The 60,354-nt window shown below is 43.2% G+C and overlaps 1 protein-coding gene across 2 annotated transcripts; it reads left to right on the top strand.

Moving 5' to 3' along the window:
- Nucleotides 1-14,218: 14,218 nt before the first annotated feature.
- On the top strand, nt 14,219-51,564 carry SMAD9 (SMAD family member 9). 2 transcript variants are annotated; one of them, XM_027713497.2, is made up of 7 exons: nt 14,219-14,315; nt 27,936-28,562; nt 34,206-34,463; nt 37,527-37,637; nt 39,474-39,695; nt 44,028-44,284; nt 48,746-51,564. In XM_027713497.2, the coding sequence occupies exons 2-7, from the start codon at nt 28,151-28,153 to the stop codon at nt 48,887-48,889; spliced, it is 1,404 nt and encodes a 467-aa protein (XP_027569298.1). In that variant the 5' UTR covers nt 14,219-14,315; nt 27,936-28,150; the 3' UTR covers nt 48,890-51,564. The 2 variants fall into 2 exon arrangements, with proteins under 2 accessions (XP_027569298.1, XP_027569296.1); XM_027713495.2 differs by having other exon boundaries at nt 37,527-37,664.
- The last annotated feature ends 8,790 nt before the right edge of the window (nt 51,565-60,354 follow it).

Genomic DNA, 60,354 nt, shown 5'->3' with positions numbered 1-60,354 from the left:
TGACAAAATATATCCAATGACAAGTTTAAATCTTTTCCAGTGAAAAGTTTAAATATCCTCTTGGGAAAGGAGTCCTCTGTCTTGTTTCCAGTGCTGCAGAGGCGTTTTATTCAATGGCTTCTCAGGCGAGTGTTGTGAAGCAGTTTCCAGCACACGGACAAGAACCAAGACTTCCCATTCTCAGACACATTCCTCTGCTAGAAAGGAGGGTGTGTACCTCTTCATTTAGTCTGTATCCTCAAGAGTCTTGCACTCCTTGCTGAACAGTGGCCCAATTTCAAACAGTTTGGTGGCCTCATGCTAGACCTTTCCATAGCTCAGAGGCTGTTTCAGAAAGGAGGTACCACAGATTAAATTCCTTTAAGCTAAGCGGGACTCAGAGTCCCTCTTCTCCATTTTGCTGTAACCATTACATTGCTGTGGTAACGTAGTTCCTACTTCCTACCTTCCTCAGAAGATGGTCTGGTGTTCGCTCTCCTACAAAGAGATGCAAGTCTCTTGTGAAGCCCTGAGTCAACTGCCTCTTGAAGCACACATTTCAAGGGTATTGTGTGTTTTCTATGAGCTGACTCCAAATGGCTTTGCTCCTACACACATTAAAACAAACCCAGAAATTGCCATGCAGAGGCATATGGAGCCCCCATACCATGAAGAGGTAGCCTACATAAGGTTCCTGTACTGCTGTAAGGTGGAGTCTTGATCTTCTTGTTTGTCATCCTCATCTCTTCCTTCATGTCACTACCGCAAAACCACACCTACAGCAGCATGTTGCCCAACTGTCCATTCGAAGCATGCTTCATTTTCAGCAGGACCTTTTACCCATCAAACTCCCCACATGGAGACTCAATTACAAATGCCTGTGCAAGGGAAGGGACAAGAAGCCACAGCCAAGGGAAGGTGGATTGGTCCCTACTGAGAGCAGTCCTACATTCATCAGCTGGAGACCACCATGGAGTCACACACACACTTCACTCACCCTCCTGTGGGAGCACCCAGCCTTGTCCATCATGAAGAGCCCAACCACCTGCCTTCCACTGTGAGAACCACCCCACTGTGACCGAGTACCATCTCTTATGCTCAACAACTTTCAACTGAGGGACTAAGGCAAGGAGGGAGAATGCTATTAGTATCATCAAAACTTTACCAAAAAGGGATTATACAGCCATGTTGTGGAAATGAGATATATTCCCCAACTCTTCATTAAGACATAATTAATTGGGATGTTTTGTAGCATAAGACTAAAAGCAACAGAATGATTGGTTACTTCTGCTAGAGAAAATTAGATTGGGAGTATCATGGGAAAATACTGAACAAGGAAATTTTTCTAAAATACACTCAGTCCATGGTCTCATTTCTTCATCCCCTGAACTATGTGGTAGTTGTTTATAGTATTCAGTCTTAAGTCTTGTCTTCACAAGATACACAGTACAATACCCCAGTAAGTGCCACCAGCCCACTGGAAGTACCAAATTACCTTAAAGAAACCTGAAGGGAGAATTTGCTTCCGCCAAGAAGAATATGGGCCAGGTGATGGACTCCAGCTTTTGGAGTTGCTGCCCCCATCAGCAGAGTCCTGTCACTATCCATCACATGGTCAGCCAGAAAACAGCCCTCTAATCCAAGGCAAAGACTCAACCTGACATCTAGAGATGGAGGGGGGCATTACACCACCACACCCTGGCCCCTACCCTCACTATTTTCATGTTCTTAGCATCCTTGACTTGGTACCATCCCAGCTGTAGGCCCAGCTGGGCTATAAAGGGAAAATAGGATCCACCTTTTCTTCTAAAGCTTTTGGTCATTCTTGCTCTTATCATTAGGCCTCCTGGATGTGATATAAGAAGGTATAACAAGCACTAAGTGCCTGTCCCTCATCTTTCCTGTCCATCTCTCTTCCCAGCAAAGCCCCACAAAACTACTCCAGCCCCAGTACTGGTTATTCACAATGCAAGCAGCCTGGACAAGAATTACTGCTGGCTCCTCATTGCTTTCAGTAGACCTCTGCAATGACTGTCACTCTTATTACTGGCCCAAAACACACAGCTACTGCTCCTGCTGCTCTTCCAACATCAGTGTCTCTGAGTCCTTATTTCCCTAAACTGCAGCCTCTCAACCTGCATTCTCCATCACCTTGAGGCTGCCAGGCAAGACAGCAAATATTTCACACAGGCTGGTAAAGAAAGTCTTCATCAATTTTATCTAAAGCCACAGAGGAAAAGGGCAGCCCCATCCAAATGCCAGTTGAAATACACAGCACAGCACATTCACTTGCCCCATTCACATTAGAAGTGCCGCCCTTCTAGGCAGCCCTCTACTTTCCAAAACTTCCCCATATAACCTTCAAAAAGCAACTAAACCAAAAATCATTCATCCCCAGAAAACCTTTGAAAATATACCAGCTAAGACACAAATTCCTGCCGATTCTTTAACACCTGCAACCCGGTTTTCCAACACAGCTGGACTGTTGGTGGATTATTAGAGGCACTAGACACCCTAATGCAGGTACATGTCAGTACAGACTGACACACAAACTGAACTAGATATACAGCCCTTAATACAGCAAAGAGTAACAGAGCAGTAGTGGTGGTGCTGCAGTATATGTTAAATATAAGGCATCTTTGCCTGCCACCTGGTATTTTACACAGTGTCGTGATTTGTTATCCACACAAAGGCAGAGATGCCCAGACCACATGATATTTTCTCTCTCACAAGAGCTTAAGAACTCTGGCTTCCCTAAATGTAAATGGAGAGTTTGAGGAAACACAAGCCTTTGATGTGTGTGGGGAGATGTAACGTATTTAGGCAGAATATTTTAATTACGTGAATTACAACAGGACAGCCTCCTCTTTTTCTTTTTAGCATACTGAGTCATTTCCACTTGGACTCTGCAAACATGGACCCTTGCACTGAGTGTTTAAGTCTTTGGAATAAACAATTAATGTTGTGCTCCAGCTTTCGCAAGCCTTAAGCAGAAAAAAGAAATCACTCCTTTTCTTCTTTATTTCCCTGTGCTTGTTAGTGCCTCCTTTGGCAGAAACTAGACCTAGCTGAATGTCCCAGTTTGAGACACACAGTGCCAAGGACCAATCTGCTGAAACTATCTCCTCCTGTTCCCAGAGACTGACTTCTGAGCCTTCTTTGAGGCTTTCGGTTGCCATCCAGTCTCATTTGTGTACAAAATATGGAGCGATGAGTCAGAGTAATTTCTTGCCCTTTATGAAGAAAACCTGATACCTTGTGCATAGTTGTGGTATTTCTATACACAGTTTATATACTTGCCACCAACTTAGTTTTATTTTTGAGTCTTTTGATTTTTTTCATACAGTAATTGCTCTGCTGAAGTCTGTAGCTAAATGAGGTGTTTATTCAGCATCTGTGCTTTCTAAATATTTACTAATTAAGATCTTTTTTAAAACTTTTTCCCTCAGCCTGCTCACTAGGCAGCGTAACTTTTTCCATTTCTTTGATCCTGAAGCCCCCTTTATTTTTAATTATTCTCCTCTTGGCAGATGAAAGAAAATGTGGCAATATATACCAAGCTCTTCTCCATCCCTCCAGTTAACAAAGATACCAGTTGTACATCAAAGAATCCATCAGAACAAACTACTTCCTATGCAATAAGCCCTCTGTCTCTGCAATAAGCAAGTTTATCTTCATTGTGCATTCCGATAAGATATTATTATAGTAGTGACTTTAATTACATTTCTCATTATTACATTAGTGTGCAGTAACATAGGGTTTCATTGAATCTAAATGTGTTAGATTGTAGAATATGGTGCCTTTAAGTCTTGTGATGGGGGGAAGTAAAATTCTGGAAGCCACAAAACAACAACAACAAAAAAAAAAGGTCCATTTTACAGTTGGGCAGATGTCTCTGTGGAAGGAGTGAGGAAATTTTTCTGGAATATGGTCTGGAGGGTGGAAAAAGATGAAGAGGCATCATGAAAAGGCAACAGTATATGCATCGCTGTCTATCTCTGTTATGCAAATGTGGTAAGACTCTAGAAAATAAGTAGCTGCTTTATGACTTAGGAATAAATACTTTTCTGTCCGAAGTTCATATAGTGATATATAAGTTTTAGCATCTCTGATCTCGTCTATAAGAAATAGCTTCTTCTCCTCCCATTTCTGTTTTGGTTTGGGTTGAGTTTTTTTATTATAAGACTAAAGACACTAAGACTAATGCACTATCTCAAAGTATTTCATCCTAGGCACTGAGTTGGTTAAAAATATTTGTAGGCATAAAAATAATCTTTTAAATTTCTATATTTTGGATGCTGATAATCACTGAGCAGATATTCAGTAAAACAGATCTTCATGTGTCTCAGTTTCTCTGATAACTTGATTAAATGTGAGGCTTGGAATTTGGTACCAGGTGATTCCCTTTAAATGCTTAGTTTTGCAATCCTTACTTAATTGCTAGATCTATAACTTAATGAAAATGGTGGTAGTTCCTATGAACTACAGTCATCTTTAAATTAGGGTATAAATTACCAAATGCATCTCCCTTTGAAGGGTACAGACCTCCAGATTATTGCTACTGGTCGTATGGAGCAGTAATAACTTCATGATCTCCAAGACAACTGCTGTTAACATATTTGCAAGAAGTGGATTGGAGTGCAGTGGTCTCCTTTTTGGAACTTCTAAGCAAAATATTCAGTCAGTACCTAAGTTAAACTATTGCTTGAAGCAACTATAAGTTTATGGGGTTCTTTTTACTTCTGCCAGATAATGAAAATACAGATAAATCCAATCCATATAAATCAAGTTTTAATTAAAATATATCAAGTTTTTTAACACAAATGGCACTTTCCCTTCTCACTGCATCTGGCTTTAATGCCAACACTGAACAAATAAGCTGTGCTTATCAGTACAATGTTTTTGTCTGCCAGATATCACTGTGGGTTTTTTCCTCTTTTTATATTTTGAGTTTTAAATAGTCTAGTTTATAAAGATGTCTTTTTTTCTCCCCTGGCAGGCACACATACAGTCTTTGTTTAAACCGTGGGAGTGTTTTAAAATAAAATATTATTAAGGAGATGTTTGCCATTGACATTAATTGTGAACATCTTTTCATGTTTTCATCTGGAGAGGGAAGGTCAAGATGGGCTTTCTCAGAAAGTGATACACATCTTTACAGTCTCTGTTTTGAGACATTTGTTAATGAGCTTGTAAATCCATGAAAAAAAGGAGGGGGGGAATTACTGGCCTGTTGTTGTTGTTGTAACCATTCTTTTCCCTTTCTACAGCAATAATATTAAGAAACCATATAAGCATGTGAAAATCCAAATAACCATACTTTCTAAATTAACAGAACACACAAGAGCATTTTAGGGATTACTGCTGCACTACGACAGAAAAAGACAAAACATGGTGAGAGATATGGTTGCACAGGTGGCTAAGGTAATGCTTCTATAACTCCATACCTTGACATTATAAAGACAAAAGTACTTTGTTTCTATTTTGCCCCAAACTTCTGTACATCATAGAATACCAGAATGGTTTGTGTTGAAAGGGATATTAAAGATCATCTAGTTTCAAAGCCCCTGACGTAGGTAGGGACACCTTCCACTAGACCAGGTTGCTCAGAGCCCCATCCAACCAGGCCTTGAACGCTTCCAGGGATGGGGCATCCACAGCTTCTCTGAGCAACCTGTTCCAGTGTCTCACCACCCTCACAGTAAAGAAATTCTTCCTAATACCTAATCTAAACCTACGCTCTGTCAGTTTACAGCTATTCCTTGTCCTATCACTTCATGTCCTTCAAAAAGTCTTCCTCCAGCTTTCTTGAAGGGCCCCTTTAGGTACTGGAAGGTTGCTCTAAGGTCTACCCAGAGACTTCTCTTCTACAGGCTGAACAACTCCAGCTCTCTCCGCCTATCTTCATAGGCAAGGTACTCCAGCATTCTGATCTTCTTCAGAGTCCTCCTCTGGACTTACTCCAACAGCTTCATGTCCTTAATAGACCATGATTCTGAGATCATAGAATCAATAAGGTTGGAAAAGACCTTCAAGATCACCAAATCTAACCTTCAACTGAATACCGCCATGCCCACTAGACCATATCAAAAAGTGCCATGTCTTCTTGGTTTTTGAACACTTCCAGGGATGGTGACTCCACCACTTCCTGGGGAACGTGTTCCAATGGCTAGCCATTCTATCAGTGAAAAAATTTTTTTCTAATATCCAACCTGAACCTCTCCTCGTGCAAGGTGAGGCCATTCCCCCGTCCTGTCACTAGTTTCCTGAGAGAAGAGGCCAACCCTGCTACAGCCTCCTTTCAGGTGCTTGTAGAGAGCAATGGAACTTAAGCTGAGTTTTAAATGGAAGAAGGCACACCAGAACCGAAATTAGCACATCAAGATGACCCCACTCAATATTTCCAAAACCCACTTATCTTCTTCATACCTCTTCTTCATTGTCAACATGGCCAAGAGAATAATCTCTTCACAGACTCACTTTAAATCTACTTCCAGGAATGGTCAGGAATGATATCCTATCAGGTTAATAGTTTCTTGTGAAAAGTTCTCCTCACTAAAGAAGGCTTCCCTGGCCTCAAAAATTCAGCATCTAACATAAAAGGAACATGTGTTAGAGTTAGTCTTGATTGGTACAGAAATCTGTCACTAAATTATAAAGATTGCTTAAGTCCAAGGCATTGTGACTTGATCATATTTGTGATGTGTGACCAGAAGACAGTTCAGACAGCTATACATGTTCTTGGAAATAATAAAAAAAACCCTCCACAAAAAAAACCAGCCATCCAGTCTCACAAAGCTGAAAACAGTTAAAAGCTAAATCAGCTGAAAAGAAAGCAAATAAATAGAAAAGGGAATAATAATTAGGAACTGCTAAAACATTCTAGGGGATGCTTTCAAAACCACAATCCAACTGAGAATGGAGGCTATTCTGGTTAACAGAGAACAGAAGGACTCAGAACAAGTACAAATACAAATATGTTCTATAAAACATGGCAGATAACAAAGTAATAGAGATTTTACGAAAAAAAATCATAATGGAAAAAAGAGGAGGACAAATCCCTGGCTAGAAGAAGTAACAGTAAGAAAGGAGTTAAGCACTCCAGAAGTTAAAGTAATTCAAACAGTTATTTGTATCAGTACTAGGTGGAAATGATAGAACTGAGTATAATAAAGGAAAGATTTCAAAAAGTATCTGGAAAAGAAAAAAGGTTAAATTATAAATTACTTATACTGCAATATAGTAACATATTTTGTATTTTAACAATAACCAAAGATGATGTTAAAAAGCAAATCCTAACTTAAGACATTTTGAAATCATCGAGTCCTGACACCCTGCTCTCAAGAATTTTAAATATGAGCAATAAGGAGCTCTCTGACCAACACAGGCTACTTCAACAGATTTTGAAAGGCTAGGTACGTCAAAGTGGAAGATGGTTAATATTATATCAGCATTTTCAGATATATGGAATAGGCGGTATGATTAGAGGTTTTTCAGAGCTAAAAGCAATTCCAGGGAAAACACTGGAACAGTTAACACAGGTCATAGTAACTACAGAATTAAGGGAGGATAACATAAGTACCACCACTCAACAAATACATCTGGTGAAATTAAAACTGAATTAAAAGATTAGCTGGTAAAGGAAATGAGTTTGATACTACATACCTTTCAGAGGTATTCAGCTTCGCGCTACCTGACATTTTAATTAGGAAATTAATGTAAGCTGTATTGAATTTGCATTATTCTACATTGATTAAAACCTGACTAGTTCCTAGGTCTGAAAATGTCACAATAAATGAGGAAAATTTTATCAGCTTGATGGGTTTTTAATGAGGTTTCAAAGAGATAATTTCTTGACCCAACAGTATTAACTATATTTTTAACAATGACGCAAAACAATCCATGAAGTTGTTACTGAGAACTTTGCCAATGACATAAAGTATGGCATTGTTGAAAAGGGAAGAGAAAAAAATTAAAGGGATTATGTAGTTAGATTATCAATAGGGCAGGTGAGGACTTCAAGGTCACTCCATCCCTCCCCATTTCCAAGGAAGGACCAGCTGTTCTGATAGATTTTTGTTTAATCTGCTCTTCAGAGGGAGAGTTTCTTCCCATAGGGAAGTTATTCTAGTACTTCCTTGTAAGCCTGGCACAAGAAAACAGCAGATGTCTCTGCACACTCAAAGTAAGGTGACATGATGGAGTGAAGAATGTTTGCAGGTCAACGTATGAGAAGATGGGGAGTCTAACCTGGAATCTAAATAAATCTTGGGCTTCTCAGCATGAGCCACAATTATTAAATGCTGATGTGATCTCTATATGTTGAAACAAAGACATACAAGTTTAACAAAGTTTATTGTGCTCTGTGTATGTCCCCTGATGTCTGGTAGAGCTGGAGAAGCCTGAGCTCTTGATGTCCACAATTCAAAAAGATGTTAAGAATTTGGAAAGGGCTCAAAGGAGAGCCCAGTAACTCTTAGGATGGTTTAATCACCTGATACTTAATAGCCATTGCCGAGTTTATGAAGGAAAAGGTAGCACAAGCATGGGCTGTAAAGGAACAGACATGTAATAATGAACTCTCAATCTCATGTGTAAAGACACAAGATCAAACTGCTAGTAGCTGAAGCTAGAAAAATTCAGAGCAGACAAAGCCATTTTTCTTCACAACCAAGGATAAGCCCAACCATAGAACAACTTAGCAGGGCTTGTAATGGATTTTCCATCACTAAAGATTTCAAAATCTCTTTATCCAGAAGATTTGCTCTAGCTCAACCATAGCTGCTGGCTTTGATGCCACAGTTCAGTGAAATCGTGGGACCTCTGTATGTATGGGAAGTCAGAGGACAGTGGTTCATTCTTACCATTTATGAATCTTTACATACTGTTTTTTTCCATAGTGTTTCTTTTCATCCAAGCAAATCATCAACAACAAGAAAACTGCTCACATTAGTAAGATAAAGAGTGGAGTTACATAAAATGGCTGATAATTCATCTGATTCTTCCCAGCATTAGGTGTGAAATTCAGAAGGTGAAGTGAAGGCAGGGGATTACAGTCGTTCTTGAGCCAATACCAGCTGAGCCAGAGGCACATAAATATTTCATCCAGGTGAAGAAAACATCAGGGAAGTGATTTATTACACATTTCAGCCAGTGCTGGCTAAAAAGGGTGGAAATAGAATCCTTCTGGAATTTACCTTCTAAGGTTTATTAAGTCATCAACATTGCTGTGCAAAAGGAACAAGAAGTACAAAAGTAGGTTGTGTCTGTCCTCTTCCTCACACGGTCTCATAGTTTCGAGGAGGAAGTAACAGACTCTATCAACTGGAAGATCTTTTTCTTCAGACTAAACTCAGCTAGTCTGGGGTTAATCTACATCTCTTGGAGTAAAAAGGCATCTCAACCATCATACCGTTCTGAGCATCTTGAGTCTTATTCTCTGCAGCAGAAAACAAACAGCACGAATAACAAGACAGGTAGCTGGATCTCAATGCATTAAAAATTTTGGTGAATTAAAGTCAAGCCTTTGTACATGAATCAAAGAAAAGCAAAAAAAAACCAAGGGAGTCTATAGAGCTTTGGTTCTGAGCATCTTGAGTCTTATTCTCTGCAGCAGAAAACAAACAGCACGAATAACAAGACAGGTAGCTGGATCTCAATGCATTAAAAATTTTGGTGAATTAAAGTCAAGCCTTTGTACATGAATCAAAGAAAAGCAAAAAAAAACCAAGGGAGTCTATAGAGCTTTGGTATAATACAATGATGACAAATTTCACTGGAATGCCTTAAAAGTTATGGGGTTTTAGCTCAGAGCAGAATTTGCCCCCAAAATCTTTAATCACAAATAATATGATTTCATTCTTGTTCAACTGCTTCAGCAGGTACTTACATACACGCATTAACAAAAATCTTTAGCTCAATTACTGTTCTGGGTAGGAAATTATCTTTTCCACTTCTGAAAACTGTAGTAACCTGGGCAAATGTTTTCCTGAGTCTTTTTCAGCTAGTAATTCAAAGTTATCAAGACTGCTTTAAGTTCATTTGTCCATATCAGAGTATGCTCTTTCACTTCTTGACACCTCTTTCAACTCCACATGAAAAGTGCCATGAGGCTAAATGATAGATTTTAGATCTTACTGGTCATCTGACCTAAAAGGGTCAGAATCCACACCCTGGTGGCAGTACATGAAGCCACTCAGCCTGGTCACCTCTGTGTCTCCCAGTATTTCTGAACTACTGTTTTACAGTCTTCTCAGGTAATCCTTGTTACCCATCCACTCTACTGATGATTCTCTTTTTCCCTTCTCTCCCTTTAGACACAGATCTCTAAACCTGCCTGCCTACCTCCTTCTTCTGTCTTTCTGGATTTATAGCTTCACTTTTAGAGTCTGAAGCAAAGAGCAGTAAGATGAGCAATTGTAATGCCTTTGCTGTGACGGAACAGAGAACTCAGCTGCCCAGCACAATCTCTGCAATGCCTCATTCACCAATATGTTGCACAAGATTGCAACTGCTTTTTCCACCTGCTTTTCTTCTGAGAATTATCATCTTAAGCCACAAACATGCAGGAAAATTGACGCAAGGAGCATGAAATATGTTTGTAAAGAGCAAATGTTTCATCCTGCCGGTGCTGGAAAAGAGGTGCGACAGAAGACTTCCTGATGGTTCAAGTGTTTATTTTTAAACCTGATACAGATGTGTCCAAACTGGCTGGACATTAGTTAGGATACTGAGATAACCAAACTGTCTGTGAATAAGAAGCAGGGTAAACTGAGCAAGCTCCAAGCTTCTAGACAGCACAAGAGACATAAAACTTAGTCAACCCCGAGGGTGAGGGGCTGGGACTGGCCCAGTCCTATCCTGGAAAGGGGAGCTAAAGGTGTGGAGCTAGGCATCCTGGAAGGGCTTGGGCTCATTGTTCAAGCACCCACTGAAGGAGTGAGATGGTGATTGCTGCTGCTTGAATAGTCAGCTTCTTCTTGGCCACGCTGCCCTGCATGTCTGACTCCACCCTGCAATACAGGAACAGCCCTCACTTTCCGGGGCTCTGGCACAGGCAAAGCGGGCAACAGAACCACAGCTATGTTGCTGTTCTCAAAAATCTGCTGCCAGAGGCAAGTGCCTGCTGTGTCTTCGCCTCAAGAAAGCCCTTGAGGAAAATGTAACTCACTCAGTAAATGCATGATATTGTGGCTAGAAGTCTTCTAGTGCCTGCACCAGCACATTTGGAGCTGTTTGAGCTATCTCCATCACACAGCACATGACACTGCTGTTTTAACAGCTATTTCTTGTTAGGTGGAGGACACTGCAAGTACTTCAGCGGAGCTCTGGAGCAGTACATACAGAGTCAATGGACTTACAACTCTTAGGAACTTGCAGTTCTCTCCAAGCGGAAAATTCATGTTATTTTATGTGTTTTACACAGTTTTAATGCTAAAAGGAATTAGAATGCTTCCTTCTCTCTTACAGCTACGTCCAATCTTTACTATTTTCTACTTAACCTTTTATTTGATTTTCTTTACATAGCTATCCAGCAAAAAAAGACAAAATACAGACCAAAATAAGGAGGATACCCTCATATCAGGATTTTGTTTATGATTAAAGAAGGTTGGTTCATGTTTTACAGGACAGGATTTGAGAAGATAAGTTACATCATGTGCAGACGAAGGGAAGGCATTTACAAGGGGCAGGATGGGAAATGAGGCACTCAAGAGGGATAACAGCAAATGAGAAATGGAATTAGCAGAGCCTAGGCGGTGCAGAGGAGGGACAGGTGATGAGTCACCCTGGCAGGAGGAGCAGAGCCTTATAAAGCGGACATAGGCTTTGAAAGCCATGCTGAAGATTTGGAATGAGGAATGGGTCTGAAAGTGTGTGTGGAGAGAGGGAGATGTGGGATAGATCAGCCTTGCTCCTGAGAAGACACATAGTTCAAAGGATTTATCAGATCAGAGGTTACACCAGCATGTATTCAGCTATCATAATAAAACTTCTATGTGCAAATGCCACATGATCTGAAGTACAACTGTATGTAAAAAAATTGTTGCCTGCTCTATAATCTATAGTATATCAAACTGTAGTAGTATATATACCCATCTAGTCTCTGTTAGCTAGACTTTTTTCATAATGGCACAGTTAAAATTAGCACCACAAATATGAATGCAATTCAGTCATTTCACGAATAGTTTTTGCCTATTTAACGGGAAGCTTCAATCAAAGTAAAGCTTTAGGAACTGATCGATCAATCTCAACAGCGGCTCTGCTGCTATCCCCCACCGGCTGGGGATACTGCTAGTCCAGTAGCAGTACTGGCATTTTAATGAACACTGCCAATGAAGATGGACTGGAGATAGCACAGCAGGTTCTGTACCAGAGCGGCAATGGGTACAGCCCCACCTTGTCCTGCCATCCCTTTGCTGGTAACAGCAACTGTGAGCAGAGGCATGAGAAACTGGTGGTTTCAACACCTGAAAAGATGCAGTGAGACCCAGCAGTGAGGGCCCTCAGATTCATGATCAAGAGCCATGCCTCATTAAGTTACACACCACACCTCAGCCAAGCAACCCCAACTGTCTGTGTGTGTAGTGTTTACAGTGTGATGTCTTCAGTTAAAAATAAACATCATTATGGATATAAAATCTGAAATCATGCCGAGTTAGAATGTGTGACCAGCACTTTATTAATGTTTACAGTGATTTATAAATAACAGCATCTCTTCTGCCACTCATCTGTCGAGAAGTCTCCTGTAGAAGCCAAACAGCAGTGGGAAAGCTGCTGGTATTTTAAGATGTTTCAGGCCAAAGTGGGAAAGAAAGACATTTTGGGGCATTACATTGTATATCTCCTTATTGCACCACAACCTTCAGGCGCGCATGCTTCGATAAATTTGTGCTGTGGAGCTGTAATTCCATTGTGGCTTTTTGATGTCTACTCAAACAATATTAGCTTTGCTGTCACGTTTACAATGTAAAAAAATTTTGGTGAAAATGTCAGCAGGATTGTATCTTTAATCATATTTATTGATTGACCTCAGAAGGCTCAGCGCCATTTAACTGAAACCCCTCGGTGCAGCCACGGCCGGGTTCAGCTGGTGCCTGTTCCTAGCACTGCCTGGAGCCCCAACTTCACAAGTAGCTTTTATGTGTAGTGTCCTTGAAGCCACTTGACTTCGCTGATATTTCTCTTTCAGCCCTTCCTTATTACAGCTAATACAATATGCTACATAGCTAGAGATGGTTACTCCTAAGTAATATGAGGGCTTAATAGGTAATCTCTGGAGCAGAAAATTCATCTGCTCCCAGTGCCGGCTGCAGTTTGCTGTTTTCTGACCAGTCCTGTGCAATGATGGAATCCCTGTACAGTCGGTGTGGAAAGGTGCAGCCTGGCCTCCAAACCCCTCTGCAGCTGTGCTATCCAACCGCTCCAGAGTGATATTGTCCAAGTTTCTCCCCACAGCCGGTGTTTGTCCCTATCCTCAGAGGCCGGGGTCCTCAGCAGCACCCACTGCGGCGCAGGACGGAGAAGATGCCCCACGCCCCGCTTGGCCGCTGTGTCCATCCTCGGGGGCTCGGAGGCTTGCGAAAAAGGCCACGGGGAAGGGCCGGCTGCGGGGGCACTGAGCGGAGGCTCTGCCCCGGGGAGACCCGGCGGCCGCACACAAACGCCGCGCCGCCGCCCAGCCCCGGGCAGGGCAGGGACCGGAGTGCCCCCTCAGCGCGGAGCCGCGGGGCGGGCACATACCGGCGCCTCAGGGGGCTGCGCTCCCGCGGGGCGCTGGGCTGGGGGCGAGTGGGAGCGTGTATGGGGGTGTGTGTGAAGGGCGGGTTCCGCGCCGGGGGGGCGTATGGTTGTGCCTTGCGGTGAACTCTGTCAGAGGGGTGTCCGTGTGCCCGTGCGCCGGAGGGGCAGAACTCGGCGTCTGCGGACGGGTGAGCCGGCGGAGGGGGCGGCGTGCGGTGGGTGCGTGTGCTGGGAGGTGCGCGGTGTGTGAGCGTGTGTGTGAGTGTGTAACTGCGTGAGCGTGTGCGAGTGTGCAAACGTGTGAAAGTGCGTGTGCGCCTGTGTGGATGTGCCTGTGTGGGTGTGTGCGGTTGTGAGTTGTGTGCGGGGGCGGCGCGGCCGGGGGGGCGCAGGGGCGGGCCGGCGGCCGCGGCGCTGCTGGCCGCGGTCCAGCCCGGCGCACTAATACAGCCTGGCGGCTCCCGCCTGACTGACGCCGGCCGGGGCTGCTGCTGCTGCTGCCGCTGCCGCTGCGCCCTGGCTCCGCCGCCGCCGCGCAGCTGCAGCCCCGCTCCCGCCCGCGGCGCGCCGAGACCCCAGCCCGTGCCCGCTGGCAGGTAAGAGCCGGGGCTCCCGCCCGCGTCCCGGGAAGGGCGGAGGGGGTGGCAGGGGGGACGGAGGACAGTCCCGCCGCCGTCGCCGCCCCAAACTTCGCGCCGGGGCTGCCCCGCGCCGTGTCCCCCCGGCTGGCGGCCCCGGCCCCGCTGGGCTGGGGCGCTGTGCGGGCGGGGGCTGGGGCCGCGGAGCAGCGAGATGAGACAGACCGACGCCAGGGCGGCGAGCGAAAGGAGGAGCGCGGGGAAAAACATTTTTATGGATGGCTAAACGCTGACAAGTCTTCCCGCTGTCAGGGTTTCTTTCCTCCTCGTTTAAGTAGGAGAGGGAATAAAAGAAAAGAAACAACAGAGCCCCACATGACACGTTTGGAAATACTTTTCCTTTTAGAGGTTATATTCTGTTCAAGAAATCCCACTCCTGGACACGCTCCCAGGCAAAACGGAGCAGAATTACTGGGATTTGGGGTTTTTATTCCAGCTACGAACGGTGACTCTGATGGTTTTGTTGTTGTGTTCTTTGGGGTTTTTTGGCTCTTAAGTTCAAACGTTATTATTTGGCTCTTAAGTTCAAACCCAACATTTCCAAAAACAATAGCCCTCGATATGGCAAATTATAAATCGTTGTAATTTTATCTCTATGCCCAGGCAGCTCTAAGTGGAGGGAATTCGGAGTTTGGCTCATTTGGAACAATTCGGATATTGTGTGGTAACTTTGATTTTATGGGTAAATTTATTTGATGCTAGCCAGGTCTGGTTTTAAAAGAGGCATTAGTGGGAATGAAAATAAATCACACATGGACGTGCGTGCACACACACACACATGTGCGTGCACTGTTAATTACTTGCATTTTATAAACTAGTGAAAAAAAAATTCAGCCTCAAACGATCAACTATTCAGTGAATGAGTTCTCCCTTGGCAGAAGTGAGAAATGATGTGCACCGCTCGGGAATGTATTCAAGTTGGTAGTGGTTTGGGAAGGACACTGCAGATAATGCAACTTGCAGTACTCTCTATCTCTGAGGTGTGAAAGTGTGCCTCTCCTTACGTGCAAATATTTGTGTAGTAGGACTAATCCTCTCGTCTTCGGGAGTATAAGCTGAAGAAAACGCTGCAAAATTCTTCCCCTCAGCAATGGAAGGACAAATGTCATCACTCAAACAAACCTCATCCGTTTTAATCCAGCCAGACAACTCCTTTCTTTCAGATTTGATAAGTACCAGTGTCTGGCTGGTTCATCTTTGCTTCCTGTTAGATTTTAAAGCAGAGGCTGTGGAGGTTTGTGATTTGTTTGTTGGTTTTTTAAATATTGAGTTAATTTGACTTAGTAGCTAAAATAAACATGCCCAAAAATACATTTAAAGTCAATTGTATCAAGGATATCATGTATTTACTGAGTTTGACACTGGTTCCCATTCCTGCCTGTTGTTTGTAATGGAATTAGAAACTTTTTTTTCTTGACTTGGTTAACTTTTACATAAGCTGATAAATGGTAATTCTGCAAAAATGACTAGAGTAAGGGTCAAGTCTGTTTTGTCATGAATCTTTATCGTATCCATATGATATACACAAATTGGAAGATTTACTAATTTATGTATCACGTCCATATCAAGATTTGTGAATTGATATGAGGTGGAGATAGAATGAATATGAATATGAAATGAATACGCACAAAGCTGTCAACTGCACAACTTTGTGAACAAGTTGAGTATTAGTATTTTATTAACACACTTGCCCAAGACTAAGAGTCGTGCACACATGTGCCAGATATCTGCAGAAGGTGGGGATGTGTGTAGAGGAACTGGGTAGCACCTCGGGTTTGAAAGCTACTCTCACAGAAACTCGTAGTAGTGTCCCACCTTGCCCTCAGTGGGTACAAGAGGAGACCCAGCTCACTAAAACAGGAGTGTAGAAGTCTCATTATAATGTATCACATAGCATCTGGACAGTTAATCCTCCTTTCTCTCCTTTTATTCTTTTACAGACTTTCTACATCTCACATGTGAATCCTTAGTTATCTGCTGTTATCAATCTGGGAGATAGTGTGTCGTGTAATCTTCTCTCCTGAATGCTAAAGTGCTGTAATTTTGATGGCCAGGCTAATCTGTCGCTATAAAGTTTTATTTTTCCATTGTTAAATTCAAAGGACAATGACTACTAATTACGAGTGACCTCTAATCAGAACACTAGCTGGAGTTTATCACCAGTGCTGATACTGACTAACAGTAATTCCAGCATCAGCAGTACTAGGCACCCCTTTGAAAGAAACTTTAAAGAATAAAGGGAGCCAGAAGACAAATATATATATGCTCTAGGAAATTTGTCTGCTGCAAAAAATACAGTGAAAGTGTACAGATATTCCATTTGCTGTGCAATATACCCTTTACAAATAATAATTACAGGGAAGGAAAAAAAACAACCCATCATAAATATTTTAACTGAAAACAACACAGCAAAAACATACATAGGAAAGGTTGTTCTCTTAGACTGCCTGATTTCCTGCTACAGGGATGTATAAAGAATCATTAGTGTTATTATACATGAACACCAAAAGATAGCAATAACAATGACAATTTGAAATAATCATTGCAGCCCTATTACTGTCTTCAAGAACACTGGTTGTAAGGAAGCATTAGACTCTGAATAGAGTACAATAAAATTAATTTTTAAAAAATATCCCAAATTATTTCCCGTCTTATATTTTTGTCTGTAATGTTTGAATGGTTAATACTGTGGGAATTTTACAGACGGACAGGTGACTTAAAGAGTCTTGGGTCCCGCGTGTTTATTAGCGCAGCTAAAAACCTTGCTGTGCTTTTGCAGATGAGTGGATCTAATAGATTGCGGGATCAGAGCCCAGACTGAGATCCTGACTAATACATGTTCGCATTTAAATCAAAGCAGGTGAAACATTATCTGCCCAAATGTTGTGCAGATGCGTGTGATTTTTAGACAGATTGTTCTACAGGACCACTTGCAGGTTTCTTCAGGAACTGTTGCAACATCTTAGACAGATGGCAGGTTGAGCAGTTCACTTTGAAGTTAGGCTCCTCTGGACAAGGGCGCATCAAGGACGCGGTGGAGGTGGACATAGAGCAGAGATTTCCCAGTTTATGCAGTCACTCCTACATAAAAAAAACACAAGAAAAAAAAAAGAAGAAAATCTGACAATTGATTTCTGTTTTTCTGAGGCATTTTTCTGAGCATTAAGATTGAGGTGTGTTTCTGATTGGGCAGAGCAATGCCTTATCTTTCCCACATCCTTCTCTCTAGAACTTGTTTCCTTTCCACTCTTTTTCCTTGTCAGTAGCAATGCCATCCTCCCTTCTACCAAACTTAGCATCATCTTTGCCTTTTCTGTTTCTCATAGGTCTTGATACTTCCAGATACCTCTTGACGCTTTTTCTTCATGTTACTTCTTACATTCCTCCTTCCTTTTGTTTGCAGCTGCCAAAGCATTAGTCCCACACTATGGCAACCTTCCAGCTTGATACTGCAACCTCCAGTTTCCCAACAAGCTCTTTTCTCCCACCTACATTCTGCTCCCAGTTAGCATGACCCATGCCAAAATCTTGCATCTTTTGCTTTTCTTTCTGAAACATCCCCTTTTCTGGAGTATCTGTACACCTGGTCTTTTTATAGGCTTTGAAAATGTCCCCTGCATCCAGAGTTCCCTAGAACTATTGGCCTCAAACTCACTGTCCGTCCATTAAAAGAGAGAAATACGGAGGAAAGAAAATTAACAGACGCCCGGGTCGTTAGAGTTTGTTCTGCATCAGGCTTCCTTTCACCCTTGTTACCTGGCTACAGTAGGAGGCAGATTGGCCATTTCTTGATAACGGTGGCTCTGTGTTTGTTCGGTCTGGTGGTGTGCTTGGTCAGGCAGCCATGCTGTGCAGAACAGCAGGCAGGAGCTGGCAATGGAGAGACTCTTTCCAGAAGGCGACATCTGCAAACAGCAAAGCTCCGCGTAATGAAGACTTCTTTATAACGTGAATAACCCTGATGATGAGGTCAATACATTTCAACAATACTTAATCTTTTTTTATGTGTTTTCTTGCTGTGCCTTTCCTTAACAAAAATCCTTTCTTTTATTTTTTTTAAACATTCCTGTGCAGTGCTCCTCATTCAGGAGAGTTCATAGTGCTTTACAAAGCCATCCCTGTCAGGGTGCCTGTAAGACAGATGCAGAAATCAAGGCACCTGAGGGAAAGCCATTCACCCAGAGGCCTGTGGCAGGAGGTGATCCCACACGCTACCTGGTAGACACAGAACTGACTGGAGGCACAAGCAGTTCATGTGGCTTTTCAAGACTCTCTTATGGCTACTTACTGGTCTTGTCTATCCAAACCTACTTGTCTCTGTCAAATTACTCTGCTACCGATGTACAGTTTCTTACCCTGCAGCATATATGAGGTATCTAATTTATCTCTCTCATCAGCAGATCTTGAATTACTTCATACAGGGCATGAGGCCTTCACAGAGACATCTAGAGCAGAGAAACCAAAATTCATTCCTGTGGGAGGCTGCAGTTTGCGACTCCCATGCCTGCCCTGCTGCATGTCCTATAGGACCACCTCAGGCTTCTTGGTGGCGACGTCCTTGGGACCCTTGGGCTGTAGGGGCTGCATGGAGCAGAGCTGAGTTCTAGAAGGGGAGAAGCAGCCCTGGAGAAAGGGGGTATTCCTTGCAGTCCTGGGGTGGATTTACAGAAGAGTGATATGTTTCTTTTAAAGACTCAGGGCCCAATTTGTGCCTTTTGCTCAGTGTTTTCTGAAGCTGGTAGTTAACATGACATGTCATCTTACATGCTGAAGAGAGTCCAGCCCTGGTTTTACACTCCGAGGCTCAAATATAGGCATATGAAGACTGTTTAATCTCATAAGCAAGTGTTCTGGTTTAGAGAATTTGAGCACCCACATCTTCAGCTGAAATCAGTGGGAATAGCTAGCCATCTCCTCCTTTGCCCCCACAGAAGGGAACTAGATAGGCAAGTTCTTGCTCCTTTTGTTCTTAGTCCTGTCGTTGTGAAATAACTTCCATAGAAAGTCCAAGCATATCCAGATATTTTTCATAGAAAATGCCTCAGTGCTGTTGCTTGGGAGCATTGGTCCCTCGTCCAAGGCAATCCCTGCCACTGAATCAGATCTTTATGTGGATAAAGCACACTAATATCAGTGCGTACCTGTCCTCCACACTCTTATTTGTTGCAGTTCTCCAAGATGTAAGCCCTGTGGATGCTCCACCCCTCCTCCCCCCCCTACAGGGTTTCACAAGCCACTGAGAGCTCAATTAGCACAGATTACTGCGGATGTTCATGCAGGAGAACCTATATGTCAATCTTATTGCATTAGCAATTTCCCACAGTGATGTACAATGAAAACCTTTTAGGAAAAACAGATTTGAATGTGATATGGTTTGAACACAATGAAATGCTAATGCAATTCCATGGAAAACTGCTAACATGATGTATATGGAAAGTCTTTTGTGTGTGAAACCTATCCCCCTGTATGCAGTTAGCCAGGCTGTCTCACCTGCAAAGCCAGGTGGCCAGCAGTACTGTTGCTCCTTCTCCAGGCCTGCTGCCAGTCAGAGGGGAAGCATTTCTGGAGGTTCTTCCTTTTGAGTATTTTATTGATGATCTATATGCTCTGATGATCTATATTTCACTTGCCTAACTGTGTAATGCTAAATGGCCAGCAAAAGGTGTCTGCTGTGTTAATACCATAACTGAGTAACTCTTCAGGCAGACCTCCATGATGTGTGTCTCTCTGGGACTTTGGGTGTTACGCAAGGGAGTGTCTTTGCCAGGCTACAGCCAGGAGCATGCCTCAGGGTGCCCTGTAAGCGTGAGGTGCTGGAGACAACAGACTCCACAGCTAATGCCCAGTGCCATAGGTTATTTCTGACTTTGTGGCATTAGATTCCTGGCACAATTAGGCAGCAGATCTCAGAAACACGAGATGTAGTCCTTGCATGGATAGAACCTGGCGCCAGGTTTCATTGCTGGGATCAGACCTTGCAGGTCTGCCAGTGGGAGCCAGCCTCCCAGTTCTGTGTATTCTCTCAGGAAATGAAGGTATTTGACATGGTGCTCTCTCAGCTGGCCCTCAGGTCTCCTGTAAGTAGGTGGATGTGCTACCTTGCAACATGAGGAGAGTGTTTGCTTTACCCTTCTTCCCTGTGTGTACCATAAATGCACAACCAGAGCTCCAAAATGTATTCTCTTCTAACAGCTTAAAACACTAAACTTACAGAATAGGTTTCCATCAGACTGGAGTGCCACATCCTTGGTGAAGTAATCGTTCTTTAGATGTATCCTTGTTCACAATGTTCTTAACATCTAACTCTAAGGAAATCCTTTTCCTAAAATGGGTATTTGGGAATGACTCCAAGAATGCCAGTGATTGATAACGAGGGTTACAGCATCTGATTAGTGTGGATATAAACTTCAGGCCAGCACTGAAGGTGAAATGCTTTTCAAGTCGCCTGCTTCCTTTGTGAAGTGTTTGTTCTGGAGGCACTTGGCTGCATGTTTTGTATTAGAGACGAGTCAGTTTTTATTTTAAAAGCAGGAATTCTATTTTTTGGGCATTTCTAACCGTTCCATTTTTAGAAACACCAATGGGCTTTGCTACAGTTTCTCTGGGAATGGTGGGTATGTGGAGAATGTAGGACTGACTGGCTATAAAATGGGGATAACCAGAGCCATGAGAAGACATTTGGGCTTCCCAGAGCAGGTTGATGTGCCTCCCCATCACCCCACTGCCTCCTGCCTTCTCCCACAAATACGCACTCAGAGCTCCTCCATGGCGTATGTGCTCCTTAGCCTTCAGCTCTGCTGGTGGAAAGCGGCAGGGAGAGGGGCTTTTCCTCAGAGCTGCTGGTCTGAGGCTGAGCAAGGTAGCCACAGGAAGGGGTGAGACAGGGGCTGGGTGAATGAGTCTTCCTTCTGCCTGCAGGGAGCAGGGTGTGAGGCAGAGAAGAGGATGTGTCCCTGTGCAATTGGATCTTAGAAACTTCAGTGTGGCCCAGCCAGGGAACACAGTGTAGTTCACTCCTTATAAACATCACAGTCACTGGTTTCCTTTAAGAATTAATATCAAGGAAGGAAGTGCAGTCAAGAGAGATCATAGTGATAAAGTGGTCTGGTTTAATGTTTTTGCACAGACATTGGTTGTGGTAATTTTGTGGGGTACCTTTAAATATTGTGGGAGATTTTTGAAGGCAAAAATCAGTGATAACATCCAGCCCTCTGGTTTGGGTTTACCCTCAGCAGCTGGATGCAAGTAGCCCAGGGGCCGAAGCCAGTATAGCCACGTTAGCCTAGTGCTGCACCTGAAGAGAGGGGCTCTTTTGCTTGGTCATAGTAGGGGAGGTAGGGTCATAAGGGCTCATCTCAAGGGGTTTTCCAGTCCCTTCTTCCTCCCCAAGGTCAGCACAGTTGTTCTTGAAGCAAGCTGTGTAATATGCACTCACAGACTTCCAGCAGCAGCTATCCTAACATGTATCTGTTCTATTCATATGCTCTCCCTGTTTCTCAAGTGGACATGAAAGACAGATTGTCCCTATCCTGCCTGCAACAGCCTTTTGCACATGGGTGAACTGCTACCATGTCCATGCCCTTCTACTCTCCCCATCTTATGCCACACCAATGAAGCTTTGTTGAAACATCAGTCAATGTGCTCACCCAGAGTAGTCCCACTGTGGGAGTTGGTACATCCCTTCTTCCTAGTCAGGCATCATCGGCATACCAGAAGTGACCTTGGTGCTTAATTTTCTTTCGTGACAGAATTTATTTCCACATTTCCACAAGTGTTTGGCCTATGGAAGTGCCTGCAGCTGTGCTAAGGTGTGCATCTTATATACCTGAATCTTTCCCTCTTTATATCAAAGGAGAATGTGTTATTCCTGTCAAGAGAAGCTAAATGATGCGGAGCAGATGAGGTAATATTTGAGTAATTACACTCAAAATTCAAAGTTCAGAGAAATTATTTGGATGTCACAGATTTTTAGGCACTAGCATCAATTTTTGTCCTTGCTTTATTTGGAGGGCAGTGAGTTCCGGTGAAAGCTCCACAGGGTAGATGAGTGATTGGAGAGGCATGAGGTGCTGCGGGATTTTCTATTTGATATTGATGCCTGCATGTAAAGTTCATTGTAGAAGGGTTTTCAGAACAAACTTGAAAAGACTCAAGAAAATGAGTTTGACAAGTTTGCATTATTCATTTAAGTTTATAGGAATAAACAACAAGATGTTGCCAGGGCTGTGTGAAACATGGATATATTTAAATCCCAAGCACTCTACCTCATATCATTGCAGCTGTTTCCAATTGAAGCAGACCACGGTCAAATCAAGAAGAAATTTAGTTTCTTAATTAAAAAAAAGCCAAACAACCCAACCTCCTTTATGTCCCATGTAATTAAAATGCTGGCTATCAGGTCTGTGGTTGTCAGTAAGAAGAAGAAGGTAACATTGTAATGAAAAATTCATTCACTGTATTTTCTTGGGTGTGAAAGACAGTGGTTTCAGATAGGTTCATAACAGCACCCTTGTCTGGCAGGTCCCAAGCACAGCAAGAAGCCTCGGGGGATCCCAAACGATGTTGTGGGTGCCACGAGTGGAACATGAGTCTTCAAATGATTTACATGTGTCAAGAGTAACATGTGGCCACCGTCCCCAAGCCATGAGCTGGTTACTCATGACTGTGCAGCTCAGATGTGTGCTTCCACACTGCTCTTCCAGAGTGAGTGCAGGTGTGAAACTCTCCTGCCTAACTCTGAGCTGCTGTACTTGCAAAAAAACCAAAAAGGGTTGTGCATGAGGCCCAAAGCAAGGTTGGTGAGGTTCCTCGCTCATTTGAGGCCCAAGTATTTGTACGCACTTCTGTTAGTTTATTTATTTATTTATTTATTTATTTTAAAGCCCTTTCCCCTTCTGATGTGTGGAACATCCCCATAAGCGAATGGCAGTGCTGATGAAACCCAGGAGGTTCTTTGCCAGCCCTGAGTGTGTGCTGGCTGCTACTATCTGGCCACATTTGAAAACATATCAAGACTCAGCTTTAAGAAAACTTGCATGCTTCTCTCTTTCATAGTAGGTAGAAGTAACTGAATCAGTGCTAGGTAAAAATAACTAACCAAGAGCATGTTCACAGCATTCCTCTTTACTGATTGACTGAAATTATTTTCTCCCTTCCAATTCTGTTGTGATCTAGTTGCCGAGCGGCAGACTCCAGCTATAATTGTCGCACTACTCCATTTTCCAGCCGCATTCATCTCCAAGAACTGCACAGCTTATGTCTAGACAACCCTCTGAGGAATCTCCTTCTGTGGCCTTACATAGCTTTTGCAGTGACACCAAGACTGATGTCAGCCATTTTCGAGACAGATAGCCCTGCCTCTGCCTCTCGTGGCGCAGTTAGCCCAGACAAGCGCTTCCAGTGGAGGCAGCACATTGACTCTTTATTCCAAAGCATACACAATCTGCATACACGTGTGCTTACACACACATGCACAGATATGCTTTTGAGGGAGACTGGACCCTTTGCTTTTTATACAGTTGTGTTTTAAGTCTGGTTTTGTTAGCGTCCATGCAGTTTTCCTTTTTGACTTCTGTGGAAAACTTAGGGTGAAATGTAACAAGGACTGGTACAATTTCCCTGCTGTGCCTATGGTAGGGAAATTCCCCCAGCCTGAGGGAATGGTATGAAGCTGTGTCTGGGGAGGTGTAGATTAAACATTAGGAAAAACCTGCCTTATACTGTTCCTTGACTTGAGGCTTACTTCATGCAATGGCTGTCTCAACCTCCAAAACAGGGTGGCTCTGTGCAGGCTTATCAGGAGTGACCCCTGTTCCCTGCTAACTCTTGATCTACACACAAGAGTGATTTGGAGGTGTGCTACTGTAACAGACCAAAGCTATTCCAGATGCTGTGGTAATAACATGCTATAGGTAATAAAGTTCCAGTTTCCCACCACTATTATGCCATAGCTAAGGTAGGCACCCTGTGCTTAGGGGGAATGGAGCCAGTGAACTGAGCTAGTGCATTTCCAGTCCCACCTTCTCCTGCAGGCCCTACAGAAGTGAAAGGTCCGTGCTCACGTACCATATGTCTTCTGCCTCTTCCCTAAATCAAGCTTCAGACCTTAGGCTAAACTCGGTGATGGAATAAAGATCTATGGCATGGAAGACTGACCATGTTTAGTGTTGACCAGTCACTTAGCTGACAGACAGATAAAGCCTTCCTTATAGTCCCAGAGGAGAGGGAATCATGTTAGGAATGTACCCTGAATGATGCCTGACTCGTACTCAGGATAGCACATAATGCTGTCACTGAGGGAGATAGAGGTGATCAGACCAGAACTACCATCATGGTATGGCTTTACACATGTGGTGGGGATATGGATCAAAACTGTAACGCTTCCCTCCCCACTGCCACTCTAAATTGTTGAGCATCAAGAAGCACACTGGATCATCAGCACAGAAAATACATCAAGCATGGTTTTGAAACATTTCAATGTTGGAAGTTTCCAGTTGGGTAGGCACGTTGCCTGTTACCAAAGGCACAGAGCTGAAGCAACTGCTTCAGTCCTAAAAGACTGTTAAAATTAAATTGTGAATTTACATCCCTGTCATTGCAGCCCTGGAGCAGAGTGGCTGCCTAGGTATTTCGTAATGGAGAATCTAAGTGTAGCAACACAGGACTTAGTCTGCTGAATAGTATGCAGTATTATGTAATTTAATAACATTAAACTAGGATGTTCAGATAATATTATTTGAAATCTGTTTATTTAATACCATTTATATTTTATGTGTCAGTTGAATTTGGGGAGAAAAAGATTTTAGAAGAAACTGGGGGGGAGCACAGTAGGAAATTGTGCGAAGTACTTATCTGAGACTACATCACATGGTCTGCAAAGCATGGCTTTTGCTTTCATACACATAGTCTTGGCTACTCTCCCACTAGCAACAATAGCACTCAGACTCATACTGATGTCACTGTTGAGTTATTTAATTTGACTGTACGAGATTAATGTGTTTATTTAAAACCTTAGTCAAAATGGAAAAGAAAATCTTGGGACAATACTTTTACGTGAACATGTATGTTTTCATATCTGATGATTGTAATGTTGCATTAACTTATCAGAAGCAGTTGTTTACACATGCCAATGCCCAAGAGACCCCCTCAGATAAGAAGTGTGAGCCATTTTCCCTCTCAGCCTGGAGCAGAGACTTCACTGCTGCTGGTCCAGTGGGCTTTCATCCCAGGCTTTCCTTGCTTCCTGTTGCTGCTTTCAGGGCTTATCCACAGCGATCCCAGCATTGATTCATTTTCTATGTGAGGATGGGGTTTGGTGCTGCCAAGCAGTGACGGCAGTGTGGTGGTGGATCCTCCAGAGATTCTCACTGGGGCAGTGAGGGACAGACACCCCCACTGCACAGGATGTCGAGATGGTGCTGTAGCCTCTGTAGGCTGAGCCTGCTCCTGCAAAGGCTGGAGCCTGCCTGCCTAAATTTTATCCACATTATGTTTTACAAGCATCCTGAGGGTTTTTTTCCTGTGAAAAATCATTCTGAATTTACTTCATTCTCACATGTACCCTCTAAGTGTTTGAAATAGACTTTGGTTTTTACTAAGAAGCATTATTAAGTGTCCAGTTAAATACTCCAGGTCATTGGATTTTTACTAATACAGAGCAGGGGAAAAAATCTGGAATATGAAGTTTCTCTTGGTGTGAAGGGACAAGTTTGGGCAGTTCTGTGGAATCAATTGGTCATTGACTGATGAATGGCATGAGCGAGGGGCTTTCTGCTGTGCTCTGTCAGGAACCTCTCTTGATAGTTGAGGACAAATGGACATACACATAGACTGATAATGTAGAAATTGCGTAAGCCACAGCTCAATACTGTGGTAGGTGCCTGAAGCAAGGTGGGCCTGCTCTGCCTTTCAGTTTTGTAGTCCTTCTGTGCATACTTTCATGCAGCCTTCTGTTCACTGGTTCTTGGAATATTAATCTCTTGGGGAATAGCAACTACTGGTGGGGTTTGTGGTATGCCAGGGTGTTGCTTTTATGCTGCTTCCGTCTTCCTAGTGCAGTAGAAGGCATTTGGGCAGTTGAACCCCCGCCGTCACCATTGCCACTGGAAGAAGGGAAGAAGCTTGTTATGCGTCCGTGTACCTGCTTTTCTTAGAGTGCTTGGCATCTTAAAGGGTAATGCAGTGGGGCAGAGGGGTGGGCATGGGAACAGAAGAGCTGGTAGAAAAAACAGCTCCAGCCAATCCTTGGTCCTCGGATTGTCTAAGAGGCTCTGATGCCCTGGGCTGTGTGTGCTTACTCTGCAGCATGCTCCAGAGCTGTATGGTGCCGAAGGTATCAGACTATGCCAAATCTTCAGGATTGGCCTCCTGTATCAATGTGTTGTACCTGTGCCTGCACGTGGTGTCCCCAGGTGCCCTTTGAACTCTTACAAGAACTGTACGTTTAAGGAAATTGCAGAATAATATGGTTTGTGAAGCTCTGCTGCTCCCCGAACTGGGCGACATGTGTCTCCTCAGTGGCTGCATATAAGCAGTGCTGAGGACTATGAGCAGGCCTTTACTGGATGGGGGAAAGGTCCACAAGAGTGGACCAGGGCAGTCATGGAGCTGCTTTTCTAGAAGCATCCATTTAGAAGCTGTTCCCATCTCCTGTTTTAAGTGCCCTCTCTCTATGTAGTTCAGACCTTTGGATACCTATGCACAGGGGGTCCATGAAGTTTATTTAAAGCAGTAAATAGCTTGACATACGAGGACATCTTTCCTCAGGGTTCCAGTCAGTGGAAATATGTCATTTACAGCTAAAATTAGACTGTCTCCAGCTACATGAAGGAAAAAAAGTAAAAACCCTCAAGAACTAAACTCCTTCTGTTGGACTTTGTCAGATGTAGCAACTCCTAGCAAAACTAACTGAGGATCCACAGACTACATCCAAAAGTATGTGATTTGGATCCAGAAAGCTGTGAATTGTTGAAGAGAGAGAAACAGACTGTCTAGACAAAAAAGGTTTTTCTCTTCCATGTGAGAAAATATAAATAAACTTAGAGAATACTAATAAATCTTTCAAAGGCCCTAAATGAAACCTGAGAGTAGTCATTTTAAATTAGTTTTGCAGTTAATATTGTACAGCTCTTGACAGTACACTGTGAGACTGGAGTGGCAGAGAGGGAGTTGAAATCAGTACAATATTCTACTCATGGCTTCCATAAAATTTGATATTACAGATTTAGTTTCATAGAAGATGCTTTGAGCTGAACCCACAGATACTAGCATATAAAAAAGAGCTACATTTTGTTTTCTAGTAAATATAACCCTAGTCGTGCAACAATTTGCCTGGTGCATTGAACTCTAAACAGAGTTGAAGTGGCTGGATGCTTAACAATTTCCATCATCCAACTCTAAAAGGAGTGGGGAGGGTAATGGGGAGGAGAAGCTTGCACCCAAAATAAACATCAAAAACCAAACAGAAAACCATTGCAAATTAACTACACATTTTGAATAATTTCTCTTTCAAAATATTTTATTGAAGGAACAATGAAAATAGTGTGTGAAGCCTAACTATGTATTGTGTTGCTGTTCCAGGCTTCATCAGCAGTTTCTTGATGTTTGGAAAGTTCTGAGACCCACCCTGTCGGACCACTTGTAACCAGTGCCTAAGACTACAGGAACGTATGTGTGGAAGAACCTTTCCTTGAAGGAAGTGTCCCTTGCTATACTGTGGAAACTCCGTGCAAGCCTTGCCAGGCAGGAGAGTAATTTGTGCTTCCATTGGCGCTTGTTTGTAATCTCTGCTTCTTATGCACTCCAGCACCCCTATCAGTTCCTTGTTCTCCTTCACCAGCCCTGCAGTGAAGAGGCTGCTGGGCTGGAAACAAGGAGATGAAGAAGAAAAGTGGGCAGAAAAAGCTGTTGATTCCTTAGTGAAGAAGTTAAAGAAGAAAAAGGGTGCCATGGAAGAACTGGAAAGGGCTCTGAGCTGCCCGGGTCAGCCCAGTAAATGTGTCACTATCCCACGTTCCTTGGATGGGCGGCTGCAGGTGTCTCACCGCAAGGGGCTTCCCCACGTCATATATTGCAGAGTGTGGCGCTGGCCTGATTTACAATCTCACCATGAGTTGAAACCACTGGAATGTTGTGAATTCCCATTTGGCTCAAAACAAAAAGAAGTGTGCATTAACCCCTACCATTACCGGCGGGTGGAAACCCCAGGTAATTATGTCATCTGCCAATGGTTCACATCTCTCTATTAGCTCTTGCTCTAGCAGGTCTGGTCTTGGTGCATCCTACGAGTTGTGCTCCGAAATGTGAAAAGGCAGGCTCCATCTAATGGAAGGATGTTGGGTCTTACCCTGCCCTGTGGCATCATAGCTCTGGCAGCCAGGAGTAAGGAGGGAGTAAGGAGCCCGTTGCCCCGTGGGGTCTGCATCCCATCAGACCACCAAGGGTGTCCGGATCTTGTCCAGGGTGCTGAAAGCAGCTTCCTCTCCATGGATATGGGTGCAGAATCCTTCCCTCGTGAACTGGTGTCCATTTGCATTAAGTCTAGGCACCAGCCCTGACTTACCACCCTGGCAAGATTTACGTCTCATTGTCTCAAAATCAACAATTGACTCATTAACCCACAGGAAACACTAGCTCTCCCTTTAAAGATAAGAGTTGCAGTAAGATCGCATATTTTGCAGTGGATATGAAACCAGATCAGTTGATTCTTCCTAAAATGCCTGGTGGCCTGCCTTAAATGGAATTTACTTACCTAAAGGGAGATTTTATGTGAAATAAATCCCCCAAGTTCTCATAAAACTTTGAAATTTTCCCTGATGATCCTCTTTAGACTGGACTTGGCCAGCACTAAAACACTGAAGGGTCATTTAATTGGGCTTTATGTCAATGAAACAGCTGTTAAAAAATCTTAGTGTTCAGTGTTGACTTCTATAGAGACGTTAGAAAGCAGGGCTGACAGAGATCTCAAGCAGTCATCCTGTTTTCCTCTGCCCAGACCACCAAACCAAAACAAATGACAGGGTACATTCCTGACCAATCTTCTTCTAATGAGCTCTAAAAATCCCATGTGATATAGGCTCTGCAATCTCCCCAGGCAAGTGAATCTATTGCTTTGCTCTTCTTACAGTTCAAAATGATTTCTAATGTCTAACCTAGCTCTCCCTTGCTGCCAAAAATCACACTAATTTAATTTACTAATGGATATGGTTGGTAAGTGTATTATTCTGTGATTACTCTTTGTCTGGCATGAACTTTACTCTGAGGTGACATTAGGATCAGATAAGTGAACTGTGGGATGCTTCTTTTCACATAGATGAAATAAGGGAAAGACATTTGTTAACATTTGTTAAACAACAGGGGCCGCTTCCTCTTCTGATAGTCCTTCCACTGCAGCAGAACTGTTGCTGTGAAGTTGTATCTGAACTGCTGTAAACATTGTCACAACTTTTAAATTTTACAGCTACACTGAGTGCTGCTTGCTGTCAACAGTTCTCAGTGGAAAAAGCTGATTGCCTGCCTTGCTAAATAAACTCTTCAGTAATCTACAAGAAGATGCTCATAAAGTATCCCATTTTGTGTATCTTTCTGTTTGAAGGCTGCAGTCTTAAGTGTCTTTTCATTTCTTCTGGTGTAACTCCTGTGTAGTTAACAGAGTCTCTTCTGCAGTAGCTGACAGCACTGCACAGTGCTGTTTTCAACCCTAGTCTTGTCATCTGTTCAGTGTCAGCTAACAAACACTAGTACTGGAATAGTACAGCAGCGCATGCCAAATGGCAGCCAAATATTTTATAATCTACATGCCAGTATTATTTTCATTTTGATGTCCATCCTTCTGCGGACCACTTTGCATCACTGCAGTCTTTCTTACTGAGTCAGCCACTCTATGACCAGACCTGTTGACTTTTATCCAGAATGAATGAGTTGTGTCAAAGATGGGAGGGCCTCACCCTTTCTTCAGTGGCCTGGCAGATCCCTAGACCTCTGTTACTAGAGAGCAGCTTTAGGCTCTGGTTGAAGATTCAGCGGTTTCATTGCTTCTGCTATGTCCTCAGGCTGCCCAGCCACATTTTAGGTTATGCTAACCAATACTGCACAGACTATGCATAGCTTTTGTTGCTGCTACCAGTGTCCCCAGCAGATTGCTTATCAGGTCTGCCGAGTATCAGGTGCCAGTTAGAAAAAAGCGGCAAATATTTCCTCTATTTGTGCAACATCCCACTGCATAGAGGGGTTAGGCCACCTAGTCTGAAGGAGATAGGTATGGTGGTTATGCTCTACTTCCCCCTTCATTGTTTTCTTCAAACAGCTCGTCAGAAATCTGAATTGTTTGTTGTCAGAAGAAGCCTCAGTTTCAGAAAAATCTCGAAGCTGCCTAAACATGTACCCTGTTATTTTTATGAGATCATTCATGTGTAGATATTGCAAATTTGAGGGTGCACCATTGCTCTAGACAGCAGGAGACTAAATGAATTTTTCATTTAGATTAACTGACTGCTTTCATCAAGCCCAAGTAGGACTAAGATGTGATAGCCTCCCAGGTGGAAGACTGCCCAATTATCTCACTGTTGATCATGTGTTTGGTGTTTGGAAATAGTTGTGGGCACAGGGAGTAGGTGGATCTCACCAGAGGGTAGATCTCCAAAGGTAGTAAACTCTGCGGAGATGGACTGATGTGTGAGAAATCGCAGTGTGGATGTTGTACCTGGAACTAAACTGAGACAGGTAGTTTGCTTGTGAGCCTCTGAAGTCAGAGGCTCTGGGCACAGCCAGGTTTCCAGCAAGAACTGCTGAAGCTAAAGGGAAGAGGAGAAAGCCCTGTGCATGAAAGGCAGTAGCAGGACTTGGGACATGACCGTATATGTCTTCAGTTAAACAAAGATCATCAACACTTGAGCACGCATAGAAGGAAGGATCCACCACTGGCTCTTGGTAGACAATAGCAGGTAGAAGAAAAGGACCCCCATTGAGTGAAGAAAGTGCAGGTAATTTATGAGGGCAGACAAGTCCAAATACACTCAGTTACTTAGTTTTGAGCCTCTGATCACACTTCCTTCAGAGTGGTTGAGCCCTGGAGAGTGGCATGTTACCAAAAGAACAAGGAGAACAAGGCCCTCAGGGGTACTCTTAGCCACAAACAAGAAAATTTCTGATTTCCTCACCACCACAGAGGCTTTAGCCCTCTAGGCAGTCACAGAACAGTCAGTGGAAAGATTAAGTGAGGTGGCAAAAACTGTACAGTAGAGCAGAAATTAAGAGTACCCAGGTCAGAGCTGGGAAGAAGTTCAAGGCTTGAAAATTCTTCTAGCATGCTGACTCACTCAAGGCAAATCAAAGGCTTCCCCTGGCAAGCGTTATTCACACATCCGAATTCTCAGCTTTCATTTAGAGGAGTTATGTTGAGTTCTCAAAGGGCTGAAGAAGGCATGTGGTACCCACAGTGAGGTGCCAGCCTCTCAATGCTGCATGACATTGCTGTAGCATAGCTGTCCCTTGCTCAGCACCTCTGCTGGGTGCAAAGGGATCACCAGCTCCCCATTTTCTGAGGCTGCTGGTCAGAGCTGGCTGAGCAGCAGCAGACCTGGCAAGCATCATACCAGTTTCATGGAGCAGCAGAGGAAAACTCCAGAAGCAGCAAGAGCTCACAGCCTGGGGCTGCTCACAAGAGCATGGGATGGGAGCAATCCAGCTCACCAAAAACACATCTGCAGTGGTTGTACTGGTCTTGTCCCAACATATAGCAGATGAACTTAGCAGTAAAAGAGTCTATTTCTCTCCACTAGCTATGAAGAGATCCTTGTGAATAAGATGTGAATACTTGTATTGCCTGTATGAGTCCTACCTGAAGAGTCTAGGAAATCCATAAAACTAAAAATGCAGTAAAGAAGCAGAAACACCTTTCTCTACCAAAGGACTTAAGAAAGTGGTGGCAGAATTTTTACACCACAGATAGGGGCATATCAGACCCAGAAGGAAAGAAAGTAGTCTCCCAAGCAGAATCTTTGTCCTGGCCAAAAGCTAATTAGAAATGCATTGGGCCAGAGAAGGGTCTATGTCCAATCTCTTAATAGGTATCCCAGTGCCTGTGTTTCCAGGCAGATAAGAAGACTTCTGCAGTGAACTCCCTGACATACAATCTTTTGTATGGTTTTAGGGCTCAGTTCTTCATCTTATGGGTGACTGACAAATTCCCAAATGGTATATGCTAGTGGGTAGGCAGATGCATGGTTTAATCCCGCCCCAGCTGCAGCATAGTGCTACATCAAGCAAGAAGCTGTAAACCTGTCCTTGTTACCAGGCACTAGTAAGTGCCCCAGCTCTCCGAGCTGTTGATGTGCATTTCAAGGGGAGTGTTCTGCAGCCTCTTCTCATGCACGTTTTGCATTATCTATATATTACTTACTTTATAGCAATTATTCCATGCTTTCATTAGGCTGGATAAATGAGAGGTTGCTATAATTAAAAGGTGTTAGCTAACCTGCCTAAAAAGGATTTGCCTTACCTAAGCAGAGCTTTTGGGCCCAAGCAGTATGTTAAAACATGTTCAAACCATATATTCCCAACAACATTTGGGTGCCCATTGCTCTTTGTTTTTATAAACTATTAAGAGTAGACTGAAAGATTACATGCTGCTGGGTTTTAAGCCAGAGGAACTCTGCACACTAGGTCAATCAATACAAGCCTGCTGAATTGTCCCTGCTGTTGGGACAATTCATGCTTGTCACAATAGCTCAAATTGCTTCCTTATCTCTTCTGGTGGCTTTTAGATCTGCAGGACAGCTTAAGGCTACATGAATTGCCCACTGTAGGTGCTGTTCTACCCCCAGGGACTATGGGGGACCCAATTTAAGCCTCAAGTTGAACTCTCATATGTAGTCCTACTTAGCAAGCTCCTTTGTGTTCCAGCCTAGGGACTTCATCTTTATAGGTAATTCACTAGTCAGGATTTTTAAAGTGTTTTGACTCCAATACTGCTCTTGCTCTTCATGTCAGAATCCAGAGTAATTTGGATCTGTTTTGGATTTCTCAAAGGAGCAATGGTGTTAACAGCACTGACAGTATGAGATGTAAGTGAAGAGAGTTTTTGAAGAGAGGTGCTATCTTCTACTAGACCAATTTTTACATTGGCTAATTTGGATTTCAGTTTTCTGACCTGCATTTTTCATGTCTTAAATACCAACCATTGACACATGCCTTTTTATGCTAGATCTTTTCTAACTATATTGCAAGAGCTAAATTGATATTGCTGCAAAATTTTAATTGCCATTTATATTTCCTTTTAAAAATCCCACTGTCTGGCTGGTAGCATTTTCAAGTACCTCAGAACATTTTAAATCTGGTGTCTAGCTTCGGGTCTGTACTTCTTTTTGCCCATCTGTGACTCAATGGTAGTAAAATATGTTGTGTATTGCAGAGTACTATTAGTTGTTACTAAACGTGGCTGTGAATTTGGCACATCCTGGTGATAATATTTAGCAAAATCCAGACATGGTCAGTCTTTGAAGAAGGAAAGAATAAATAATTTTGAGATGCAGAGATGTGCCACTTGCATTTCTCTAAGAGGACTGTGTGCTCATGCCGTACCTGTGAATTTTTCGATACTTTGCTGAAGTCAGGATTCCATGTTTTGCATATGGAACTGCTGTAACTGGCTGCAAATCTGCAGGAAAAAAAAGTCCCAAGAATCAGCTTTTGATTCTTGATTTTGAACAAGTTTGTTGCCTTTCAATGACTTATCTATAGATAGCAGTATTTGAGCAGCATGGAATATGCGTCTTTTTAACTTACAAAGAGATATACTTTCAAGAATGCAGTTTTAACCATTTTATTTCTTGTTGTTGTTTTTGTTTGCAGTCCTGCCTCCTGTACTCGTTCCAAGACACAGTGAGTTTAACCCTCACCTCAGCCTCCTTGCCAAGTTTCGAAACACTTCTCTGCACAGTGAGCCACTGATGCCGCACAATGCCACCTATCCTGATTCTTTCCAGCATCCTCCATGCACCCCTTTTCCATCATCACCCAGCCACATGTTTTCCCAGTCACCTAACAGCATCAGCTATCCCAACTCACCAGAAAGCTCTTCTGGACCAGGAAGTCCCTATCAGCTCACAGGTAATAATGAGCTTTTAGACATTCTGACTGAGGCAGTCGAGGTTCTTACCAGAGCCTGGAGTCAGGTGACAATTCTGTATGCTTCCCTTAGGCTGTAGCTACAGATTGAACTGTTGGACAGAGTGGACTTGGAATGTGATTTCTTGTTACTGCTTCTTGTGTATTTGACTCCCAGTCCTTCTGAGGGATGCTCAAGGGACTAAGAATTGTAGTCATCCCACTCCTAGAAGTGCCTGGGTGAGATTTCATGATTACTGTAAGGAGGAAGTTGAGGAGAGAAGCAAGTGTGCCAGGCCACCTCCTGTCTAAAGCTGTCCATCCAAGCTTCCAATACAATTCATGGAAAAGAGCACTTGCAAGACCCAAGTAAGGGGCCTAAGATGGTCAGAGTAGGAACCTTTAGAAACTCCATCAAGAGAGAGGATAAAATGGGGAAATTGGTGTGCAGAAATATTTTTAAATGTGTGGTGATCCCACTGACTGTATAAACTAAGGTGTTTACCAATCTGGCCTAACTTGTGGAAGCCACTAGGCACATTCCTATGACTTTGAAACATGTTCCACAGTTCTGAAGTTGGGAGGGTTATGTCACTCAGATTGTTTGTGTTGTAAACTCCTTACTTAGAACTGCTCTAATTACCCGAAAATTTAACTATGCATTTGCTGTTAATGCAACACAGCTGAGAGATAGTTTTAATATCAAAACATGTTTCAGATTCACTTCTACTCTTTAACTTTCAAATAGTTTCATTATTCTCAGCTTTTTCCACAAAGATGAATTCAGATCAGAAACTTGTAGCTTAAAATTTTAGTATCTCAACTGCAAAGTGTTTAAATGCATGTCCTTAATGACATGCCTATTTTCACTTTAAGTGCAAGAAGTTTATTTTTACAAGGTATCTGTAGTATTTGAACTTCGTTTTAAGGTGGATACTTTCAATACAATGTGATGTTTTTCCTTCTCTCTCCATTCATTGAATATGTCTTCATTAATTTCTTCTCTAGATCTATATTTCAGATTAAGTCATATTTAGCAACACTGAAACATTTCATTGAGTAGTAAGACTTGTTTGTCTTCTCCTATATTTTTATTTTCAACTCTGTGTAACCAAGCTGGATTCAGTGGAGCTGGTCCTGACAGGTAAATCAGGCCCATTCCAGCTATGTAATGACTCTGACTAGTGCATTTAACTGAACTTGGGACCTTGCAAAGCTACTTAAAAATGAAAGTGGCTCAACCTGAGCTTCAGTATATCACACAGCACATGGCATGCTGATAAGCATAATTTGCCTATATAACAATCAGGGATGGAAGGGTATCTAAAGCAAACTGGAGTTACATCAAAAACCTTGAGCAGGATTGCTGTGACCAAATATAGATGTCAGCTATGCTAATTTCTGCATCTCATGCAATTCTCTATACTCTCTTTCTAATCAATGGAGGAAAACAGGGACTCCTACAACAGGATTCATTGCATCTTCTTGTATATGTTTAAAGTACCTGAGATACACTGTCTCTGTGGGTGCCTATGTTTCTCTTGTGGATATAAGGAGAGCTTATGGTGACTAGCTTAGGCATAGACATCAAAAATAGCCATATAACCACATTATTGTGTGATTATATTCCTTTCTGTGACTTGTTTTCTCTTCCACTATTTCTTGGGTTTGTTTTACCATTCTAGCTTGTTGTATTTTATGTGGGAGGCTTATGTCACCTATATGTTAGAAATATCATGTGGTGTATGAAATTCCTAAATCCTGAACAGTGCTTAAGTAAAATTACATTCCTGTTCAGTACTTACTTGGAAGATTCAATGGTTGTCTTATGAGACGGTTCACAGTCATCCACTTCCAGATGAAGTTGCTCTGTTTTGAGGGCCAGCCAACAGACCCCAAACACAACAGGGAATTTCAAACTGGAACCAAATTAAACAGTGCTTAAAGAGATCCATAGTCCTACAAGCTTGTATATGGCTATAATTAGCACATAAGCTCACAGAGTTTCTGTTCAAATGAACAAAGCTACATGCTTTGAGTGCTTATGCAGTGAATGTTGACATTTTTTAATTTGAAAATTAAGACCTTTTTTCTTTGGCTTTTTGAAGCCTTCTGTCTTTCTTGAGAATCGCTGCTATAGAGTAACCTATTTTCTAGCTCATGTTGCTGGAAATGGAACAAATCAGGAGCTGGGCAGGTTGCGAGTTGATACTTTTTCTCCTAATGTTTTCAACACATCTATTGCTCCTTGACGGGAGACTGAACAAACCAGGAGAGGACAGACTTCCCTTGTAGGACAGAGGTAAAAAAAATAAATCTGGAGGGAGATTTGCCAAGTCTGATTTTAGAGTGTAAATGCTTTCCATAGGCTCTTTTTTATAGACTGTGAAGAGAGCTTTCTCCCAGAGGATCATTTAAAGTTAGCTTCTGCTCTTAAATCATCTCCTTAAGTTTTAAATTCATGAGAGAAGTCTGGAACTGAAGGATCAAACTTCATTACTTTTGTAGGGTAACAGCTGGTGTTAAGAGAGAACTTGGCATGGGTCTAGGCCTGAGGCACTGTTGTGACTGTCCCTCTCTCAAGTGCTGCATGTCCAACATGACAGCCCTTCCTTCCCATCTTCTCTGAACACACAATGGTCTTAATCTAGAGACTGAAGGGAGATCAGGTTCAGATTTGTGCTGTTTCCAGCCCTTCTCTAGCTAAACAATGCCAAAGAGGTATAATATTCACCAGGAAAAGCCAAGAAGGACTTTACCAAGATACTGATTTAGGCTTCTTTCTTTCTTTTTTTCTCTTTCTTTCTTTCTTTCTTGCTTTCTTTTTCTTTCTTGCTTTCTTTCTTTCTTTGCTTTCTTGCTTTCTTTCTTTGCTTTCCTTCCCTCCCTCCCTCCCTGTCTCTCTCTCTCTGTCTGTCTCTCTCTCTCCCTCCATCTCCCTTCCCTTCCGTCCCCTTCCCTTCCCTCCCTCCTTCCACTCCCTCACTCCTTCCACTCCCTCACTCCTTCCACTCCCTCACTCCTTCCATTCCCTCCCTTCCCTTCCCTCTCTCTTTCTTTCTCCAGTGGAAACTCCGCCTCCGCCCTACCACACAAGAGAACCTGCAGGAATGCACAATGGACGGTCAATGGATGCAATAGCTGAAAGTCAACTAGTGCTGTCTTTGCCCAATGGAGGTAAATCTGCCGATGGAGAACCTGAAAGTAAATAACCATTTGTACTATTTTTTACATAAAAACTGTTAAGAAAAAGAATTGTCATTTGAACAAAAGGGTTCAGTGATGTGTAATAATAGGGTTCAGGCAGTTTTGCAGTAAGACTCTGTGCTAGACCCACCCATTACCTAGCAGAATAGGTTGATGTGAGAATACCGTGTATTATGTGCAAAGTTACAGAGTTTAGACTCTGTATTTTGTATTTTTATTTGTATTTTTGTACTTTAACTACTTTATGTAGTCAACTACGTTACTACTATTACTTTACTTTTGTACTTTAACTACTTTATGTTGTTTATTTGTATCCATTTAAAAGTTGTTAATGAAAGCAAGCACTGTTATCTACATCATAAAGATAAATAAATCAGGCATGGTGGGGCAGTATAACACACAAAAGCATAATCAATATCAGAACTCTTTTTTTTTTACCACCTTCAGCTCTGGGTTTCAAGTACTTTAAAGTCTTGTGGTAGGAACCTTTCTGCTGCCATCTTTGTATAAATGTTACATTACCGGCTGGCTAGAAAAGAAAAGGACATGTTCTAGTTAAGTACAAAGAGATTTTTACAGAAGACCAACCTCTGTCCTCTTATGAGAATACTTTAGTGGGAGAGGGCATGGATGGTCAGAGAAGAAGGGTCTGGGATCCTCCTTGCACCCCTCAAAGCAACTTGATGTCATCTTCATCATGGTCCCTGCTACCTTTGCACCAATACTGGCAACTAATGTCTCCACTCTTCAAAGGCCATTGCTGGAGAGTACCAAGGGCAAATGGGAGTTCCTCTGCTGGGTTTTACTTTGGCTTCCTGCTACTGCAAAGGAAAAATCACCATTGTTCTTTTAGTCCATCATATTGTATTCTTAAAGAAATGTGGTTTATAGAATGAGGACTGAACACTGTGCACACACATGCACATTAAAAAATTACTGCCAGTTCTTCTGAAAAAATGAGAAGGCTGTATGTAGCATGGAACTGGAGCAGAAGGAAGGATGGTGCTAATTACACAGAGTGACCAGATAATAATAAGTTATCAGACACAAATACTTTAAAATAAATTGTCAAGCTACTTTAATCTCTTTATCATAGTTTACCACCCTGATCACTATCCTACTGAATATTAGTTAGGAGTTTATTAGAGGTTACGCACAGAGGCTCTGAGGGCAGGCAGGCTTACATGCCTGTGGTGAGCAGGCAGGATAAGGTTTCCTTCTAATTTCTGTAGGAAAAATGAGGCTCAGAGATTCTGTTACATTTTTCAGTCTGTCTCTGACTTAGAAAACCTGGGCATGGGTAGATCCAAAAGAAATGACCTTGCTGACATTTCTGCTTACGATCCCACATGGAAGCAGAAAGCCTGAAAGCATCTAAAAATTGAGAATGGGGGATGGGAGGTGGGGGTAGTGATTTATTACTTCTGAACTACAGAGTTTGGTATTAGGCTGAAGGCTTGCCTTAGTTTTGACTTGCTTTGAGCCCATCTGTCATCCCTAGCTCCTGCTGGTGTATAGAGCAGATGTATCCCTTACTATTTTCAGTGTATAATTTGGGCCCCAGTTCAGCAAGGAATGTCAATGTGTTAGAGTTAAGCTGGTGCATCAAACTTTTGCATGTTTGGGACTTCAGTAAAAAAAGTTAAGAAGCAAGGGAAGCTGCTGTTGAGATAAAGCATGACATAAGTGACTGTTTAGATGAAGAGATGGGGGGCTGAGAATGGGAGAGAGGAAAGAAAACAGAGAAGGATTGTTTAAAAAATATTACTGAGACCTAAGCAGCTGACTAACTTTTATTTCCTACAGACTTTCGGCCTGTTTGTTATGAGGAACCCCAACACTGGTGCTCAGTTGCCTACTATGAACTCAACAACCGTGTAGGGGAGACTTTCCAGGCTTCCTCTCGAAGCATCCTTATAGATGGATTTACAGATCCCTCAAATAACAAAAACAGGTTCTGCCTGGGTCTGCTGTCAAATGTAAACCGCAACTCTACTATAGAAAACACCAGGAGACACATAGGAAAAGGTAAGAGGAAATCCCTTCTCTTCAGGAATATTCAGAACTCAAAAGATCCACATATTGTATTAACAGACCTATCTGATTTGTCAAATGCGCTTGTCTTAAAATAAAAGCTCTGAGATTATTCTGAAATAGAAGAAAAGCAGCTGATTCTTTTCTGACTGGATAACAAGCAGCAGAGTAACTCCTTACAAAAGCTATTTACTTGGCCAGTGAAGAGAAAAATGTTGTTTACAGTTATGTGTTCTGATTTAGCAGTATGTATTTTCATTTTATTTATTAGAGCTTCTGGCAACTGGGAATATTGCCATTGAAATGCCACTACAAGGATAATTGCTGGTGCCTGAGGGCTGATTCTCCTCCCACCAAATAGCAAAGGGAAATGGATGAAACACTTAGTAGTTGAGTTACTTAGCTGAAGAACTCTACCACAGTTGTCTTTGTAGCTTCCCCCCCCCTCGCTGCCACCACCAGTCTGATTCCCTGCTTTGCCAACTTTTCACCAGTAAAACTAAGGCTTCCGTTCTCCCACCGGTGGTTCTCTTTGTATGCTCCACTGCTGGTGTACAGTGTGCAGAATCATATGCTGCTGGTGAGAGACCACACCTGGACATGCGTGACCACACGCAGTCTGCCCCAGCTCACTGGGGCTGTGTAGGGCTTGATATTCTCGCAGAATTTACTGTTGTCTGTGATGGTGAGTCAGAAGCCCTGTGCCAGCCACTTCTCCATGCAGATGAAGCTTTTCATGTTCTGGTATATCCAGTCTAGACTCATTATCTTGCCAACCCAGCCTCGCACCAGTAGCTACTTGGGAATGTATTTCTCACTGGGCTAATTAACTCTAATTGTTCCACTGCTATTATCTTGTCAACCTCACCTTGTTTCCCAGGCCTAGAGCAATATTTTAATTGGCTCTTGATAGTCTAGTGTTGAATGACTGAATACAAGGAAGCTCTGAGACAAATGTGATACAGTTTTTGCAAACAGCAGTGAACCTGAAGGCTGGTGCAGGAGATGTGCTTTACTCTTGCACTTTTCTCTGGGAGGGAAGGCACTTGTGTTGCAGATGTGCTGTGTGAAGCCAGTGTGATGCTACAAGTGTCTGTCATAGTGGTTCGTTGTGAGAGGTGCAAATGTGTTGTACATCTAGTTCTAACTTAGTAAATAAAGCAAAGCTTTCCTATCAGTGTAAGTTGTCAGAGGGATGTAGATGAAAGATGAGCCTGGCCCTAAAAGAATGACAAAAGATCCCAGCTGTCATTTGAGGATGTTACATCCTGTGACTTTCTGCGCCAAAAGAGGAACAGACAGAACAAAAATAAAATTAGGGAAATGCTAATGGTCTTCATCCATTTAAATCTGAAGATCTGTCTTCATTGCTTAAAAGTCCTTTAAAGTCCTACACTAGGAATCTGCCCAAGGGAAGGGAGCAGGTTGCCCAGAGAGGAGTTCAGTGTATCAGAGATCTGTGATTTTACTGTTCTTGCCTGTTTATGTAAATCTTAAAAGAACATATACAAGTGGAGTATAAGTGGCACCAGTACAGGCCTGCAGAAGAGCAGCTGCAAAATGTGTAGTTCAAAAGCATGGTGGACAGATGAAAGCTACTGAAATGGATACAGTTGTCACATGTTAACAGGGGAGAAAAAAGAGTGAGTAAACAAGATTAGCTCAGTAGGATAAGGATATGCGATTGAATTGTCATCTAGTGTATCAGCGTGAAACGGTTTCCTGGAAATACCACATCAAAGCTAAAAACAATCCAGAACACAATGCAACATCTACTAGCAATTGGACCTGTTTCAGCAGTTAGACTTCAAGGACAAAAAGGGGACTTTTGATCAGTGTCAAGACGATGTGGATGCTTGGAGACTGCTGAATTTCCAGCTTCTGCGTGGAGCAATGAAATCCCACTAAAACATATGGACCCTTGATTTGGTCTTCTACAAATATGTATCTAGCAGCTTGGTTTCCTTGAGGGTGCTTTCCTCTGATGAATGAATATTAGAAGAACAGAAATACATACTGATATTTCATTACTGCTGTATTTACTGTTTTTAAAAAGTCCACAAGGAAAAAGCAATTTGTAGCATCTGCTTTTGGGACTAACGGTGGTTTTGTTACTATAGCAGACAGAGTGGGCGATGCCTTTGAAAGAATTAATTTTTTCCAGAAAATGGGTTACTCAATATACTTCAAAAACCCAGCCTTAAAAATTTTTCACCTTAGTACCACAAAGTGTGGTGACCCTAAATCAGTAGCCACACTTTAAGATTTGAAATGTGGTGAATTTTTATGTCCTTATTCTTCTCTCCTTACCCTCTGTTCTCACTCTATCTGATTATTTCAGAAAATTATACGGACTCCATCAAGGTCCTTCCTGTTTTCAGTCCTTCCCTTTTATGCATTTCCAAGGTAAGGAAAGGAGAGTAGGTCAAGTAATAGCAGTCACAGTGTGCAGCACCCCACAGTGTCTGGCGTAGTCAGAGCAGACCTGAAGACTGGTAGAATGGAGCTGTCCCCTTGCTTGTGTTCCCAGTGCAGCACCAGTGTGTATTTCAAGCCACACCCCTGCCACTCACATCTCATTTGAGATCTTGTGGGTGCATAGAAGTCAAGTGGTGGCTTGAAGACAGACTTAAAGGTTCCTGTCTGAGTCACCCTGGAAAACTGTGGGAGAACATAATCTTCCCAGATTCCTTTCCCACTCAACCTGCTTTTCCCTGAGCTTTTCCCACTTCTGTTTAGAGGCTGGTTTTGTCCTGGGGATGTGCTGCTACCCCTTGTTGTTATGATCACAGAATGATGAACAGACTGGGAATATGTAACCAATCTTTTTATGAAAGACACCAGGAATAAAAGTAATTTCAACTGCATTATTAAAGCATAGTTATCACTAGGTTTGGAGGCAGTCCACTGAGGCTCTGTGAAAATGTACATTTGTATGTAAGTGTTTGAATGCCATACCTGGGAATAGAGAGGAGGATTTTACTTTTATTTAGTGGTGGTTTTTATGAGAACAAAGAATTGAGTTCTTCCACCTCTCTTGGCTATGGGAGGGGTTCATTTCCCCTAATCCAGCCATGGGAAAGGTGACTGCCTGGGCATTTTCACAGGATGACTTGGCCCCTTTTAGGGTGTGGCTTCATGCTCACGTTTAAGCAGGCTGGGTCCCTATTGCCGCGCTTGCACTGATGAAGATCTCACTGCAAATAGATTTTGTTTGGTTGGTTTGGTTTGAAGTTTATTAGCTGGTTCCCGATCCTCAGCCATTGCTGCCAGCACGAAAGCAGGTGTGAGAAGAAACAGCAGGGGTAGGGAATGGGAGAGCCTTTTCAGCACCTACACAGACTTCCATGCGGTTAAACTGGCTGTAAGCCTGCACTCTGTAGCGGATGGAATGAATCATCTGGTCACAATGCCTCTCATCATCTATCAGCTAGGAAAGGTGTCTACACAATTAGCTTACACAAGATCCCTAACTTTAAGGTTACTGAATTAGGCTAAGATAAATTCTCACACCAATTTAGGTATATTTTCATGCAAGCAGATATCCTGAGGGGATCAGAGTATTTGAATGGATAGAACTGCTTCCACCTTCATTTCCCCAAGGCACAGTCAAAATTTGAAGGTTAGTGTTGGTAAGTCACTTGGGCACTGGAAAGTTCAGAATAAAATCAGTCCTTTTCTTGCTAAAGGTCACTTGGAACAGGATCTGACGAGTCAGTCACATCATGTAAATGCAAATACTCGGTTCTGATGTGATGGATAAAGCAAAATACAGAAAAGCTATTTTAAGTACACACTATGCTGTGTTTTAACTGTATGACATAGGATCCTGTAGTAAAATAACAGCATGCAGTGAAGTGGGTCTTGGTCAGCGTGCATGTTCTCAGCAGAGAAAATACACTTCAATGTGTATGTAATGTAATACTGATTTTTCAGTTCTTGGATAGTTTTGATTCATGCTTTGTATATGGTTGACATGTGTTTGATACTTATGTATGTGTGTCTGTCATAAAGTACTGTGCTGTTGGGTAAAAGAAGTAAACCAAGTTTTACTGAGAAACAAAGAAAAATACGGCCTTCCAAAACTTTTTTTTTCTAGACCGGTACCTCAAAATAGTGTTTATGATATTTTCCTCTTAATGTTAGTGGCCTCTTGTACGGTACATAGATATGCACACATTTTACTGTCTTCTAAAAGGTAATGTATAGGTACCAGGTATCTGGAATGATCCTGGGTTTGTATGCCAGGATAAAAGAAAAAATTATTGGTATAAAGTGTGTTGTGAACAATGAAGAAATGATACACATTACATTTTCTTTTTCAAGGTGTTCATCTTTACTACGTTGGAGGGGAAGTTTATGCCGAATGTGTCAGTGACAGCAGTATTTTTGTGCAAAGCCGCAACTGTAACTACCAGCATGGTTTCCACCCAGCCACTGTCTGCAAGATCCCCAGTGGCTGCAGCCTCAAGATCTTCAACAACCAGCTCTTCGCCCAGCTGCTTGCCCAGTCAGTCAATCATGGTTTTGAAGTGGTGTATGAGCTGACCAAGATGTGTACTATTCGAATGAGCTTTGTTAAAGTAAGGATTCTTTGTTTTCTCTTGCATTTCTGCAAAGGCAAATCCCGTTACTTTCTAGCTCCCATCAAATCCTTTCTGAAGCAATTCAGACTGCCTCTTTTCCAGTATTGCCTTAAACTTCTAGGTGCTTACAATCATTAGTTTTGAGGTCAACCTCGAAATTTCTTAGATTCCAAAATTTGGATATTCCATAGGCTCTCTGTGGAAAATAGGCAGAGAATGCATGGTGGAGTTCCCCCACTGATTGCACAAAAAGCTCAACTTGGAAGGGCTTAGCAAAATGTAAATGTCTTAGGCAGTTGTGATCTCTCATATTGTTACAGGTTTGCAATAGAGCTTGATAGAACCATAGGTCTGAAAAGAATGTCCTTATGTCTCTAGGCTAATTTACAGTCTCACCAGTACTATAGACTGATATATATGGTCTCAGTCAAGAAACACTGTATCCTTCTTCATCTCTCACTTAGCTTGCAGGGAGTTGTTGTTTGCCATCTGCCTGATCCCTGGCTAAAGATTGTCGTAATTTCTGATGACGTTCCCTCTGGCCAGCCACAGGATCAGAAGGCCTTCTTGCAAGCAGAATAGAAAAAGAATACCTGATCTTCTCTCTGTTACTTGGAAGAGACAGGAGGCCACCAAAGCAATTACTGTTTCGATGTCTTTCATATCTGAACTTCACAGTCTGACTGCTCTGTGTGATATCTGTGTGATATTTGTGGGAGTTTCTCAAATTTTCTGAATGGCCTTCTCACCAGAATGAGATCTCTTGACTCCTTTTAGCACTTAGAATTTACTTAGGTGCCTATTGTAGCATCTAAACCCCAAAGAATGGTGGGTATTTAAAGATTGTTTGCAGATATGCTAGACTGACTTGCTATAGTGCTGCTGGGGAGAGCTGGCAGCAATGTTCAGCCTGCAAACTAGAGGAGCTGCACCATTAGAAGCCAGTTGGTCCTGCTAGGTACCATAAAAAATGGCTTGTGTATGTGCTTTCGTCTTGCAGATTTGTTTCTATACAAATGACTGAATCAAGATGATTGAATTCTAAGATACTGAAAAATTGCTTGAGGCTTGAGCCCAGTTACCTTATGTTCTACAGAGCAGATGAGTTGAGTCCTACACATCTTTCTGACTTTTTCAAGCCATCCTTGGGGACCCATCTCCTTAAGTCTCTGAGAGCATTAAGAGTGCTCTGTAACTTCTCCCAGGAGTCCAAGCCAAAATCTCCATGCCCATCACCATGCCGCTGCTTTGTTCTTGTGAAGGAGCTGACATCTTGTTCACATGCAAACTTTAGGGGGGAAAAGGAAAGCAAGAAACTCAACAAACATTTTCTTTAATTAATGGAAGACATGAATGGGCATGTTGTTTGTAAAGGCGGTGTAGCCAGTTACGCAATATTTTCATTATCTCAGCAACTTGGGGACAGTCTGTTTGATGTGTTATCTGCCTCCATGCTCAGCATGGCAGCAGAAATGGTGATGTTGATGCACTCTATATTGCTGCTGCCATATTATCATCTTGCTTTGTTGAAACAATAGCAGGTACTATAGTGCCTCAGGCACCAGAAGACCAGGTGCCTGGAGTTCTTTTGAAACCTTTCCCATGACCTTTGGGAAATTGCTATGCAAATCTCATCTAGGTTCTTTGTTCCTGGCCTATGAATACCTTTTCCTGTACTCAGTCTTCTCAAAATATTTCTCTCCCAAGGTGTGAGCCCCTGTGTGTTCAGTCTGAGGTCAGGAGTGCCGCTGGATGTTGGGTATGCAGTTGCAGATAGGGGCATGCTGTCTGTCAGAGAGCCCCCAAGAGAGCCCCCAGGTGCAGGGTGATGCTGTGGCTTCTCCCCTGATTCGTGTCCAGATGCTGCTGGTCACCTACAACCCACAGGACGAGCACAGCTAAAGGGCTGGAGACCCTGTCTCCTACCCCACCAATGCTTGAGCTACCAGCTGGGAGACAGCAATGGAGAGGGACCAAGACATGAGAAACTTGCCAGGACTGTGTTGTCTTCTGGAGGCAGGACATGGGACAGAGGGAGGTAAATGTCTTGTCCCCTCTGATGTCCTTTGTGTGCCCACAGAGCAGCTAGGAGCTCAGTTGTGGATGTACCATCAGTGAGAGCAGTTTTCATCCATTGAGCACTTCTGATAACCAAAGCAGGATGGTGTTGGCCCCTCTCCACAGCTGAGGCAGCTGAAGCACAAAGGGTAGAGATGAAGAGTTTCTCTAAGCTGAGGTCTGAACCCAGCACAACCCCTCACACATTTTCCCAAGTCTTGGGGCTAAGGGGAAGACCCAGCAGACTCGACTGTGTTCCATGGCATGAGGTAACTCAGTACTCTGGGACATGGCTGGAGCCTGGGCTGGAGAGAGCTGTTGCCCACAGGAGGCAGGGAGGGCTGGCAGGAGCAGCAGGACCCTGTGGAGGTACTAGTATCCTCTTCCTACCATCTGTGCAAAACACCGTCACAGCTTTGCAAGCTGTGCTCATCTTATTCCCTCATTAAGAGAGTCCGAGTTCATTTTGACCCTGGGGATAAAGGAGGCTACCTGCGACCCTAGAGTGATATACAAGGGGCCACAGGGGCCTTGTCCTCCTACTGTTTCCCCTGGCAGGGCTCCAGCCAGAGACAACATCACTGGGAGTGTTTGGGAGTTGCCAGCAGAGGGAGATGGCCAGCCGCCTGCATGCGCTGCCAGACTCCCCCAAATCTGGCAGGTTGTACTTTCAACCTGCGATTGCCATTCCTCTGGCTTTTCCATTCTGCCAGTCAGCAGAGGTGCGTCGGCTCCTCTAATGCCCTTCTGGCTGTGTATCTTCATTGCAGCTGAGTACTTGCAACTTCATCATCTCAGGAGTGTGACGGCACTGGCATTTTATGCAAACATTTACAGAACATCAGTCTGAGGTCCTGTGAACACAGGCCCTTTCTAGCTTGATACGTGCTTTGCAGTTCAGAAAAATGCTGCCTGTTTAGAAGTACTCTGGGCTTTTGTGGGTCCATATTTTACTCTTCTGCTTTCTTTCCCCTTTTCATTACTTAGTAGCAATGAATTTTATCCAGACCACTTATTATGGCATCCTGTTTTGGTGTTGATCTTAATTTTGCAGCTGAACATCTAAAGAAGTGGGCTCTAGCACCTTCACTTGTCGGAGTTGTTCAGCAGTCTACAATTTAAGTGCTTTTGGCAGGCATCATTCTTAATATACCTCCACATCCTTTTTCCATGACAAGAATACCAACCTGCCTGACTAGCATAATGATAGGTAAGACTCAGTGTCTGATCAACATCCCACAAATGAAGATCCTCATCCTGTAGTGGGACCATGTTTTACACATTGCCCTGTGGAAATCCCAGTTCAGTTCTGCCAGTGAGACAGCCGGTGAGCTGCAAGACTTTGGGCTGTGACTCGGAGACCTCATGTTGCTGTGAAATCAGGCTACCTGCTTAGGGGGTAGACACTGAGCCTGCTTGAATCATAGAATCATAGAATATACTGAGTTGGAAGGGACCCATGAGGATCATCGAGTCCAACTCCTGGCCCTTCACAGGAGAGTTATACTATGTGCCTGAAAGCGTTGTCCAAACACTTCTTGAACTCAGACAGGCTTGATGCTGTGACCACTTCCCTGGCGTGCCTGTTCTACTGCTCAACCACCCTCTGGGTGAAAAATCTTTTCCTGATATGTAACCTAAACCTGTCCCTTGAGGCATGGGGGCTCCAGGCTCTTTTCTCCCTGCCAGCACCACATCCCCGTCTTCTGTCAGATGCTCTGTATCCCTTGTCGCACCAAAAGAGCTGGAGAAATTACTGCAGGACTTCCCACAGCGGGCAGCTGGGAACTCCTGTGGGAAAAGAGGACATGTTCAAGGATAGAAAACCTATGGAAAATATATCTATACATAGGTTAGGTATGGTACATAGGAACTGCTGAAAGTTTCCAGAGGTTTAGATAAATACCTAGAACTTCTAGGGTCTCAGACTCATACAATGCATCCCTACCAATACATGAAGCAGTGCCCAGGATCATACCCAGTTCCTGTTAAAATGTTATGAAAGAGCCTGGCCTGCTTTTTATCTGTGCCAGACAGCAGTCTGCCAGACTTTCCTGGGCATGTCTCTGGGGTGCAAACAGCAGGGACCGTTCCCCATGGGCTGTTTGCAGGCAACAAGCTTGGAAACAGGCCTTTCCATGCCAGTTGTTTTCAGCACTTGGAAGTGTGAAGATATTTTTAATTTAATACCATAGAGTAACCATATAGGTAACTGTGATAACAATGACCTTAAAAAGTAGCAAAGTTTCTGGAGAAAATTATCCCTAGGACAAAGCATTACATCTTGGGAACTTGGGTGGTGTACTACCTGTAGTTGTGTTAAGACTGTCAGCACTGGAGTTGTGATTTAATGTTTTGGTTTTCTTAAAAAAAACCGCTCACTTTTTGGTCCTTTTGTAGGGCTGGGGAGCAGAGTATCATCGCCAAGATGTTACAAGCACGCCCTGCTGGATTGAGATCCACCTGCATGGACCGTTGCAATGGCTGGATAAGGTGCTGACACAGATGGGCTCACCTCACAACCCCATCTCCTCAGTCTCTTAAGAATCATCTCTAGAATTTCTTTAGGATGGATGCTATTGCAGGCAGTGGCTTATAGAATTCCCAGTGAACAGAAGCTTCTATATGTAGATGTATGTAGATGTAAATATATCTATACATAGTCTACTCTCTTTTTTTTTTATGCTGCATTTTGTGGTTTCTAGTTACTCTGATGCCAGTACAACAAGTTTAGAAATTCAGGTATAGCATATCTGTTCTCTAGTGCAAAATAAGCCAAATTCCTGCAAAAGTGTCAAACATTTCCTGTGAGCATCTTCATTCCCCAGCCAAGCCAGTAAATGGTGCGAATTCTCAGCACTTTCATGTGGGTTCGGAAACCTGGCTGTAGCTGTTCCTAGTAGGTGAAATTCACCCCTCTGCAGGCAACCAAAGTCAGATCTCTATGCCATTTATATCCATTTTACATCCTAATTTCAGGTCTAAAAGTGGACCTTAGATGGTGCACAGGACTTATGCATAGAGATGACTTTTATCTAGTGAACTGAAGGACTAAATTGCAATTCCAGTCTGACTCCCTACTGCAAAGCATGATGGGACAACAAATCCTCTGAGGAGCTGAGGCACCTGCATCTCCCCTAGGATTTGGCAGGGGGAGAGAGCCCTCAGGACATACTCAGCACTGGAGCCTTATCAGAGCATTCTGGACACCTCCAAGTAATCTGTTACTGTTGACACAGTAGGGTACGGTATTGCTGCACTGAAAAGCAACAAGCTCCTAAGAAAAAAATAATAATTGAAATATAGGCCTATGAGTTAAAAAACTAATTAACTTCCAGTGCTTTTTTGCAAAGTACATACATACTTGCATATGTATCCGGCATGTAAACTGAATCCTATCCATGATACAGTATTGATGTAGTTTGTTTTAAAGTTAGGACTGTCTGTAGATAGAATACTGTGCTGATATCAAGGGTACACCTCAAAGGGGCTTGAACTGTGATTCAGAAAAGGGAAATGAAGTGTGCATTGAAGAAGCAAATAATTACTTTATCATTCTTCTTGGGATAGTCTCCATACTGGGAGCAGGAAGCCCCATGCCCACAGGATGCAATGAGAAGGAGATGGGAGTCAGCCATCCCCTGTACTGGGCCAATCCTTGGGATCTGACTGCATCACTTGGGTCCGACAGAGAGAGGGCTTCCCTGCCAGTTGCTCCATACATCCCCACAAATGGTTTCTCATCTTAGATACAGGTTCCATCATTTGCTGTGCTTTTGCCTTACCTGCAGGTGATGGTGAGGTAGTGTAAGTCGTGAACAAGCAAAGAGTGAATCGATGTGCAGAACCTTGTCTGTGTTCCTTCTGTAAACAGGGAAACCTATTGCCCATACCCTCATCCACAGAGCCAGCCTTACAAAAAGGTTCACTTTGTAACCTTTTCGGAGGAGACATGTGAAACTCTTAATACATTTTGATTGTCTCCATCATTTTGCCGAAAGAATCAAGTATTATTTCTTTCAAGGCATAAAAGTTCATTGAAAATTGTTTTGCTTTAAGGATCAGAAAGAGTGATAACTTCTCCAATCTCATTCCTCCATGGAATACACTAGAAGTATCATGAGGAAAAAAAAATGTTTTACAGAATGTTTCTTTTCTTCTCACACAATATCTGGTGCTACACATTTTGCTGCATAAGTCGAAGAGGATGCCTGAAATCTTCAGCTATATCACATATGCAAAGGAAATAACATTCACTGGAAAGACAGTAAGTAAAGTAACAGTGTTATTTCAGTGCATCTTCAGCTGCCTGTGAAATTTGCAGGACACAGAAGGATAAATTATTGTTAAGTTTGAGCAGTAATAGCAAGTTGTATATGAAATTTGTACATGCGAAGAAACCTGTTCTGTCACCATTTGACGTCATGGGTGTCACTGTGAGATAGGAAAAGCTTTACAGTCTCTTGCAGCAATGAAATACAATAATAATATTACACAGAAATTCCAGGTGTGCCATTTACTGTTTAGCAGACTTGAGAGACATCAGTTTGGAAAAATGCGTTTTCCTCAGCTCCCTCTGTCATCAGTGACCCTGTACCAAGGTACTGGTAACATGTTTTTTAGCATGTTTATTGCACCTCTTCTCCAGTAGCACCTTTGCTCTAGGATGAGCACCTTTGTGTGTAGCTCATTTCTTTGCTTTCTTAGCAGCTAAGGACCAGAGAAAATCACCTCTCCTGTCTAGGATCTAGCTCTGTCCTTTATCCTAGGTTCCCCCTTGTCTTTTAGGCTGAAACCTCCTTCCCTTCTAATATAGAGAGAAGCTTTTATAGAGAGAAGACATTCCCAGCATTGTCATCTTCCTCACAGAGAGCAAAAAGATGTTCTGAGGTGTATCTGCTCTTGCGCAGCTCCAGAACCCAGTTTCTGCCAATGCTGAAAAATAGGCCAGTGAAGAGAAACAGGTCCTTTTGGGACATCATTCATTTCATCATAAGACAGGCATTTCAAGTAGGTGAAAATGTACTTTGGGCATGCTTATGTTTTCCCACTGAGTATAAGGGGAACTTGTGTCTCTAGCGCAAATGTGGACTGCTACACTGGACATTCCAAAAGTAGATGAGGTGGACCCTAAGGAAGATGTGGTAGCTTTCCCAGCCTAATAACGATGCTTGCTCAGTTAAGTGTCTGTGTTGTTTGAATAAAAGTTGGTAAAATCAGAGCAGTTCTTTCTTTCCTGTATGTCTACTTTTATAGTAATCCTTATATGAATGGAATTTGGCTTCCATGCAGTCCATACATGCATCTCATTTAAGGCAGTCACCTTAATACTACCTTACTAATAAGTAAAGAGGAATCTCTGAAGCATGATTCTTCTGACCTATTTAAAACATCGGTATTAGAATGAAATGAATTTCAGCAAATATAACTATTTGTCAGAAATTGGATCAAAGCACCTGATTCTGGGCAATTGAAGCCAATGGCCATCACAGAGTTGTTAGCCTTTAGGAAGGCTGGTATCGCTGTGTCAACTATTTCTTCCTGTTTTGGTGGCCTCTGGGGACTTATCCCACCATGTGGAATGCTGTGCAAACACAGAGAAGCTGGCAGCTCCTTCCCAAGTGAAGGGGAGAGCTCACAGAGAAGTGATAATAGTGAATGAGGAAAACAAGTAAATAGGAAGATAATCCCTGCCCAGATGCAGAGATAAAAAGTAAGGTTATTAAACCATTTATTTCCCTTTCTTTTTGAACAAAGTTTCTTTTACAGGCTTCTTTAGTATATGTGAATTGAACTTGGTTAAAAATTCAGGTTTCTCTTAATTTACAGCAATGTAACTTTGTATCTCTAATGTCTCCCCATTTTGGAAGGAGATATTTGCTGCTGAAAGGTCTTCATAAACCTATCCACCTGTAGCAATTTAAGGCCTTTAAATGTACTCACTAATACTCAAGCTTTGGAGGTAGTCTTCCTGAGAGATTTAAACTCGCTCACGGGAGACTACAATCAGCTGACCAGGGGGTGGAGCCAAGGTAGTTTCCTGGAGATTTAAAGTGCTCCAGGGAGTGTAAGTGACCTGGAGCAGGCAAACAGGGATGTGGCACATCAGTGAGGTTGTGGCATGGCAGTTCGCACAGGCAGGGGAAGCAGGAAGGGCACAGCCACCCTCCCAGCTCTCTCTGGTGGATTGTGACGTAGGTGGGTGGCTGTGGTTTGTTTTTTCCTGCAAGTCAACTAGACCCAGCAATGGTTTACAAATGAGCAAAAGCTGCTGGTGCTGCTATCAGGGGGAGTGTGCTAACCCAGACAGAACCCCCTGAGAAGGATGTGGCTGTTCAGGTCTCTGGCTGCATGGAGTGTCTGAGCCTGGCGTTAGTACCAGAGGACAGTGTGAGAGACACCTGTGTACGATGTGAGCAGGTAAATGATTTGCTTTGCTTAGTGGCAGAGCTCAAGGAAGAAGTAGAGAGGCTAAGAAGTATTAGGGAGCGTGAAAGGGAAATAGGCTGGTGGAGTCATACCCTTTCAACCCCAAACAAAGTCCAGCAGGAGACGGTGAAGCCCTGCCCCTCCTGCCATCAGGCAGATGGAGCAAAAAGTAGATGGGGGGGAATGGAAACCAGAGAGACCACCATCACCTCCCCGGGTGCCCTTAAAGAACAGGTGTGAGGCCCTGGACCCAGAGAGTCAGGCAGAGGGCAGTCAAGAAGAGAATCTGTCTGGAGGGTCTCCTGGTTGCACCCCATCTACTAGATGGATCACAACCAGAGCTATAAAGAAAAAAAGAAGGGTAGTTGTAGTAGGCGGCTCCCTTCTGAGGGGAACGGAAGGCCCTATATGCTGACCGGACCCATCCCCTAGGGGTGTCTGCTGCCTTCCTGGGGCCTGGGTGAGGGATATTAGTAGGAGACTCCCTGAGCTAATCCGGCCCTCTGATTGTTATACACTGCTGGTCATGGTCCAGGCTGGCAGTGATGACATAAATGAAAGAGGTACCAGGCTAATTAAAAAGGACTTCAAGGCACTGGGTCGATTAGTTAATGGGACAGGAGCACAGGTGGTGTTCGCCTCAGTTCCTGCAGTAGCAGAGATGAATGAGGAGTAGGAAAACCCGTCTTATCAATAGGTGGCTAAAGGGTTGGTGCCACCAGCAGAATTTTGGTTTCTTTGACCATGGGGCAAATTCTATGGTACCTAGCCTTCTAGAGTCAGACGAGCTTCATCTATCTAGCAAGGGCAAAAGGACTCTAGCCCATAAGTTGTTGGGGCTGATCAGGAGGGCTTTAAACTAGGTTTGAAAGGGGAAGGGTTTGAAACCAGGCTCTCCAGAGATGAGCCTAAGGGTAGAAAGCCAGGGTTAGGAGTGATATCAGCAGCCCAGGTGAAATGCATGTACACCAAAGCACACAGTATGGGTAACAAGCAAGAGGAGCTGGAAGTCATCATGCAGCAGGAAAGCTATGACGTAGTCGCCATCACAGAAACGGGGTGGGATGACTTGCATGACCGGAGTGCTGCCATGGGTAGCTACAAGCTCTTCATAAGGGATAGGTGAGGTGGAGGGGTGGCTCTATATGTTAGAGAGTCTCTTGACACTCTAGAACCTAGAGTCAGTAATGATAAGGATGAGTGCCTGTGGATCAGAATCAGGGGGAAGGCCAACAAGGCTGACATCCCGGTGAGAGTCTGTTTGTTATAGACCCCCCAGTCAGGATGAAGAGGGTGATGAATTATTCTACAAGCAGCTGGCAGATGTCTCAAAATCGCCAGCCCTTGTTCTTGTGGGTGACTTCAACCTGCTGGATGTCTGCTGGGAACTCAACACAGTGGGGAAGAGGCAGTCTAGGAGATTCCTAGAGTGTATAGAGGATAATTTCCTGCTTCAGCTGATAAATGAGCCTACCAGGGATGGGGCCCCACTAGACCTTCTGTTCCCAAACAGAGAGGGGCTGGTGGGAGATGTGGTGGTCAGAGGCCATCTGGGGCACAATCACCATGAAATAATAGAGTTTTCAGTACTCAGGGACACAAAGAGGGCCATCAATAAAACTTCTACCCTGGAATTCCAGAGGGCAGATTTCGGCCTACTCAGAAGACTGGTTCAGAGGGTACCTTGGGAAACAGCCCTTGAAAACAAGGGGGTCCAGGAGAAATGGACATGCTTCTAGAAGGAAGTCTGGAACGCACAGGAGCAGGCTGTCCCAGTGTGCCAAAAGGCAAGCTGGCGGGAAAGACGACCAGCCTGGCTGAACAGGGAGATTATGAAGGAAATAAGGGGAAAAAAGAGAGCTTACCAACTATGGAAAAAAAGGCTGGCTACTCATGAAGAGTTTAGGAATATAGTTAGGTCATGTAGAAAGAAAATTAGACAAAGGCACAATTTTAACTCAGTCTGGCCACTTCTGTGAAGGACAACAAAAAGTGCTTCTACAAATACATAATAGCAAAAGGAGGGGCAAGGAAAACCTCCATTCTTTTTTGGACATATGGGGGAACAAAGTCACCAAAGATGAGGAAAAGGCTGAGGTACTTAACACCTTCTTTGCCTCAGTTTTCAACAAGAAGGCAGGCTGTCCTCAGGACAACTGGCCTCCAGACCTGGTAGACAGAGACAGGAAGCTGAATAGTCCCTCTTTAATCCAGGAGGAAACCTCAGCCACCTGCTGAGCCATTTGGATCCTCACAGGTCTATGGGACCAGATGGGATCCATCCTAGAGTGATGAAGGAGCTAGTGGAAGAGCTCGCCAAGCCGCTCTCCATCATCTACCAACAGTCCTGGCTCACTGGGGAGGTCCCAGATGATTGGAAGTTGGCGAATGTCACGCCAATCCACAAAAAGAGCTGCAAGGAGGACCTGGGAAACTACAGTGCCCGGCAGGGTTATGGAGCAGTTCATCCTAAGTGCAATCACACAGCACCTACAGGATGGACAGGGGATCAGACCCAGTCAGCACGGGTTTAGGAAGTGCAGGTCCTGTCTGACCAACCTGATCTCCTTTTATGATCAGGTGACCCACCTGGTAGATGAGGGGAAGGTTGTGGATATAGTCTGTCCGGACTTCAGCAAAGCCTTTGTCACTGTCTCCCATAGCATTCTCCTGGAAAAGCTGGCAGCCCACGGCTTGGACAGGGGCACTCTCTGCTGAGTTAAGAACTGGCTGGATGGCCGGGCCCAGAGAGTGGTGGTGAACGGAGCTACATCCAGTTGGCGGCTGGTCACTAGTTTAATATCTTTATTGATGATCTGGATGAGGGGATTGAGTGTACCATTAGCAAATTTGCAGATGACACAAAGCTGGGGGGGAGTGTTGATCTGCTGGAAGGCAGGAGGGCTCTTCAGAGGGACCTGGGCAGACTGGAGAGATGGTCTGATTCCAACAGGATGAGGTTCAACAAGGCCAAGTGCCGGGTCCTGCACTTTGGCCACAACAACCCTCTGCAGTGCTACAGGATGGGCACAGAGTGGCTGGAGAGCAGCCAGGCAGAAAGGTACTAGGGAGTTTGGATTGACAGGGAGCTGAACATGAGCCAGCAGTGTGCCCAGGTGGCCAAGGCAGCCAATGGCATCCTGGCTTGTATCAGGAACAGTGTGGCCAGCAGGACCAGGGAAGTGATTCTTCCCCTGTACTCAGCACTAGAACAGGTTGCCCAGAGAAGCTGTGCATGCCCCATCCCTGGAAGTGTTCAAGGCCAGGTTGGATGGGGCTTTGAGCAACCTGGTCTAGTGGAAGGTGTCCCTGCCCATAGCAGGGTGTTAGGACTTGATCATCTTTAAAGGTCCCTTCCAACCCAAACCATTTGATGATGATGATGTCCCAGGTGCTCTCCAAGCCAAAGGCAAGAGTTCCTTGCTCTGGAGAAAGCTGGAGAGCAGACTGTTTGTTACTTGGACAGCTGAAACCAAGCCCTTTTGAGTGAGGGGAAGCCCCACTGAAGGGGCTGAGATTTTTATAGAGGATTTACAGTTCGTGGTTGTTTAAGTAGCCAAAAATGCACTGAGATGCTGAAGAGACTGAGGAGGAGAGAGCATATGACCAGCTAAACTCAGTGGTCATTACTGGAGGTATCAAGGCAGTACGTGCTTGGGCAGCTATTGTGTTCACTAGAGCTTTTTACATTCACATCTAACCAAATTGTCAAGACCTGCTTTTAGAGCAGCTTGGAGTATGACAATCCTTGCTCTGTGGTTCTTCCTGTACATCCAGCCTGAGTGTGCCAGATTCCTGATTAAGCCATTTGATAGTTGGGGCAAATGGTGTCCCATGTGATCCAGAAAGTAGGCTCTGGTTGCATCTGGGAACTGCACTTGAAAGATTACCCTCTGCCTTGCTGCAAAACTAATGAGTTCAGTTTTGGGGCAAATGTTCAAGGACACTATAAGCACATCCAGTGTGTGTTCCTCAAAGAAAGATGCAGTCTGAACAGAAACTGCACAACTGAAAGACGTGGTTTGTATAAGAGCATCTACCTGGGAATTGTGATAAACCAGCTCACTTCATGCATAGGTGGGAAATTGCAGTGCCCAAAGGAAAATGGAGTCAGCAGGAGCTTTCATGGGGACTCATTTTTATCAGTACTTAAGAATGGACAAATGTGCTTCCTTGAGAGCAACTAAGAGGTCAGGTCACCATCAAAAAAGAGTTTGACAAGAGTCGGTCCCATCTTGCAGCAGGGAGAGAGATTATATGAGACTTTAGATCTGTGAATGAAAAGCTTCTCAACCTGGAGGTTTCACTGCCCCCATTGAAACAGGGCTTCTTCCTCATTGCAGCTTCAGGAGTACCTTACTGCAAGACACAGGAAGCCTGAGAGGGCATTTAGTCTTTGTTCAGCTGAGAGAAATCCTTTTGTGTCTCTAGTGCAGACAGACACTTCTACATGTTGGGCACCAGCACATACAACAGCCTTTGGTTTGTATCCATTATCTCTTCATGGAAAGCTCCAAATGGGCAGGAGCAGCCAGAATCCTGTTACCTGTTCACTCCAGGGCTTTCCAGACAGCTTGCCCAGCCGTGCCTTACATTACATTGCCATATTGATGCCCCACTTCCCTGTCAGGGAGGTGAGGTGCATGAGAGTCCTACCAAGAGGACACCTGCACTTGCACCTGGGCCATGCTTGCAAACGGTGCCTGTACAGATAACAAATCTAATTTACAGGCCATGTCTCTTACACAAGTTAGACATAACCACTACATCCTCCAGAGTCAGCTACTCTTTGATTATAATCAATGTGAACATTTGCAGCTAATTGTGAACAGATTTTAGATCTTCAGTCATGGTGTTTTTATTATCCATGGATGCTGCTATTTTATATTCTGTGTTAGTATTCAAATAATATTGCATATGAATAGCATAGGATGAAATAGACCAACCACTTAATAATTTTAAATACAGACCTCATCAGCAAAGAAAAGCTAAAAAAAACTTGGTAAAGTCTGACCCCTTGCACTTTCACAGTAGTGAGTGAGCAAATTGTATTTCAAGGTGGTTTATTTGATGCTAAAGTGTGTGTTGTCTTATTAGTTCACAGTTATGTCCATGAGAAGCTTTGCGAACAAGAGAGCAAGGGAACAAACATAATGATGAGCAGAGATAATGCACATTTAGATAAATTTTCTTTACTTACTCAAGCAATTGGGAGTTTTTAATGATTTAAAGTACTTCTAAAGTACAAGCTAAATGTACCACAGCACACTTTCTGCAAATAAGTCAGTGTTAGCAATTTAAACCCTCACTTCAGCATCACTTCTGTGATATAAATGGGGCTGAGAAGTGAGACAAGAAAGTGAAGAAACAGGCCTCTTAGTGTGGAACAATGAAGCCATAAGGTTGCAAAGTTCTATGCAGTCAAGGGGTTGAAATGGTGGATTTGAGCAAGGTGGGGGGGGGGGGGAGGTTGTGTTAAATACAAGCTATCAGTCTGGTGCAGAAAAGCACTGTGAGTCATGCCTAGATTTAACAGTCGCTTCTGTCTATGAACAATTCTGCCCTCTCTTTTCCACCAGAAGCAAAGCAAAACATCTGCACCATCCACAAGTATTATTCACCGTTCATGATATTCTGTAAACCAGCATAGATTGCTGTATAAAGAACAATACTTGGACTCTTGCTTCTTGAGAATGAAAAATCTCAAGACATAGCTTCAGGAGCCCGAGAGATCAGGGCAGCTCCGAGTACTCCACTCAGCCCCAGCGTAGTCTATTCCATGCTGTGTCGTATCAAGAAAGATGTAATGACTGCTAACCAAGTGGACATTTTCACAACCATTCCTTCTGCTGCATTTGATTTGAGGCATTCTGAAGTCAACACATTTAGTCTGATGTTTGAACAATACACTTTTTAACACACTCCATTTTCTTTGGCTGAAATTATTCTATTGTAAAAGGGATTATTCACGTCTTGTGTTTTACTGTTAATAAAGAAATTTCTGATTTAAGAGCTCTTTCCCTTGTCATCTGCCATTCTTCTCTTTGAAAGAGATTGGCCATGGAAAACTCTAGGTCCCAGTCAGACCACAAGTGACTGTAGGAACTGGAGCATTTAGAAAGCCTTTATTCATACAAGTCCATCTTGGGCAAGAGAATCAGTGATTGCACTAAGTGAGTAATGGTATGCTAGACACAGGAAAATGTACTGAAAATTAATATGGCATAAAATCTGGATGTATAGTATATGAATCCTTCACTGTTCTGTGGTAGATTTGGTGATTTAAGAGGATGGCTCAGCTTACTTTTGAAGGAGACAGCTCTGATCTGACAGGCAGTCAATGAGCAGTGATGCTGCCCTATGACAGAGGCCCTTGCTCTGCACCAGACTGACATTAGTGGAAAGACAGACTTGCAGCTGCACAGTTCTTGAAATGCTCAAGGAAAAAGAAAAATACAGTAAGAATGCACTGTTACAGAAGTGTCATGTTTTAATCTTCCTGAAATTCAGATTTTGTTCTGCAATAAAAGAAGCAAGGGAGTAGACAACATAATGAGTCTCAGAGCTATGCAGGCACTGCTGAGTTCACACACAGCTTGGGAATCCCATCTGGAACTCTGCGCAAACAGGACAGCGCTGCTGCCAGCACATCTCCCAACACCTGCAGTAAACCTGTAAGGCACTGGTATCACAGACCGCCAAAAGTACAGGACAGGTGAGCTGCACTGTACTGAACATCTCTATGCACAGCTTCAGCAAGTTGCATTTGTTTTGACGTAACCAACTTGTTCAGCACTGTCTTAAAAAACACTCCCTGTGCCACCTTTCTGCCGTGAGGGTTTGAGTTTTTTAAAAGTTTAATCATATCTGTTCACCTAAATGATCTATTCGTCTTTCATAAGCTGACCATTTGAAACAAAATCAAATACTTTATTCTACACTTTCAGCCAATTATGTTTTCACATATATTCTAATACACTGAAAAGTAACCTGATTTTACCTAAAGCTAAAATAACTTTTTATACCAAGAGCCTTGGAAAACAGAATGCCATCTAGTCAGAGCTGGCTGTTTTAGCAATGGGGAAAAAAACCCAAACATGTAAATTTAACAAAACAAAAAAGAACAGGCTTTGTTTTTAAAGAAAAACAAAGATTTTACTCAAACACTTATTGGTCCAGATATACAAAGTTTTTCAAGTTCTTTTTAAAAGAACAATTTGTGCTAAATACAATAAATCCCAACTGAATGAGTTTTATACATACAAAAAGCACAGCTTGAAAAAATCCATAAGACTAACAAATACTCCTGAAAAGATACTATTTCTTGGATCAAACTGCTGCAATAACTTTAAAGTAGTACTTTAAAATAAGCACCTACCCATCTGGATAACCTCTATTCAGAAATGTGGTTTAATACAGAACTTTGTTTTAAAAACAAAACGTGGGATATAACACATAATATAGTGTTTGGATGTTTAACCCAATCAATTGCAAGTTCATCTGATTTGGGTGAAAACCTTTTTCAGCACTGCAGCTGATATAGTATCAGTTGTCTTAACAATATTTTAACTGTAGGTTTT

Source organism: Pipra filicauda, unplaced genomic scaffold, assembly GCF_003945595.2.
Source record: "Pipra filicauda isolate LSUMZ 115617 unplaced genomic scaffold, ASM394559v2 scaffold394_size754893_pilon, whole genome shotgun sequence".
NCBI classification, from domain to species: Eukaryota; Metazoa; Chordata; class Aves; order Passeriformes; family Pipridae; genus Pipra; species Pipra filicauda.
This window is presented reverse-complemented; position numbering and strand designations above follow the sequence as displayed.

Coding starts and splice junctions, on each gene's coding strand:
- SMAD9 (XM_027713495.2), top strand. CDS start 28,151: ATGCACTCCAGCACCCCTATCAGTTCCTTGTTCTCCTTCACCAGCCCT. Junction 34,464..37,526: donor AAGTCCCTATCAGCTCACAG/GTAATAATGAGC, acceptor TTCTTTCTCCAG/TGGAAACTCCGCCTCCGCCC. Junction 39,696..44,027: donor CAGGAGACACATAGGAAAAG/GTAAGAGGAAAT, acceptor TTCTTTTTCAAG/GTGTTCATCTTTACTACGTT.